This window comes from Limanda limanda, chromosome 2 (assembly GCF_963576545.1).
Source record: "Limanda limanda chromosome 2, fLimLim1.1, whole genome shotgun sequence".
Classification (NCBI taxonomy): Eukaryota; Metazoa; Chordata; class Actinopteri; order Pleuronectiformes; family Pleuronectidae; genus Limanda; species Limanda limanda.
Window position 1 is genome coordinate 11,039,671 of NC_083637.1, and position 51,635 is coordinate 11,091,305.

At 41.5% G+C, this 51,635-nt stretch overlaps 1 protein-coding gene across 1 annotated transcript; it reads left to right on the forward strand.

The window, feature by feature from the left end:
• The first annotated feature begins 981 nt into the window (after positions 1 to 981).
• Positions 982 to 51,047, forward strand: gab1 (GRB2-associated binding protein 1). The gene is made up of 13 exons (XM_061087082.1): positions 982 to 1,364; positions 1,521 to 1,666; positions 34,178 to 34,306; positions 34,569 to 34,734; positions 37,298 to 37,508; positions 38,674 to 39,359; positions 41,269 to 41,363; positions 41,891 to 42,191; positions 44,714 to 44,806; positions 46,233 to 46,326; positions 47,016 to 47,139; positions 49,035 to 49,163; positions 49,263 to 51,047. The coding sequence occupies exons 2-13, from the start codon at positions 1,595 to 1,597 to the stop codon at positions 49,419 to 49,421; spliced, it is 2,259 nt and encodes a 752-aa protein (XP_060943065.1). The 5' UTR covers positions 982 to 1,364; positions 1,521 to 1,594; the 3' UTR covers positions 49,422 to 51,047.
• The last annotated feature ends 588 nt before the right edge of the window (positions 51,048 to 51,635 follow it).

Below are 51,635 nucleotides of genomic sequence, written 5' to 3' on the forward strand. Positions count from 1 at the left end.
GCACCTTCACTCAGGAGCGGATTCTTTTCTTTGTCTGAGGGAACTTTAATAAAAGCTGTATTTCACTGTGTTTCACCATCGCTCTTCCACTGAACCCTCCCTCCACTGGTGTTCAGGGACGGGACACAGCGGGAGTTGAACTACATGTCCCACGGAGCAGAGAACTACACTTTTCCCTGCTCGCCTCCTCCTCCACACCAGTGGTTATTCCAACAGAGCTAGACAGATACAACTTCCGACTGCGACCTTCAGAACAAATGTCCCCTTGACGATGAAAGGGGTTGTGCCTCGTGCATGAAAAGACAATTACACAAGTGTCTGTAAATAAATGAGCGTGCGATTCAATATTTTACGTATTTATTATACATTTTTCTGTCAACACATTGATTTGTTTATTTACTTAATTATTTTCTACATTGATTCTTCAATACATTATATTTGTATTCATGAACAAATAGACATACAAATAAATGTAGCAAGACATATGAGGAGGCTATTTTATTTTTCTAAATAAATAAATAGATTATTATGTGATCAAAAGTTTATTATATCAAAATAGTTATTGATATTTATAATATGTTGTATTGATTTTTACTTTTTTTTTTTTTACATCTTTTTTACCGAGCCATTAATCTGAAATGTTGAGCTAACTAACAAAAGCTGGATATTAAGGGCTTTTATTATGAAATCAACATTGATTCAGACTCAGCGTTCAAATAAAATACAAAACAAAATTTACTGAAATTAAAAAATGTGAAAGAGAAAAATCCTATATATTTAGCCTACTAACGCAAATTTAAACGTGATTTAAAACAGTTCCAGTTGTTCCATTGACCTTGTGCTAACTTACATTTCACAATAAAAACTTGAAACTCAAGAACTAGCGAGTCGTCTTTTCCCTTTATTCTGAAAGCGGAGCCCCCCTCGCTTCCGGTGCTGCTCCCCTCGCCAGCCGCGCCAGCTTGACGCCGCCATGTTCCCGAGGAGGGTGAGTTCAGGGAGAGACGGAGGAGCCACCCTGTCAATCACCATGAAGGAGCCATGGCGGTGAGGACGCGGTGAATCCGGTAGTTTCTCTACTTTCCTCTCGCTAACCCTAACCCGGGGACCAGGTGGACTATGCTGCGGGTCACTGCGGGACACCCCCCCCCACTCCTCTTACCAACGCCAACTGGGAATCGCTCCACTTTGACGGGAACCAGCACGAGGCGGCGCGTTTAACAACAACAACAAAAAGAAGAAGAAGAAGAAGAAGAAGAAGAAGAAAACTTCAGCTGGCTTTTTCGTCTTTTTCTCTTTTCGTGTTACTTGACTCCAACTGGTGGGAAATCTGGTCCGTGCATTTCAGAGCCTCGGCCGGGTCGGTGAGTTGGACTCTTCTCGAAGGATCGACACTCAGGAAGGAAAAGCAACTGTTTGAAACGTCCCAGCGTTCCCACTCTGAGCTTTTCCTCTTCTTCTTCTTTCTTCTTTCTCGTCTTCTTCTCTCCTTCTCCTTCTTCTTCTTCTTGTCCCTGCAGGTCGGAGCAGACACTCCCCAGGACGCTCCAAGCCGCCGCCGCGAGTCCCGGGAGACATTCCCAGATCCGCAGCCATGAGCGGGGGGGACGTGGTGTGTTCGGGCTGGCTGAGAAAGTCTCCTCCTGAAAAGAAGTTGAGACGTTACGTAAGTGCACTTTATATATATAAATCCTATTTGTTGCGTTGTGTGTGAAAAGTGTGTGTCTGGGGGGGGACAGGGGACAGACATGTGCAGGCCTCAGCTCCTGCAGGACAACCTTCTGCTGGGTGTGTGTGTGTGTCTCTCTCTCTTTCTCTCTTTCTGAACCTGCGTCTCCTCTGACCTAACCACGAGTTAGCACGTTGGACACATGGCTGTTTGTTTTTAGGCTTTCTGCCTGTTTGGGAGTGGGCTGTTTGTACTGTGTGTACTTCACAGTCATTCCTTGTCTTTTAGTGAGTCCTCCTCACACAGTTGTACAATACAATCTCACTTTGTGTTGTTTGTGTGCTTAATGTTGTGTGCAGACTGTTTTTTATACACAGACCAATGGTTGCAGAGTGATGTTTGATAAACTCTGCGTCCATCCTACCTGGTTTATCTGCAGTGAAGGTGTTATAGTCGATATATTTCATGGTCTGTTTCCTTGTCATAAGTGAGACCTTCTCCAACAGTTCTGTAATGTAGTGTTATCTTTTGTCGTTTGTGTGCTGGAAGTTGTGTGTAGAACTTTTTACAAACAGTCTTTGGTGCAGAGCGAAGGGGAAACACTTTACGTCCATCCTACCTGGTTTATCTGCAGTGAAGGTGTAATAGTCAATGTATTTCATGGGCTGTTTCCTCCTCAGACAGTTCTGTAATGTAGTGTTACCTTTTGTCGTTTGTGTGCTGGAAGTTGTGTGTAGAACGTTTTACAAACAGTCGTTGGTGCAGAGCGAAGGGGAAACACTTTACGTCCATCCTACCTGGTTTATCTGCAGTCAAGGTTTTTCATAGAAATGAAACTGAATTGGTTTTACTGGTGCAGTGCACATTCTTAACATGCCTTCGTGGAATAGGCTGTTTCCTGGTCATGATTCTTCCTCCAACAGTTCTGCAACATACTGTCACTTCTTGTAGTTTGCGTGTTGATTTTTGCATGCTATACAGTCTATGGTAGGCTACAGGAGTGAAATGAGAAAACTTCATCCTACCTGGTTAATCTACAATAAAGATAATTTTCATGAAGAATAAGAATGAACTTTCTCTGGCAGTTTACAGTAGATATGCGAGGTGTGAAGCTGATTAGATAGTTGGCGAGATATGCATTCCACAGACAGACAGAAAGAGAAAGACAGACGTTTGTTGAATTAGTAGATGAGAGAGCCTTCCTAAGTTCTTAGTTATTGACCCATTCCTATATCTTACCCTGTGTGAGGATTTGATTTTCTCAGACCATCAACCCAATGAGCTGAGGGTGGAGCAATGCACCAGTGGAGGACCACTTTCCACTGGATTACAAACATTGGTTACAGAGAGTTGTTCGATTAACTTAGTGTAGTGTTGTTTGTCACAGCTACTGTAACAATTAGTGTTTACAGCTGTAAAGGAAATATAACAGTTGACCATAATAATCATGTATTTCCCGTCTGTTTGATCATAATATAATCTGTAGACAGTAACCTGGTTTTCTCTATGTTAATGTAACCTTTATCATGCTGTCTCCTTTACTATTGAATGTGTATTGACTTGATTACCATAGCCACTGTAACCATAATTTCCTCTAGACAATGTATCTTTGATCATGCCGTCTTTCCTGTAGAAACTGAATGTTTATAGGCCTGATTAACATTTACACTGTCACCTGATTTCCTCTAGACACAGCCCCTTACTACTGAATGCATTGCTCTGATTGCTAGACTAGGCATTGTTGTTTTGATGTGATTAAAGGATCTCAACCTGTCCTGTAACAGTCCCCTCCAGAATGGGAGGGGTTAGCCAGTGTATAAAGAACTGAAATGTCTTCTATCTGTGTGCATATTACAGACTCAACCCTGTGGTATGTACCATGCTCTGAGCATTAAAGTGTGACAATACTGGAAGAGAGTTTTGAGTCTCGTTTCCTCGTTGGTAGTGGGACTATTGTGGAAATTGCCACAGCACAGCCCAACACAGACTGTTAAACTTTCACACTGGTGTTATTCACTCAGATCATCCCATGTTCCATGCAGCCAAGTGATATATAACCGTTGAGGACAAGAAGCCATTCCCTTGTTTTGTTGTGCAGTTGAGGGAAAATCCTTTCAGCCCGCAACATCAGCTCTGACGCAAACCAGTAAATAACTTGTTACATGTTTCCCTTGTGAACCAGTGGATATCTCTGTTATTGATATTGGAATTATGAGGCCCTCAACTTGAGAGGGGGGAGTTTGTTTTCACAGAAACAACATTGGTCCAATGTAATGTTTTTCATTAAAGCAGTAAAACTAAAATCTAGACACACAGACGGGAGGAGCCGTCTCGCACTCATGATAAAATATAATTGGATGACCAGGAAGACAAAATCCTACTTAACTACTTGATAGGGCCATTTGTCGTGTCACTGTCTTCACGGGTCTTAAGATCTTTATTTTTTTTCTCTTGCCTCATTCTGACCTGCCTGCTGCTGTAACAAGTGAATTTCCCCGATCCTCCAACCACAAGTAGAAAATTGGCTTCCTGTTTGTACCCACATGCCAACTGAAGGGTCATGTGATACGCGTTTACAGGTGTTTGAGCATGGATGGAATTTCCGTCTGAGCTAAAACGCTTGTATGGACAGAGATCATCCTTGTTTTAAAATGCTCTTTGAAACTGAAAGTATCGGTATGGCGGTAGCCTGAATGACTCAGAATTGTTCTTTCTCAATAGAATACTGGTGGCGGACTTAGTTGTTCTCATGGGAATTGTTGAGAATAGCTGGCGGGACATCTCCCAGTATGTTGTTATGATCCTGGGAAGTCTTCTGATTCTAATTTCTTCCCGAGGAAGACTTTAATGGTTTACAGCTGATCAGCAAACAACATTATTGTTTCCTTTTATATTTTATGCGACTACCAATTGTTGCTTGTTGTTGTTGTGGCTCTTTGTCGTTGAGAAATTTGTCATTTTAAATCACTGGTTGGCCATGAAGAACGAAGTTAAAAACAAAGGCAACACGTGAAAATGTTTATTAGGGGCTTTAGGGACCTCCACCACCAACCAGTCTTCCATTGGGATTATCAGAACAGATATCGACATCCATTCTTATACCGTGCTGGTTCCATATGAGCTCAAACCAAAAGAGTGCTTTACGACCAAGAAACCTCAAATTTCAAACCTCATTTCTACACCGAGTTCATGATGGATACTTCAGCCATCAGGTTTTCATATCACACAGTCAGCCCCAAACGTAACTTCCATGCATTAAATATTCCCATAAATTTTTAAGTTGGTCTCTCGGCATCAAAGTAGTTTCTTCACCGCAGCTCATCAGCTGGGTCGGCGAATCAAGCCCCTATGGTCCATAATGCAGTACGGCCTCAAGATTTTATGTGCTCTGCAAATGGCTTTTCCTCCATTGACATTATACTGATTAACAGAAAAGTGGCTCGCTTGTACATGGCCCCCCCTCCCCGTGAAAGGTCATAGTGCTTTGTCATATGAGGCTGTGTAATCTGCACAACCACTGACTGTGCTTTTTCTTTTGGCCGATGACAAACTAGTCAAAACTTACCTATCTGGCAACTCACCACCAGCTGTTTGAGTCGGTGCCCAAAACAGACAGACACTGTGGTTTTAAGCTGAGAAGGATTAGTGGGAAAGTTTAAGGGCTGAATGGAGGAGTTGTGTTGGTATTTCAATATTCTGGGGGTTACCGGGCTTTTTTAATTTCCTCACCGAAACAATTGTACAGTTAGAAACTTCCGTATCTGAGACCGTCTGCATTTGAGCAGTTCCGCTGTTGGTATTGGTCACTAGTAATGGATCGTGATGATTCATTGCCGGGAACATGATTCGTCAGGTAGATTTGAATCTGCAATGGTGGTGAAGACAACTCCCACGATCCGGTGCTGCCTAACAGCGTCATCAAACTGTCCTTTTGGTAAAGTTAAAATGGTTTCTGATTACTACTCTGAATATCCGCCAAAGCAAAATCTTGTGGTTCTACTGTCTTTATGTCACTGTGCCATATAATTAAGTGTCTTTCAATAACGTCCCTTCAGAGCAAGACCACTTTTAGGATAGAAAACTAAAGTAGTTTGTTTTTTATAAGTGAGGAGAAGGCTGAGATGTTGAGGCTCTGATGGAAAAAGTCAGTCTTCACTGTTTTTTAATTTCTTGTCACCATCTGGGTGGAAACTACCGTCACATACTCTATAGGTTTTCTATTGCTTCTTAAAAGACAAGCGGCAGAAGTCCCCTGCCACAATTTCACTACCCTTTTCTCCATGGCAGCTGTCAATCCAAACCTTAGGTACGAGTTTAATTATTGCCATTTCAGATGTTTTCTCTTCTTCATTTGTCTCCTTACCCACTGTGGGTCCGTATAAAACCAGTGATATTACAGTTTGATTCCCACAAATATCACACTGGTTTTCAATGATCAGGACAAACCTGATGTGTTTGCCAGCAGTCGGAGAGTGGGTAGATTTTATTTAAATGTATTCACAGTTTTCCCCTTTTACCAACACATGCACACAAAAATCCTCTTCATCTATTGTAAGTAATGCCGCACTAGCATTTGCAGAACAATACTGATTTATTGTGCAGCCTGAAAAACGTTCTTCTCGTGGACAGCCATCTTTTTAGAATATGTATTTTCCAGGAAAGATTTAAGTTCAGCTTGATTAAGTAGTGAAACTAAATTAGCAGTAAACATTTAAAGCACGTCTTCCACCAAGGAGGTTGTCAAAGAGTGACTGATAAAGGAATTAATAAAGTGGGTTGATAAGAGCTAATTGAATTTAACTGATACCAATCGTTTGGCTAGTACTCCATTCACTTATAATCAAGCTGCTAGCTCTAACTATTCCATCGTATTTACCCTCTGAAATTAATAAGATTACAAAGTTCAACTGTTCCTCACATGATTCAATTTTCACCCTGCTTGAACTCAGGCTTCCATGTAAATTGCCTTGCAGTTGTCTCTTATTAAATCTAATAATTCTATTAACCTACAAAAGGAAGATAATTCAGTCACCGTGTAGATACAAGGTTTCCCCCTTTTTAAACGTGAGCAGTTTCATATGAGCTCCTTTTTGAATATCAAAATATTCCTGGTTTTGATTTATCCTAAGTTGTGTTGCATTAACTTTGGGGAAAGGATTCTCGCTGATGTCTCGTCACCAGGGAAATGGATTTAGGCCGAGCAAAATGCCAAATAGACAGTTCTGCCTGCATTTGATAGTTTTCGAAAGTTGTTTACTGAGGTGAAGCGTTTTCACCCATTGTCATAACACACATGTCACATGGTGTTAGTGCAAAATATCATATCCCTTAAACATGCAGTTGACGTAGCTCCAAACACTACCTGTGTCACGGCATACCTGCACTACTTTACTTCACTAAACTGAAAGATGCAAAGCTTTTGTTCGTTTTAAAATAAAAGTTTCTTAAAGTAAATATTCTTTTATTCAGCTTGATCTGAAGAAAAATCTTGTAGTTACAAGAAAAACCCTCTTGAATATTTGATCTGGAAAGTGGAACACTCGGTGTTCTTATAGCCAACATTTGGTGACAGGTTTAATGACCCCAAACAAAACAAACTGAACAGAATAGAACACCGTACAATTATCTGGGAACATGCTGTCACCGTCAATTCTCTACTTTAATCCCCATCTCCAGACTGAGCAGCAGTAGATCAGAAGCCGGAGGCCCCCCGTTTGCCTGATTAACCACTCGGGGCAAAGTTTGCCGGCTAAGGCTCGGCCACTGATTGGTGGAGCTCAAAGGTGAAAGCTGTTCAGCCAACCTGGCTGCGTCTGAGCATTCCCAACCATCATTAGCTTCACACAGCATTGTTGTCCTCTCAATTCTCTACCAAAGAAGTTAGTGTGAAGAGGCCATTCTCGACTCACAGATTGAGAGAAGTGCAAGTAATTTGAATTCAATTGAATATAGAGTCATCTGTACTGCCTGAGTTGTGCATATTTTTTATTGCTGCAATCATAGTGAACACTTCCTGGCCATTACCATCTCATTTAGCGAAATTGTGAACATTTCTCACCATTATTGCTTTATTAGAACTGTTCCCAGCCAGGGTTTGTCATAACTGTATACTCCGCGTTTTTCTCATTTCATCGACAGTGCACTTTCCATCTGGTTCTCCTTTTTTCTCTTTCATTTCTCTTACCCTTCAATCTGTGAGTTTCAGTCAGGGTCTACTTGTAAAACCTTCTTCAAAGCAACATCTTTAAAACCTTGTGTCTCTGGAACATCTGCAGAGTATTATCTCAGGGACCAGAGGAGATGTAGAGATGCAGTTGCAAGGTCTGCACCCTCCTCTTTAGATATGGTTCGCAGATGAGAGTATAAAGTCTCATAATATCAGATAGATATAGATAATGTGTTACTTTAAAGATTCATTTAACAGATTGCTCATATTTCTACTGTGTACAACAACCATTTCAAGCCACCATCAACATTTCATGGCTTACTAAAGACCCATTGTCACTGGAGTTGCACTGAACTCTGGATAATTTCAGATTTTCTGCAACTCAAATGACCAAGTCAGAGGCTTAGGACAATCCTCAGAGTTATTCCTGCTAGCCCTGTATTAAAAACTCCTGATATTGTCAGAATGAGCCCATGTGAGAAGAGAACTGGAGATAATCAGGAGGAATAGCCGTGAATGAGGGGCCGCTTTGATAACGTTTCTAACATGCAACGGACACAAAACTGAAAATCAAACAAATATCTCAGGAAAAAGAGGTTAGGGACACGTAGAAGATGTTGACACAGGTATTAACTTGCAAATATTCAAGATTTGAGAGCTTTTGGTGATAATAACCGAAATCTAACCTTAATCATGTTATATACAGAACAACATTTATGTCCAGCCTCCTGCATGCTGCACTACTCCTCAACTGAACGCTCATATGTGAAGGGCAAACTCCAGATATAGTCTGGAGCCCATTGACCGGTCCTTTTCTGGAGTACATGTCTGAGAACTGCTTTATTGATACCAACATTAATCTCATCCCACATTTACTCTTCCTCTTAATTGATTACAAAGAAGCATGAAACCCAACAACTGCTAATGCTTCTGTTACAGCAGTTGTGTATATGTAAAATGTAAACATTCCATTGATCATGCAGTGCAAAGTTGTCAGCAAGCTATTGTTTATAAAAAATACAGACACCATTGCGACCCTCCAAGGACCAGTGGTATAGATGATGGATGGATATTTATTTAAAAAGTTTATAATCTCTTTGGTAAATATGTACGATTACATGGATGCTGATTTCTGATTATAATGCTCAGCCCTAATTTGGCTGAGCTTTTCAGTTCTTTCCTCCCACTGCACATAGCTTTATGGACCATTACAATCCCTGTAGTCCACTGGCATGTACCCACTGGAAACAGATTAGGATTTTGTTGTACACTTTGTCCAGCCCTTAATAGGGCCTCAGTGCTGGAGCACAGCACTCCAGGGTAAACCGGATGAAGGAAAATATTGAACCCTGAAGGTCCTCCTCTGATGGCTGTAAAGGGAGACTGAGGACGTACTCCATGCTGATCTTGAGTCCTCTCAGCTGTGACAAAATGCATTTACAGTACACACCACATTGACCTTCAACCATTTGCAGATTGCTGGCGAGAAATATGTACGCAACAAATGTGACGCCGCAGTCAGGCTATCACGAAGGCCTAGCTTTTTGATTAAGTAGAGGATTCATTAAATCTGCTTAGCAAGTGGAACAGAGAACAAACACTCCACTTTCTGCTAACCCGCCCCCCCCTCCACACACGCTTGAAGAAACAAACAAACAAGCAACCCGAACGGGATGCAACAGAGGGGTATTTGTGCAGCATTAGCCTCTTAGGCTAACAAAGGGGAAATTACTGGACCATGTCCTGACAACACAGCTCCACAGCACTGCATTTGGTCCGAGCACACTACGGGTGTGTGATCCGCCGCGGCTTGAAAATGGATTGCATGTGTCATTAATTATTTAATGTCCATTACAAACAAATAAGCATTAAAAATTAATATCTGTGCTACTACAATAGTTGTACTTACCAGCCCACTGTTGTTCCAGACACAGAATATCATCACTATACATAGGTGTATCCCTTTCATCGTTGCCACACAGGTGCCCACCATGGAACAAAAGTAAGACCATAAGAACATAATAAATGTATCCTTAACATCTGTATATTTAATGATATTTAGATCTGTTTTATCCTCAAAGTGATCTTTTTATCTGCAGAGTTGGTTGTATAACCCTGGACATGTTTTATGTCCCCAACTGTTGTGTTTGTCTTTGTTATAATACACCAGAGACGTGAACATGATTTTGGTCCGTCTCCAGTTTCTGCAGACTGTAGTAGTGAGACTAAAATCTTGTTATTGCATCATAAAGAAAAACACCACCACACAAAATCCCCCAAACAGATCTATTTTGGACATTGCATTGTGCCTCTTTGGTTCAACCAGCTGTGTTTTGGTATCAAACAAATCCGGCGCTGGTCTGTTTGTCCCCTCATTGGTATGCTGCTGTCTCTGTCCCCATGTGGTCACCAGTTCACCGTCTTTCTGCTCTTCCTGTCATGTGTCTGCCACGTCTTACATAAATCACGTCTCTCCCTTCAGTGATAAAGACTGCTTATGTAATATTTGGCATCCTTTTTGCAGACATCCTTGAGCATATCAACTGTTGCATTTCTCTCATGTCTTTATGCATTTGCACAAGTAGGATCTGTTAGGTTCTGGTTGTCTGCGTCGGATCAGTGGAGATTATAGTTCGGAAGCCACAGAAGTGTTTTAAACTAACCTCAAGTCAGCTGCTATGTTTGTCATAAATGTGACTCACTTAGGCTACATCCACAGTAATATGTAAACTTTTAAACTTCTGCTATTTTTACGACTGAATTCCACACATATTTTAACAGCCTTAAAACAGAGGGTTTTGTAAACATCGCTGAGCCTGGATTAGGTTGAAAACTCTGGTGTGGTGATGTAGTCTGGATGAGAAGAAACTCAGATTTATAGAAACAACGTAGACACCCATGTTTGCCTCCTGATTGGGTCTTATCAGCCAGAACTTGTCCTTCCCTGATTCGTCATGCCCTTATCAGGTGACCCTTTTCTGGTGGAAATCAAACAACAATGCAACATAAGGAATTAAACGATTTGCTGACCTTGTTGTCTTTGCTAGCAGCTATTGTGCATTTACGGCACATGCATGCCCAGTGTACGTGAATGGTTTAGCATGGATAGAGACTATGGCTGACACACAACTAAAATATTTGTCTGGATGGAGATAATTTTAGTTTTAAACAGAAACAAATATGTGTAGAAGTAGCCTTTCACTGTTTCTTTCACATGTCATGTTTTTGTATGCGAACTAAACTCTGTGATGCATAACCTCAAAGTTGTAGTGGAAAAATAATTGTTTAGATGTCTCGTTAGTTCTCCTGTCAAGATAGTTGCTGCAGCTCAAACTCTGGTCTTGTGTGTTTTAAAGAAAGTGAAATCAACTCAAGGGTCATAAAATGTAGAAGTGCTTGTGAATAGCTTTCCAGCTGAAACTGAAGTGGCTCATGTTAGGGGAAGAGTCATTTAGAAACTGTTTGCAAGGTATGTTTGTTCAGCAATCTGTGATTATATTATTTTTCCATTATAGCGAACCCACAAACATTTTCAGGATTTAAAAAAAGTGTGCTGAGCAATATGTCTGTGATTGAGACCGATGCATCAGTGTTGTGTTTACCTCATGGGTGCTGCTGATTATGCTCCATTTCCCTCTAAATGTTTACGTTTCATCATCGCTTAAACTCAATCTGTCGCCTTCATGGCACAATGATATTGTTGAATTATATAGTTCGGTCAAAGCTTTTCGTGAAGCTGCTGTAAACAGATGTGTCTCTTTTTGCCCGGTGCAGCTGTTTACTGACCCGCGTGCCAAGTCCACAGAGCAGTTCGGGGAGTGACTGTAGAGAACTGGTTCTCATGCAGACTTGGTTTTCCTGTTTGAAACTCAGGAGCAGATTCTGAGTTATGCTTTTTGTTGGAATATAATCCAGTTGAGTCGTAAAATGATCCTTTTGTGCTATTTGTCCCTGTGCCAGGTTGAACAGTTTCAAGTGCAGCTATTATTAAACGCAGATGACAGAAAGTATTTGGCAAGGCTAACTGTACACATCATCATGTGTGTTTTTTCTCTTTTGTTTCTTATGATTGAGCCATGTGATTCTCTCGTGTGCATTAATACATTTTCCGATATTTTAATAAATCAAGACTCTCACAGACTTGTTTTACACAGAAAGCAAAAGTAGAATCTGTCATAAGTCTGCTCTTGATTTCCAGAGTGTAGTTGTGGTCTGTTGTGGAGATAGAACGACGACAGTAGGAGAACACATATGGCCGAAGATGGTCGACACTAACCAGACAAATAGGCTGCAGGGGTCTCTGTTCCCATCAGAGTCATGTGTGTGTGTCGTTTGAGGGAAAAAAGGATAAATAGAAGTTGGGCCAAATTTATGATAATGTGCATTCCCCGAATTCTTGCAAAATAGATGGAACCTCTTCAAGGCTAATGGTGTAGGGCTATAAATATGCATGCAGTGATGTGCAAGTTGGGATATACCACAATGGCAATCAATAACTTTGTCGCAATTGTTGTGGACAGTGAAGAGAAAGCAAATGGGATGAGGAAGACTGGAGTGCTCCTCAGAGCAGCACCATTAGACAGCGGCCAGTGAGAACAGCTCTCTGTTCGCTCCCTCTCTCTTTCCGCTCACAGCGCCTCTTGGCAGGAACAGGCAGCAGGAATGTGAGGCTGCTCTGTGCTCCTCTTTGCTGGTCTGCAGGGGTGTGAGCGCCTGGTCCTGGGCTGGGGCTGCCGCTGGTGCTGCTGGCCGCTCGGCTCAGGCTAGGATGGGCTGGACTGCACAGCAATGCAATGTACTGGCTGATTGTTGTTTCTAAAGCACTGGGAGGGAAGAGGAGCCGCTCCCTGGCGCCCCAGCAAGGCATGGCCGCCCCTTCCTGTGTGAGGCGCTGATGGCTACCAGATGGTGGGTGAAGAGAGAGGAGGAGGGGTCCCACACTTTGTCCCTCTTATTCTCTCTTCATCCATTGTGCCGTTTCATAGTCCTATTTTTCTCCTTTTTCTGTGCAAAATCTTCTCTTTTCTTAGCCTCATCTTTATCTCCTTTTGGCATCTGTTGCTTCCACTTCTAATTGTTCCCTTCATAAAGTAGGGTGAAAAGGAAAAGGTGACTGATGATGAACCTGAACTTGCAGGCGTCCCAGGCTGTGTACCATCAGAAACAAAAGATGTCATTGTGACTCACGTGTGATCAATGACTCGCTGAAGAATTGTATGCTTTGAAGACCTATTCATGTGGTGTGTTGTCTTTAAAAGTCTGCGTGTAACATTACGCTTTATTGTCACCGTAGCTGCCACTGCCAAAGAAGTCGGCACACACACCTGTTCAGCAGCAGCGAAGTACCACATGTGGTGCCTGGTGGTGGGTTTGAGAAAGGACTTGTGAGAACTGAGCTGTGTGACCAGTTCACTGTTTAATAACCTGCTGCTCACCAACAGGAGGCCCTCTTAACTCACAGCATACACAGACCTTTATTACCCCTTCAGATGAGTTTCCAGGGTACGCACACATTCATAAATGACTTCACTCACTCGCTTGGTTAAATGACCCCTTTTAACCCTGTTTGCTGATTGACCTGTTTGTGCTTTTAAGCAGCTTCTCCCCCAAGTAGCTTTCGAGGAAGCACAAGCATTGTCTGTCTATACTAGATTGTATATTGTGGCCAGGAAATCAGCGTGATGATTTTATTGAAAACACTTAGAGATTAAAAATACACAGCTCTCTGTAATTGATCAAGGTAAAAGGAAAAATGCAGGCTGTCTCACAAAGAAGGGTTTAACTAACTAATTATATGGAAGGTGGTATTTTTCCATGTATATATTCCAGGTTTAAGGGATTCCTAAGTTTTGATCAGTGAAGTGGGAGAAGGTAAGGGGTGACCCGGGATCAGCAAAAGATTGATTGATTGATTTGCTGATTACATCATTAATTAATTAATTTAGCTCTATATAATGGTTAAGAACATGGTTAAAACATGCCTGCAGTAGTTACCCAGAGTTTAAGGTGACATGTTGAAATGTTTAATTTAGTTAAGCCTGCAAAAATAGGACATTTTCAGTTTAAAATCACAGATAAGCGAACCAGGAAATATTAACATTTGTAACTAAAACAGAAGATATAACCAATGAAGCTCTGGCATTTTTTGCATTACATTGACTCTACAATCTATCAATTATCTAAATAGTTGGCAACTAACTTCCTGTTGATAGAATAACTGATTAATCAATTTGTTTTTTCAACTTTAAAAATTAGATCCCGATGTTTTATAGTGTTATCAGTCACTATCAATCATCTATCAACCAATGGAAGGCAACAGCTAGCTCTGTGTTCTGACTTTTGTTAGTGTTTCCTTTCTTATTCACGTGTGGACCACAGCTTGCGTCTGTGAGGCCTTTATTGTATTGTGAGGGATTTTAAATCAGCAGTTGAATTTGACATCACAAGTTACATTTCGTCTTGATGTTATCAGTGTAACCGTGCCTCGGGGCCAGAACTCATGGACTGGAACATTTCCGACTAATGTGGTGTTTACGATCAAGTTAGTCTGACAAAGAGAAGCTATTGCTGCCAAACGTCTTGTGACTGTGACCTTTTGAAAACTATCTCTTTGTTCGGTTGGCTTCTTTTTATATGGTGAATTTCAACACAACCAATTTTCCATTGTGTCAAAACTTCAAGTTTTGTGCCTTGGAATCATATGAACACTGCCAAATAAACTCAAAAGATTGGATGAGTGCTACGTTTGGATTAGTCTTTTTCCAGATTCTCCAGGGTCATTGAAAGAGACTTTCCCAGGGAGCATTTGTCATATGCTCCAGTTCATACTGAGCCATAGGAGTTTGGTGCTTGAAGGTATAGATGTTCTGAGACAGATTCCAGCTTCAGAAATGCCCCAGATGCAGTTGTAAATGCAGGGTTGGTCATCCGTGAGTACTTAAACCTATGTACTAAGGTTTTTTTGCACTATTGTTGCCAATTACAACACGAATGTTGTCACAATGCATTTGAAGAATCGTGTATGTATTTGATTTTATAAGGGGGCAATCTGAGCCAGGCCATACAACAATGATAACAATCATCACATCCAAACAGGATTAGTAGCATGCAGCTGTAAAAATATGGTATAAAAGTATTTTTTTTAAATGCCCTGGTATTGGATCGGCACTTGGTATTGGCCAATTATTGGAATCTGTTTCAAGAAAGGACAAATGGTATCATCTCATCTTGAAAGTGGGATGATTAGCACGATCAGGGTTTAAGGAAGAAAAGTCTGCAACTGTGTCTGTTCACATTTAACTCCAAAGGTTCACCTGTCGTTTCCCACACACCCACACAGATGCAGCTGGCACTCTAGTTATGCGGTGCTGTGTGATCTGACCCTAGCCGCTGTGTCTGCAGCCCCTTAATATAGCCCACTGCTGTCATGGTAGTTTTTGCCTCTCTTCCCTGGCTCAGTGCTGCGTGAGCACCAATATGTTTGCATGTTTGTCACATCTCGAGGACAGGCTGTGTTGGGGGGGGGGGGGGGGGGGTCAACCTGGAGGCTAGAGACTACGTGTGAAATATTGCTACTGACCTGTGTTATTTCCCAACTTGCTGTGAGACAGACAGTGCCGCAAAAAAATGGATTGCGTCTGTATCGAATTTTCATTAATTTGTCTTTTTAATTTGTTTTCGAATCAGTTTCTTTTGTTGTGTGTCCAAGAAGAAGAGTCCGCAGAGCAAACTAGAGTGGACAAAGAAAGATGGATGGCTCCTTGCTTTCACCAGTGGTCCTGTTGTGGCCACTGTCCTTGATTGCATTAGTGTTACTATGGTGCTGCCTGATATCTTTGGCCTGGCCTCAAGCCAGAGGACGTGGTTAAACTTGCACACATGTACACACACAATCATACTCACAAACACACGCACACACACTGAGAGAGACTCAGGGATGCACCAGAGACCCCTGCTCTCACAGAGTATTCGTTTGCAGCCTGACTGGAAGCTGAGTGCGTGGAGGACCTACTCCTCTCGTCCACCTACTTTCTTGGCTTTTCTCTGAACTTTCCCTGGCACTCCTGTTTTTTCATGCTTGTTTTTGGTGTTGGTTAGAAACCTGTGGAATACCTTTACCCTCTTCGTCTCCGCTCTTAACCCATTGCTTTTGGATAAACAACTAGAGTTTAAAAGGGTTAGGGGACTGCCAGAGCAGAGCACAAGGTTGGTAATATTATTACTTCTCATTAAATAACTATTTATTGATATCACAAGATGTCAATTTATGTGCTGGTAAAATGAAATAGTTAAATTCATAATGTGAGAAAATGCTGTGGTATGTAAACAGTAATTTTCTGTGTTGTGATGAACCACCCAACACTGTGGGAAGCTGCAAAGGGAAATTCCAACACAAGCTTTTTATGTTCCGCAGCTTTGGTTACAGGTGTTTTATGTAATACACCCACTTGCAATTTAGGTTACATTTCAAGAGAAGTTTTGTCTCGTACTAGTATTTGTGTGCAATGCATATAATAACAACGAGTAGCTGCACAAGCTGTATCTTAGTAGAAAAATATGCATATGTGTCAAGTCTTGAATGAGTTCTACAAAGCCATGTTTTTGCACCTGATTTAGTATTACTTCAATTTCAGATATGCCAGTTTTGTTCTCACCTGGCTATTTTTCTTTTTACTTAACTGTTCTGTACCCATTTGCCCTGATTGCACTTTGCACAAGCCAATAGAAGCTGAAAGGAGAATTGTTTAAGCCCCTCTCTCGTCAGCGGTCAAGGAACAGCGTGATCATGTGAACCAAATCTGCCATGCCAAAGGAATGTGTTGAATTCTAACGATGCAGCTTTGACAAGTGCATGTGACTTTGTGCGAGAGCTCAGATTGGCGATGGCAGCAGACGCAGAGGCAGATAGGATCAAAAACGGGAGACGATAGGCAGCACGTAATCGAAAGCAAGAATGTCATGCCACTGTCAAGGTTGTGGCGGAGCAGAGTGTGCAACGTTTTTTAACCTCCTGCTTATCAGGAGAAGGCATTAGAACCGTTGGACCAAACAACGGGGAGATACTGTGGGAATGTGACCAACTTGAGTTTTGGGGAGTTGCGTATCTTGAAGTCAGATGAGCCGGTCTTTATCTCCAGCACAGCTTTGGTTCTCATGCCTGAGAGTCGGCTGCCATCTGCATTCACAAACCGTCCTCAGAGTATGCAGATTGAATAGGGCACTGTACGAACCAGGGCAATTAAGTACATTGAGTCTGGGAATCATTTTCAGCAAAGATTCCCATTGGCTATATACTGTATAAAAGAGCCATACTAATTGTGGTGTTAGTGCATAAGTCAGGGATTAACAGTGTCTTTCTGTCAGTATGTTTCTTTTAGATGAGCAGTTAAACATCAGACAGTCAAACAATTGTTCCGTCAATAAGCGGCTGATGTCATTTTTTACCAATAAATGAATTAGGTCATTGGCAGTTATTTAGTGCCTGGAGTAAAATGGTTCTAAAGATCCCGAAATGAAACATAAACGATCTCTTTTACTGCAATTTATAAATGTACGAATTTGACCAAAGCTGGACCAGAAAGTTTAAGCGAGCGAACATTTACCCCTTTTTCCACCAAATAAACTTTGGTTCTTGAAACTCTGGAAACTATTGTTATGCTGAACTCCAGTAGCGAGAAGTTATAATTACAGATACTGTATCAAGTATTTCTCACTTGTTTCTTCCTCTTTGTCTTCTTCATCCTCTGGCTAAAGATTAGAATATGTTAGTTCACTCTGCCTGTTCACACTAGAAAAGTCTTGGTTCCTTTTGGTAACTGAATTAGGGAGTACTGTTGTATTTTATTTTGTAGTGGGTTTGAGAGCCGGAACAGAACCTGTTCCGTGTTGGTAACAGTAGATGCACAACCTCTGTTTCTCTGTGTCCTATACGCTTAATGTTGTTTCCTACTCTGCAGGGTAAAAGGTATTGATTGGTGACCTGGATTTTGCTCCTGCCACCACAAGCCAACATGGGCTCTACACCAAGCTTGAGGAGCGATAACAATGAATTACAAGAAAGTGGCAAAGACACTTAAGTAACAGAGCCAATTTTGGCTGCCCATGATTTTGGCTTTGCCTATCTCCTCTCACACACAACTACTATATTTAAATTATTCTTATTCAGACTTGTTATTTCTAGGGTAGCTTTATGTGTTCAACACTAATCATTCGCAACTCCACGTTGTTCTCCTCGTCATCATGAAGAAAGGCTGCTTTTAGTTTTGTTTTGAGTTTCCTAAGGTCAAATCAGAGGGATGAGTTTATTTGAATATACATGCATCTTGAAAAGCAGTTAATGGATAAATATGGTGTTGACAGTGGGGTCAGAACCTGCCATTTGGCCTCTTTGCAGGTGAATGCATTAGAGAAACTATGTGAGTGCACGAGAGCTGAGTACGAATGACTTCAGGCTTTTAGAACAAATCTACAGGCATGAACACACACACCCACAGAGGCCAAAAACAGCAAAAGAGAAGGGTAATTAGAAAAAAAAACTGACTTGGTTTTGTCATTTGCATAATAGTTTAGTTGGAAAAATATATTGCATCGTTGCCATTGCTGGCTGCATCCGTGGGAAGGATTCCACACATTCTACGCTAAACATGAATCACTGTATGGAAATCACATGAACGCACACGCAGCACACAACCTCTCAGGTATGTGTTCGCACCACGCACATTCCCTTTCAACTGAAAGTGAAGCAGTATCATCTGAATGTGACAATAGAGAGTGGAGGTGTGTACCAGTTTCAGGGGACTGGTGGAAAAAGGAGGTGTGTCATATTAACTCGGCAGTGGAACAAGCCAAGGCATGCTCGACAGCTCAGCTCATAGAACAGGACACTACCACAGTTAATACACCCAACAACAATCAACATGTTGTGTTTCTTATATGCAAATTCACTGTTCACTTATTCACATATTAATGAAATGGCTTGAAATAATCATTTACTAGAATAACTGGTATTGTATCTCTACTTGAACCTTGTTTTATCTCCTGTTCTGCTGAGTAACCAGGCACCACGTCTTTGAAAGCAACACCACTGCCGACACACAAGTGTGTATCAGAGTCCATTTCCTTATCTCTGCGTGCGGCATCTCAAGCCATTTCCTCCTGGACGGACTCGAGCAGGAGAGGGGCTAATTAGATCATGTCCAAGGCAACCTCTCACTGGCTGCTAAATGTGATTTGGAATCATTTTCATTGGTTTCATTGGATTAGACTGCTGCTGCTCACTGCAAGGATAAGGATTAGGTTAGATGCACACACAGAGTGGACTAAACGAGTTAACATGGTACCTAGTATCCATCTCTTTTTTAGGGGGGGGGGGTTGATCCTGAATTGTATTAAATCAAAAAGCCTTAAATACAAAAACTGTGAGCTTCACTTTCTTTTAAAGAAAATTAAAATGCAGTAAATAATCCAAACACTCTCATAAATAAAAACGCGTACGTCCACTCACTCAACCACAGATGCTTTTGGGGTCAGGATTTCAAAAAGTCATCCATCTCACCATGTAGTGGTCCCCCTGCAGGAAGAAGTGGGACTGTTACCAGTCTGCCGCTCAACCCACAACCTGCTGTGGTGTGAAATCCTGTGCTTCACTGAGACATGCAAGGCTGCCCCACTGCAAGCTCTTATCAGGACTTCACATGGAGAAGATACCTCTATATGGAGTCTGGATTATTGGAGACTGACCTGTTTGTACTGACTCACGCATGTGCAGGAGTGAGTCAAACACCCCTCTGGTAAAATTCATGGTGCACCCTTTGGCATGTGGGCACAGAATGTTGAGCACTGCTATGTGGATATTTTTGGGTTCTACCCACCTATCTGTAGCCAGCATGGTGTAGGTGTGCTGCTCTGAAGAAGCGGCGTGAAATGGGTGTTGGGGTGGGCAGTTGTTGCCAGGGGAGGTGGTATGTTATTTTCAGTCCATTGTGTCTACTTCCTGTGGGTCAGGGGTTATTGGAGCAGGGTGTTGCAGACTTCACGGAGTAAGAGGAGGGGAGGGAAGTCAGCCGTGTAGGCAGGAAAAGTGGCCATACTCGCTCGGCAACAGTGGCTGGTCAGCAGCGTGCTCACCTCGCTTCGCTCAAAACATTTCGCTCCGGGTAAAAGCTTGGACTCTTCAGAACCAGGTACAGAGATATGGCTTGTGTTTTAATAACCACTGACCTTGTTATTCTCAGCTTTTCGTTTTTTATTTTGATGATGTGAATACCGTTTCAACCAATTTAATTAGTTTTTTGACTCTAAGCAGAAGGTCAGAGCTGGAGTAAACTATCAAACAATTATTCTTCCAACATTAGCACGGAAAATATTTTATGCAAAAGTGGGGATGAAAGATTCATGACTCTTACGTAACCAGAAAGCCACCTTGATCGTGGGGTTGTTTTGGGAATAGGTTCGTCAAGAGCGTCAATAATTACACAGCAATTAAAGCACAATAAATCCTTTAGTGAATTGTATAGAAATTGCTGACAATTTAAACTACCAAAATTGATTGCATACTTACAAAGGAGTGTATGTTTATTAAGGAGCATGTGATTACGTGCACTTAATGAAGATCTGGCTGTGTGTTTAAAGGAATCATATCGTTGTTGATCCCAGTTTGTTTTTTTCTGAATTAAGTCCCATAAAAATAAGACAGCGTTGCCCTGGCAAGTAAATAGGGATGATGAGTGTGCGACCACATCCAGCGAGAGCACCGACAGCTCTTGTGTGTTTGTGTTGTATTTCTACCAGAAATCGTGACACAGCAAACTGATGGTAAACAAACTTCATTCTCTTCGGACTTCCAGAGAAGATGTAAATATTCTTTCTCTGCAATAAGGTGCCACTTTGTTCTTATGGTTAATTAGTTATTTTAGTGGTAATTCTATGGATCTGGCACCTGACAGCGTGGAGATGCATGTTATGTTTAAACACAACTGAAGCAGTTCACCAGCTTGTCTGCAGCACTTCTGTGCATAATAAGTAGCTCAGTACAAACAGTTAAAAACAGTCATCATTGTAAACTTTTACTTTTATCTCTGGTTGGTCACTCATTCGGAAAAAAATTATTTCCATGCTATTACAGTTTACAGTTTACTGGCTGCAAACAAGGACGTGTGTGATTGTTGTTTTAGTGGAACCAGAATAAAGCAGCTTTAAGCAAACTGTATATATGCATCATTATTATTTTAGAACAGACAGAGAGGTTCAAAATAGGGATTTGTTCCTGCAATGCCGGTCAAACATTTTGCAGAAAAAACACCTGCAGTATAATGTGAGCAAATCATCAACTTGGGTTATTGAGTTTTCATGGTGCAGCTGTGATTCCTTCTCTGCTTTCTCCTCTCAAAGCAAAGATGTTGAGTGTTTCAGTCCAGCATAGGAAAGACGAGACCATCACTATCCAGGTGCATTGTTTTCTGGACAAACTGTGAGACATTAGCCAAAGTAAGACGTTAATATAGAAGAGATTCTAAAGTTAGAATCTGACAAACCCCCAAATGCGACCACAGTGACAAAAGGAGGCAAAACAGGAAATCTTTTTGCGCAGAGTGTGTTTGGGGAACAGATGACCAGGAAGATAAAAAGCGCTAACAAAGTGGAAACTTCCACTAAGGGATGTTTTTTTGCCTTGTGTGTGTTTTTGCTCTCTTTTTCTCTGTTTCACAAAGCCCCATGTTTCCTGGAAAACACAGTCAGAGGTAGTGAGTTTAGTTTTGATGAAAAGGCGAATACTGCGAGTGCTCAACGGTTTCCTTTTATTAAACGCAGCTACTGACACTTCTGTGCTCCCTCAGTCATACATGATGTGAAGCTGCGTTAATGTTTAAACCTGCTCCCTCTGAGTTAATGCTTCACCCTGTGAGCACAGTGTAAGCCTGAACACTGGGAAGAGAGGCTGGGGAGGTGTTGACAGAAATTTAATTGAACCGTTCTTGTTGTATAACAGGACAATCGAACTACTTCATCCCTCCTTCACTTCCTCAGGCTCTCTTCTCTTACATCTTCCCCACCTTCTCTCTCTCTCTCTGTCTCCTCCCTCTATCTGTGGATACTCTAATGAATGATATGGAATCATTACTTCAGTGAGAGTTCCTGTCCCCGCCCAACAAGAAAGAGTCAGTGCAGCTACAACAGCAGTTGCACAGTTGCGCGGTTGTTTAAGCCAATGGACTAACAGCAGGACCATGGTTCTGGACTGTCAGGAATAGGTCTGAGGAACCACACATTCGGTTGAGAATACGTCTCCAACAAGACCTGAGAGAATGTAATACCTGCCGTTGAACACATTGGTAAGAAACATTATTTCCTCTGCAGATTTCATCAAAGTTTTTTGGAAAAAGCTGAAGTCTGCTCATATTTCTAGTTTATACATCATTAAATAATTCCAGCTCCTGCTTCTGCAACTTAGACCTACTGTCAGGGAGGTAGTGGTTTTCTGTTTTCAGCCTGATTATTTTGTTTGAGACGTAAAATAGTTTGAAGAACCTTGACATTGTCTTGTTGTTGTAGGTCACCTGCTGCAGACCGAGAATTAAGAACACCTGTTCGGCCTCCCGACGTGCTTTCATTTGAATGTTGGTCTTTGTGTGCACTGTTTGCAAAGATAGCAGAATGACTACCAGGGTCTGTGTTCTTTGGACAGTTACCGTAGATTGTTAGGGCCAGGGTCAGATGGCGCCTGGCTGGGTGAGAATTTCACAGCTGCACATGAAAGCGCAGCGACTGTGGGATTTTATATTGAAGGAGGGAGCGATGGTTTGTGTGGTGGAGGAAAGGAAGGAACTTGCTTGTTTTGATCGTAGAGTAGCTGCTCCTTATGGATCGATACACAGATGATGAGCGCACACATATATATATAGGATGATGTCTAAGTGATGCACTCACAGGAGGAGCTCCTTATGTAGACGCAGCTGCTGGAACTTGGTGTTGACCTGATGATTCAACATAAACTGAGCTATAACTTGTACACACACATACACACTGTCTTTACATTACACAACAGATGTCAGTTCACCAGTTTATTTCTGGCAAAGTAGGAATGCACAAATGTTACCTCCACCGTAAACCCAGCTGCGTAAAACAACTGTTCTGTGTTGTTGGTAGGGAGCCAACTTATTAGTTGCCTCTACAGAGGCTGGTGCAGGCTCTCATTGCTGCGCCAGTTTCTTTACAGAACCTTATTATTATAGCATTATATTCTTATTATTTTATAATCTGGTTCTGTAATAATACATGATTATTATTTATGATCATTTTAAATAATTATATCTTGAGAAAATTCTGAAATTGAGGTTCACAACTCTGAAGTCTAAATGAAAGAGAAAAAATCAAATGTGTCCATAATCAGCTACAGCATTTTCAAACTGCCATTTTGCATCATTTGATATGGTAAAGAAAGGATATAGATATGTATACAGTATATGTTCTCAAAATAAAAGTCTGACCTTTCGGGGTGTGAATACTCCCCTTGTGATAATCTGTCATGTGGTATTTAATACAAAACATAAACTAGAATATGGGTTATTAGGAGTATATGTCGTATGGGAGGCCTTGTTGTGTTAATGCAGGGTTAGCTGCAGTCCAAGTGTTTGCAGATGATACAAAATCGATGTCTTGTTTCTGAGGATTTCTGGATTTGAGCTTTGGTTCTTGTGGAAAAATCAAGACTTGAGATCCTCACTTTTGTGTCTCTGACCTGTGTGGGAAGATGGGTCGGACGTGCACAAAGCAAGGATGTGATGTTTCTGTGCAACAAAGCTTTTGTTCTTGTTCTTCTCTCAGAGAGGGAATGAAATGAGGAGGTTGACTCTCACATGGGAGCAGCGCTATGCTGTGGATGTGAATGATAATTGATAAGTTCAGCGACACCCGGGAGTTAATTTTTTGGGTTGTTGTGTGTTCTTGGGATCGACGTGCAAGTGTTCAATAGGACACACGCACATGCACAGATACGCTAATGTTGCTCTTACCTCAGTCGGTTAGTCTGGGTGGTCCTATCTTTAACACTGCTCTCACTCTATTTCTCCTTGTTAATTTCCTGTGCTTTCTTTGGCCTCTCTCCTATTATAGGTGCTAGGAAAGAATACTTTCATGATATAGTTTCCTACTAAATGGTTTATTTTGGCGGATAATCTTTGTCGTTTGTTTGTATGAAGACAGTATTACATGACTGTGCGATACAAAGATATATATACATACATCGTTACCTTTTTGTCTTTTGGACATTCTCCCCCATGGCAATGGTGCAAGCAGGTAATTTTCAATATATGCAAATATATGTGACAATAAAAATAATTCTGATTCTGAAAGAAACTAGATAACTCCAAACCGGAGGACTCGGAACAGCCAAGACAAAACAAGGAGCTTGTAACTAAAAGAGGGGCTTCTTCAGTGGAATGATAGTGTAGGGAAAGTCCGTAAAAATGTACTTGTACAAAAAACTGTGTCCCCACAACAAACTACTAACACCACTAACCTATTTTACTACTTATGCAAGAATTATGTCAAACAGCACACAGACACACACACAGAGCGTCTGTGGATGAGAGCCAAAGCACAGTCGAGTTCTCAAAACAAACCACGGTCTGATGTTGCAACAGGCTTCTGTCCTTGATGCACCTTATCACAACAAAGCTCAGAGATGGGAGATAAAAGCTGCTGTTGTAACTTAAACCTGTACATATATTATCTCACATGTTACAATTTACAGAAAATGTGCTATATCATGGTATATGCAGTTATTTTGATACATGAGATTTTGTATGACACTTGTCATTATTATCCTTCAGTGTTTCTTAGGTGTGTTAAATAATTGTCTGAGGAATTGAGTGTTGGACAAAATCTTCAAATCATCTCTGATTTTCCTGGTTGTTTTTCTATAATTATTTCCTATCTGCAGCTCTGTTGAGGTAGAAGTAGTTCTTGATGAAACTTGATGAAATGCACATTATTTCCTCCAATATTCATTTGTTAAGTTAGTTAAAAAGTTTGAGTACTTGCAACCAGGTATCTTAAGCAGAATACAAAATTGCAGGACCTCAATTTCTGGTTCAAATCTGGGTTTATGCACTCTGCACACTTTTTATATATCCTGACTTAAAACCCTCTAGATGGGGTATCTTTGCAGAATTAGTGTTTGGGGTCACTGCTCTGCCAAGGGAGACCTTTTGTGAAGCGGTCATGTAGAGGAAGCTGTCCATGCTGTGGCATCTCTGACCTCGTTTCTATTGAGAGTGCAGATGGGAAACAGAATTGTAAAGTCTCCACAGGAAGCAGAGGGAGGCTCACATCCAGGGAAGTGAGATGCAAATACAATGATTTGTCAATAATTATGAGCTTGAGTTGAATGTAAATGAAGACACGGATATTTCATTGCTGTAATCTGGGGACAGGACTTTGGGCTTCATTCAATTCGGAAAAGGAACATGAAAGGTGAGAAAAGGCAGGTTTTAAAGCCATCTTGACTCGCTAAATGTCTTCAATGTTAGTTAGGATAGAATACAGTGAAATATCAGTCTAAATCAATAGAACTAAAGAGACAGGTTGTTTATCTTCAATTTTTCTTTCAATCAAGTGTTTAATTGTGTTTCACTGCACTTATTAGAAACGTCTCTTCGTCTGCTCGCCGTCCTTTAGTCAGAGTCACAGTGTTTGTGTGCATTTGCAATAATATTAGAATAGGATATTGATTTGAATAATAGCTGATAGTCATGATTATATTAAAAGAGCCAGACTGCAACAAAGATGGAATAATTGGTTGTAGTAATAATTGTTGAATATGTCGGGGTGCAATCCCACTACATTTCTGTAAACTAAACACAAACCTTCTGGTCTCTGGTTGTCCCTCCCCCTCTGATTTAGCCGTGGCAGTTAAGAGGGTCTGTGACAACCTGATTACATAGAACAGGAAGTCAGGGGAGGGAGCGATCTCAAACTGCCGACCCTCACACACACAAACACACACACACACAGCATCATGATAAAGTCACAACTTAGGCGCAAACAAGACCAAAACAACAACAACAACAACATGCTTGTTCTCTCATAACAGCACTTAACTACAACAACCTTGGAAGGTAGGCTCACCGTTATTTACTGATTTACAAAGCATTTATCATCATCCGTAAGATTTAAAGGTAATATATTTGTCATTTTCAATTATATCGGTTCCTTAGGGTTCACTCTAAGTTTGTGTGATGACGGTTAGTGTTTATGCAATGCACGAGAGGTACAAAAAACATTTACCTGCAAATGTCCAATGCTTGTTTGTATGAAGGAGTTTGTGACACTGGTTGTGACACTGGATGTTTGTATACTTTCAGGATTTTGTTTATTTCAACTCTAAATGAGATGTAATGTTACAATTGTCTTGCTTTAAGCTAAATATAGTCCACTGTGCATTATGTCTAAAACAGACTGAATTGGTAATAATTCATATTAATAGATTATATTAATAGATATTAATATTCATTCGTTTTTTACTGTCACTGTACACGTACAGCGTTCGTCCTCCAACCAGAAGGTCGGCGGCTCGATTCCAGTCTTCCCTAACTGCCCGCCAAAGAAAAAGTGCTGCCCGTAGAATATGAATGTGTGTGTGAATGGGTGATATTTTTTAATATCTCACAGGTAAACACGGATACACCTGGAATCTTTCTAAGGGGAAAGCTGGTGTAGTTCATTGAGGAACTGGTATTCAGACACTTATTTACTCTGTCCTTTGTGCTTTCCAGCTGTTGTGTCAGCCATAGTTCATGTCAGGTCGAGCGTGCAGTGAATTTATCAAACAACATGACGGTGATCCCACCAGTACAAATCAAGAGTGTTTACCTCAGAGTCAGAGGGTGGTGGTAGAATTTGGCTGACTATTAACCACAGTGTACAATGCTGGACCCAGGCATGCACATCTTTCACGGAAGTCCCTTGTCCTTCCAGCAGGCGGAGGGCTGATGACGCTCGCCGAACACTCGCTTAGCCAAAGGACACGCACTCTTACTTGTATGTTAACTGCCCTCGCTGGTGCTCAAGGAAGTAAAAATAGCTGTTTAGCAAGAATCCCAGTCATGTCTCGCTAACAAAGATTGTTTTATACAATTTGCGGCACTCAGCATAGAGGAGCTTTTGTCCCTCCTCTCCTTCTCTTTCTGCAGACCTCGTCACCAAGGCCAAGAGCGCCAAAACCTCTGACGCGCTCGACACTACTCTCTTAGAACAGCCTTTGTTCAGCGCAGTCGTAGGGCCCTGATAGTGAGGCTTAGGGAAGCACTGTGGTCGGCAAGATTGCATATTTGTTTAATGCATTTGTGTCAGACTGCAGTGTCATGGAATTGTTTTGTAGGTTCGTTGCGTTTCTGCGTCAGCAGATGCAGCCATTTGATATTCCAAATATTTGCCCAAATAGCTGAAAATGTCAAATGCACAAATTCACTCCTTATTTTTGTTTCTCCAAACACCCACAGTATGTCCCTCCATGCCACATGATTGCTAGAATCTGACAGTGCAAAGGAAGAGATAAAGTGATGCAGTCGTGTTATTCATGATTTAAAACATTACATTACTTTTTATGTGTTGCTTTGGTCTAACCTTTCATTGACTCTTCCTAAATCATAAGATGTTTCCAGATTCTCCCTATATATTGTCATTTGGAAAACTAATATTTATTAATGAGCTGCTACAGGAAATCAAATTATAGGGAAATATTTTGTAATATAGCAGTAAGTAATGAAATTCATGTATGCTCTTCCACACGGACGCTGAGTAAGATAACACCTGATTCATTTACATTTTTCTCACCTCCGTCAATGTGACCTCATTCCCTCTAATGAGACTGCCCTGCAAAGTAAACAGATCAATACTGGAACTCTGGAATCTATGGTGTGTTTAATATCCTGCTTGTGTGAGATACACTGTGCGAGTATCTTTTTTCTTCTTGTCATATCCACTGTCCACATAAGGTGGTCTGGTTTCTGCGTGGCCCTGAGATGGTGTCTGGTATGGATTTCTGGCAGATGCAATCATATCACATACTAATTTGTTCTGTTATCACCAAAAATCTTGACCTTCTCTCCCCCGTCTTCACCCTGTGCTCATCCTGCACCCCGCCGCTCCCTCGCTCCATCCCCATCGCTGTATTTTTCTGAGGAACAAACAGGGAAGCTGTCCTAGTCAGGATGAGTCAGTGCAGCTGGGTTGCAGGTCATTTACCCACATCCCACTCAGATGAGACAGATGGCCCGGCCACTCGCATGCTGCTTAGTGCTAACTCTGCATCCAGAGTGTGTGAGCTAAGCTAACGCTAGCACGTAACTGAGCTGCAGAGAGCCCAGCTGATGATATAAACAGAAATCTAATGAAGTTTATTGACACAGGTAAAATCCATAAAACTAAATATCTGAGATTTATCACTCATCCCCCTCAGCATTTGAAATGTTTTATTCTTGTGGCTAATATGTGTATTTTCTGACTTAGTCAAGCCATGAGACAAAAGAAAATACTCTAACATTAAAAAGCAGCCTCTACTGATGTCCTGTATCTGCTCTAGAAAGTGAGAGACACGATGGGTTTCAACAGGAAACGGCTGCAATTCAACTCCCACTAGAAACCTACTGACTGATGAACACTGAAAGAATCATCTGTCTTAATTGAAAGGACAACACAAGTATGAAATGGGGAGAGAAGGGAAAACAGGCAAAAAAGGGTCAGGGCTGGACCAAACTCACCCCACTAAATCTTTACATAGGACATATTGGTTTGCTGCTGCATTAGTGTTTATAAATCTCTAATGCCACTATTCACATTTTGTCCGACACCATGTCCTGATGACAGAGTCTTGTGTGATTTCCCAACGGCTGCTGCTGCAGGAATACATAACCCCCATGTGTCTGTACCATTTACCATTAGAGATATAGAGGAGGAGTTTAATTATGCAGTTTAACAGCCTGTGATGAGAGCAAATTCACATTAGCAATTAGAGCACTTAAAGGCTTTTTAAGCTGCATTAAGCTATCTAAACCATGGAGCACAATTAGCCTTCTAAGCGCAATAAAACTGGAGTAGGTGGAGCTTAAGCGGTGGCGTTGGCTGGATGCTTCACTTGGAACTAGTTTCATGTATTTAACTAATGAATTAGACTAATTCCTGTTGTAGGAGGCTGATGTGGTCTCTTTTATCAGCTGCATACCAAAACGTGGAGTGTATTCCATTGTCGTTTGCTCATATCTTACGTGTGATCAAGTGTGATTCCACATTCTCTCTTTCATTTCTTTACTCCCGCCAGTACACTGTATATTTTGGTGATGATGTAGTGCCAAGCAGGACTTTTCTAATGTCTGATATTTGAATGCAGAGGCATATTAACACATATTTATGGGGCTGCTTGATACAACCAAAATCTCATGTTCTGATAGAGGTTATTCCATGTCCAGATTACAATACATTTAATTTCTTGTTATTCCTTGACCTTGGTGCCATGTCTTTTCTCATCTCTTTCCATCCTCATGATTCTTTGTCATATGTTAATATTGCGAACAAGTTTCCTGCATTGTCTGAGTTTGGGCTTTGTTTTGAACTCGTGACTGTACTTTCGTGGCTTTTGTCCATAGACAAAGCAAAGCCGTTGATAAATGATTACCAAAAAGAATGATTAGTGGCACAACAGAAATAAGACTAAAGGGTGCACAGACTTTGGCTTTTGCAATATAGTTCCTGTTGTTTCCAGTCAGCGTCTAAAAGAAAAAGGTTGGCCCCTAATGTTACTAACTTTTTTACTACATGTATTTTCTTTCATGCTCGGTGTTGGTTGGGACCTTTTGCCTTTGGCTGAGTAGGATGGGACCTTTTGTTCCTGGTTGAGTTGGATGAGACCTTTAGCCTTTGTCATGATCCAGTGATGTTGGATCTCGAGGCCTCTGACGGCAGTGTGACTCCACTCAGTTGGCATCTTGTCCCAAACCTCCCACCCTCCCCTTCCCCTATCATAATCCCAGTCAGACCCTCAATACCATCTCTGTCCGTCCCCCCACGGGCAAATATTGGGTCCCTTCCTGTGTCTGACCCTATCAGAAGACACCGGGACACCAGGAAGTGGGGGGAGGGGGAGAGAAAGGGGTTGGCGGGGACAGCTGCCATGCCAGAGGAGCCCTCCCCAACCCAGACCAGTATCGTCCCATGCCGTCCCATTCCTAACTGTGGGGCAGTGAACACTAGACTCCCACAAGCTGAAGTGGGCTTTGATTGTTGGATAAGATAAGCGGCTCCAAATCTGCTGGTGTATTAAGGAAAGCTGAAATGGATGTATCTTTATCTGCCAGTTGTTGACACTGGTATCTGGCGTTGACTTTTTAAGGGTTAACCTTCTGTTCCACGCTGGCTACAATGGAGTATTTAATAGTAAAACCAGGACCAGAGGTGACATCGTCTTCTCTGTAAGCCTTGGGAGGAGGTATGTACTGGTGTGTGGCAAAGATCATGTTGTCATACTGGCCAAATGTGTGTATGTGGCATTGGTTTGAAAGTACTCTGGTGTGTTTGATATCTGTTGTGTTGCTATCAAATGTTTTTACATGCACTTAAAACAACAATGGGTGGAAGGCTTTTGAGTAAGGCTGTTTTGATGGACATTGGTTGATGTATTTTCTGTCAGCCTGTTCATTGTCAGTGATGCCAGGTCTTGTAAGGACATGTAAACTAGTAACCTGTTTCAGTAAAAGTTATTTTAACATCTCACATAAAGTTTTGACTTACAAACAAACAGCTAGTATGTATTCCGGTCCATATCTTCCAGCAACTCTGTCAGCAGGAATGTATTTTGAAATTTAGACACATTTGCACATTAGGGAAAAGTTGTTGTCTCACTGAACGTGCCTGTTCCCTCACTGTGCTGCCAGTCCAAGTCTTCTTATTAAAATACCAACACTTCACGAGTATCCTAAAAAATACGTAGGAGGTAGTAAAGTAATCTGTTCACTTACTACAGCTGGGTGTCACTGTAACAGGGCAAATGTAGTGCATGTAAATGTGTTCTCCAGTTGTGTTCTGATTCCAATTGTCTCCCTCTTACCTTGCGTCTTGTTTCTGTATAAATGTAGTTGAGACTAAATTCGTAGATATGATGGCGCCTAGATATTAGGATGTCATCTCTTATTTGAAGTGTTTTCATTTGCTTATTACCAAATAGATTGTTATTTTAATGCACGTGTCTGGTGCTGAGTGTTGGGAACAAATCAGTGGCAGAAAACAGAGCAAATGTGCACAAGGAAATCTGTGTGAATGTGAATTCCCACAGATGGTGGAGAGATGTTCCAGCTACTACACAGCTTGTCATCCTCGAGCTAGTAGTGTAACCATGCTAATGTAGCAGCAGGTGCAGATTCTCTTGTGGAATTGCAAACCCACTGCTTAAAAATGAGATTAAAGTTTGTTTAAAAAAAAAAATATATATATATATATAAAAACTGTATACCTTGTCTGTTCACATTATGTGCCCTCCTTTAAGGTGAATTTTCTGATGTGTATAGAATAATTCAATAATAATCTAAGAGTCACTTTACTTTGCTGCTGGATATTGCATTCAGAAAGCTGAGAACCAACAGAACCGACCATCTTATCTGATCTAAGGTCATTGCTTGTGTGTGTGTTTGTGGACTGCTATTAGTTCAGTGACCAAGATGTTTGGCCATGCATGTTAAGTCAAGTCATGTCAATAATATTAGCATACAGCATAAACAAACACTTTTACTCTTGACATTTTAATCAAATTCAATAAATGAATAATTTACTACTTATAATGGCATAGTCTGGATCCTTTCATTGACTTGTTTGGATCCTGTACAGGCAAACAAAGACTTTTGTGTTGGGTAAATGAAGTGAGAGATATGTTTACTTCTCGAACCCTGTGTGATAGTCTTTTACATATTTTTGGTTTCAATGTAAATTTGCATATTTTATACATTACATCCATAGTTATTTTGTCTTTTTGTCTATTTGCTATATTTATTGTTTCTTGGAGGCATAATACATGATGCTTGCTTCCCTTTTGCATAATTAACGTGATTATTATACAGTGTTGTTCAAACAGTGTTCATATTCAGTGTCAGGGCATCAGTTTTGAGAAGTGCTGTTCAATTTTTGATTGTGCAGACACTGCTCACAGCCACATGTGTTTGTGATTACTGCATATATTGCCTTGGTCTGCTCGGTCATGATGACTTGATGAAACTCGACAAAAACACAACATTACATTCATTGGCCACGGTCAGCATTTTGTGGTTCTCTTTTTGGACATGCAGACGTTGCGTTACTCCTTTTCTTTTAACTTTAAGTGACCTGTTGTCGTCTGAATTTCCAAAGGAGCTCAACTCCAAGACTATTGAGCCGTTCTGTTAAACAGGTCTCACTTTCCTCTGTCTTGAGTGTACACAACACACAGTTGTCAACACTCACCCTGGGCGGGCCTGGCCTTGCTGTAACCCAAGCTCTTGGTCCTTCTGTTCCCCACAGGGTAACTTGACCCAGGATTGCTTTGTCATGTGCCAGAGAGAGAGGGAGCGAGAGAGAGAGAGAGGTCCCCTCTCCTCTCCACACCCACTGTCTTTATCCAGCCTGCACAGATACATCAGTGTTGTCTCTGCTCATTCACTTCAGCCTTTACGGTTAAATTTGGTATTTAAGCGGCTCATTTGGCCTCTTGTGGGAGTGATTATATAATGCAGGCCTTTTGAGCCACACCGTGTGAAACATGTTCTGCATGTGTGTGTGCATAGTTCGAGGTGTGACTGATGTTTTGATCCTTTTTGTAGGAAACTCTGTGTGTTATCAAATACTTTGGTGCTTTTGTCCTTGTAGTTATTTTTTTATGTATGTATATCTGTGTGTGTGTGTGCAGTCTAAAATCCAGGGCCTTGCAGGGCTGCTTGTTTCTTCATCCTGTTTTTGGAGGAAAAGGTCTGATGCTCTTCACGCTGTCTCGGTCCGGGACCTGGCCCACTAACAAAGGACACCCTGTGGATTGAAAAACAGCTAAGGGATAAAAAAAAAAGAAGCTCTAGGCCCACAGCATTGTTAATACGTTCAAACCCTATTCCCAAAACAACAACAGCAAAGCTTTAGTTTGCATTCCTCTCACTCTGTTGGTATGCTGCCCGATCTATCTGATCTCTGAAGCGGTTGTTTGTTCACTGGGTCTCATCTATCATTTCAAACAGCGCTCGGAAAGTTTCTGCTCTTCGGCCGATCTTCTTATTTTGGTGTTCGTGTTTTTTAGTGCGACACTCTTTGGTTGTTGAAACTTGTACAAAGTGTCCTGACACAGTTGCCCTTGCTTGGGCAACATGAGGAAGTGAAACACTTTTGGATAAATATCCTTATCTCACCACAGCATCTTGTGATCACTCAGACAAGTCGTGCTCTTATTTTGTGGAGAGCTTATATTGAGGAAAATCAACACTCTGTGACCTCCTTAAGCCGTGTTTGAATAAGTCAGTGTTAGATAAGTTCTCTAAAATAAAGCTACACACATACTACGAGCAGGGGTACAGTGTCAGTGTTGTGCTTAAATTATTTGGCTTCTGGTTTTGTATTTATTTTGAAGGCCTCTCCCCTCTCACTGACCTTTTTATCGTTGAAACAGCAACTCCATATGACAACCATGCATGATATGTAAACAGGTTTTGAAGCAGTATTTTTTAAGTAAACAGTGACACAGGGCGACGTTACTGACGTTTCGTTAGTGTGCTCTCAGTAATCCATTACTGATTTATTAAATTATCCCAGATAAGAAGAGCATTGAGTGGTCTCGTCTTTCTCTTTAATACTTTTAATGTACTGTCACTTAAGGATTTTATTACTAAACTGTCCTTTATTTATGTACACTGAGTGGAAGTCATAGATTTTATATGCTTATGTCGCTTTTATCTGTCTGCTATGCCTGACTTTAAAGAGCCATGTCTTATTCTCACAGGCAACACATCCCATTTAACAGAAATGTCCTAATGGCCTGTTTCTCCTTATAGATTTTGTTATTCACTCCAGTCTGGGTGCTAAACCAAACTATGTGGCTTTTGTTCTGGTTATCCCAGGCACATATTTCTGGTTGCAGGCCTTTTCCCCTCTGGCCCCCATTATTCTTCAGCGCGGGCAGTGCAGCTGGTGGGGAATGCACATACACAGAAACCAGCTACGCTAGGACACATCGGCTAAACTAGAAAAATAAAGCATTTGGCCAGCCTGTGGTCAGTTGGGAACGGAGCAGTCATTGTGAGAACACCCATGTGACCTTTGCCCCCATTTCTGTGCTCACCCTGCAGGCATGGAAGAAGCGGTGGTTTGTACTTCGCAGTGGCCGTCTGACCGGCGACCCAGACGTGTTGGAGTACTACAAGAATGACCATGCCAAGAAGCCCATCCGCGTGATTGATCTCAACTTGTGCGAGCAGGTATGGTTCGCCGTAACAACCAGTCTCCAAAGTGAAGGGCGAAGCTCCACTTATACCATTAAGAATTCTTAGGAAAGTCCAGTAGAAGCAGGTTTTTTTTTGTTTATAAACACATAAAAGACACATTTCAAAAAACCTGTCAGGTCGTTTCATGCTGTATTTTTAACTTGCTCCTAGGTTTATGAGATGCAACTTTTACACTCAGGGAGCTTTCATTGTTTTGCTGTAAAAGAAGCTAACCCCCGTCGGTTGATCCCCTCAGGTGGATGCTGGGCTGTCGTTCAAAAAGAAGGACTTGGAGCACAGCTTCATATTCGACATCAAGACCATCGACCGTGTCTTCTACCTGGTGGCTGACACCGAAGACGAGATGAATAAGTGGGTTTGCTGCATCTGCGACATCTGTGGTTTTAACCCAACCGATGACGGTAAGAATGGGCTTGAGAAAGTCAGACACCGACAGCATTGAATGTTTTTTTTGTTGCATCTAGCCACTGTGACAGCTTTGTGTAGTGTTTCAAATGCCAAACTTAATTCACAGACAAGCAGAAATAATTTCAAATCGGGCTGATTCTCATCACCAGCAATGATCACATATAGTTAGAATTAAACTCAAACAATATTAGCTCGCTGGCTCACCACTGTACATTTGACTGGTCTCCCTTTTGACTGTTGTGCCTCTCAAATATCTTCTTTCCTTCTCTTTGAAAGAGTTAGATGAAGCAGCATAATGTGCCAGAAGGCCACTATTCAGCATATTTCTCAGCCAAGGTCTAATGGTCCATGTGTTGATCCATGTGTTGTGTTGAAGCTCATGTTACTCCAGTTCCTAGTGCTGGATAATCAAAGAACTGTGTGCCTGCAGGCCTCACTGCCTCTCTCCTCCGTTCTTTCCCTCTTGTCTCTTGTCTCCCTCTCCGTCTTTGAGCCTAAATGTCAGCTGCACCATTAACATCTCAGTTCTGCTCCTCTTTCTCCCTCTTGTCATCTAAATGTGTAAGCATTTTAGTGTGACAACAATTGGCTTAGAAGTTGCACTAATTCACCGTCTGGCATATCACGACACCGAGATTAATTTAGTTGAAGAATATACTTTTTAAACCTGGCAAACGAGACACCAATTATACTGCTTGAAGGTCGTTCTCTCACGGTATTGTGACAATCGCTCCGCCTCACCAACGCAGCTCGTGTTGCAGGGCAACTCTGATAGTAACACTCGTGGCACTTCTGCTACAGAATATTTGGAAAACTGATAAAGCCCTGATGTAAAACAAATAGCGTTATAATTCAAGGAGAAACTATGTCTAAAGACAAACATCTCTGCAGATAGGCTTCCTCGCAGTTCCTCTAACAAAAGAATGTCCTTGGCTTTCCCTCTCGTGGCCACTTAAACTTCTCTGCATGTGATACCCAGCTCCCACTCTTCTGTTGTGTGCGGCCACGCTACACTGCAGATAGTAGAGGAAAGAACATTAGGTGGGCTTGGATTCGAAAGGCTCAGAGAGAGTGTAGGAGGTATATATAAATGTGCGTATCAGCAGAGGGGATTTCCCCTTTTTCCTGTATGAATCGGCTTTTAACCTTTTTAACCAAGAAATGGAGGGAAAAGGGAAGACGATAACAGAAGAGAGAGGAGCAAATGATGCATGTAGAGACAGAGCTATTGACTGAAAAGAAGAGAAATACGGGACCTTGTGCTGGATAAAAGCAGAACAGTTAAAGAGTGGGAGGAGAACTGTGAAAAGGGAGAAAGATATTTCCCTCGGCTTACGCACCGGCCATCTTTGCTCTGACTGCAGTGCAACAGTTGGCCCGAGCAGCAGCAGCAGAAGGGTTTGGAAAGGACTCTGATATCTGGTGTGACAAAGCAGAGACCTTGAGGAAACGCTGTCTGAGAAAGAGTGTGTGGGTTTCGAAGGCAAACGCAGTATTCAGACTGTTAACTAATAAGAGAAGTTTTGAGTGCAAAGAATAATGAAAATACTTCATCATGATGTTGTGTTTGTGTAAACTCAGAGTTTGCCAGGTGCAAGTGTTGTTAAGGGAATATTGCCACCCATAAATCAGAACCTTCACCTCAAGCCAGACTGTTAACAGGTTTTTTATTTCTCTCAGGAAATCTGCCTCATTGAGGTTAGAGGTTGTTGTGGCTTCATGGATCAGCTGAAATGGGAAACCCTGTGTTAGGGCTGCAGACTCACTGCTTTGATTCAGGGGTTGAATTAAATAAACAGAATACGGGGAGCTGTTCCAGAGAGAAATTTGAGATCTGTCAAGGAGCTGCTTCATCTACACACACCAGCGACCCAATTTTGGACATTACAGAGTTGTAAAGTTGATGTAGTGTCAATCAGAAAGGCTGCCACTGACTGCAGACATCAGGTTGCTAGGAAACAGCTTGGGTCTGGGTTTACTCTCACAGTGTTTTCACCATTTTCTTTGCTTGTTTGTTTTTTTGGTTTACTTTCCTTCTTTAATATCAACTGCACTGTCTCTGTGGCCTTGGGTAAATAGATGTGTTAGAACCTTACTTGTTTGGACTCAGGGTTCAGGAATCATATGTAACCACACATTGGAAAAGTAGAATTTAAAAAAAAAAGTGTGATGTGCTCATAACCTTACACCACAATTAGATTAAGATCAACAGAAAGGTAGTAAATCTAAGAAGTCTAAAGAAAAAGTCTAAAAGAAGACGGTTCCAGTAAAATGAGTCCTCTGGCTTTGTGTTGCCCTGATTAATTACAACAACACAGTGTGTGGAGTGTGTCTAATCCTGATCAGTCATTCACTGATGTGTGCTGAGCGCAGGCTGACAGATTCTAATATTGTCTCATTATTTATGATCAATTCAGTTAATGCACTATAATTTATGACCTCAATCATTTTCCCAATCGCACTTTGAACTCCCATTCCTCATATTCAAAAGAAGAAAATGCTAAACAGTCGATTTAGTGTGAGCTAATCCTGTGTCTTCCTGTTTCTGTTCTCAAGAAGCTGCCAAAGCTGCTCACCAGTCAGCCATCGGAGGCCTGGTAGTGGACACGCCCCCACATCCAGCAATTGGTTCCGGTTTACTGACCAGCGTGCCGCCTCCTTACCAGCCGGTCAGTGTGCGGCACCTGGACTCTCAGTCAAGTTCAGAGGAGCCTCAGGATTATCTGTGGCTCGTCAACTGTGAGAGTAAAAAGCCCGAACCCAACAGGTGAGTGTGTGTTTCTGAATATAACTCTACATAATGCATACTATATGGATAACTCTCCACATTCATTTTGCTGCAATGCTCTTCTGTGATATAAGCTTCTCCCTGTACATTTTTTCAGCCCATTTGTTCTCGTTGTGCGTTTCATCTGTACTGCCACTCTTGTCCTTGTCTCTGCTGTGTGGTGTGTGTAGCTCAGTGCTGCTTCACTCTCCATTGGAGGGAGACCAGGAGTATTTGCTCCTGGAGGAGTGTGAGAGCAAGACTCTTCCTCCCCAGGCTAGTCTGTGAGTGGCCAGCCGTCCAGCTGGAACTGCCTGCTTGTGTGCTGTGCTACATGTGTTTATATAAAAAGAACACTTCATACGCTCAACTATGACTTACATGGATTTAGCAGATGATTATTAGTGATCGTTTGATGAGAGGGGTTTCAATCTTTAGCTACTACTTTCCATATCCAAACTGACTAGCTTTTACATAACTTACAGTATCCTTGTATTGCCTGCATGTCCAGAAATGACCTAACTGCCAATGACTTGTCCACTTTACCCAAAAAGAGTTACTTGTTTGTGAAAAAAGGCCAAAGATCAGTGATAAGAAATGTCTGAATGTCCCTTTTAGACGATTAACGATGGCTTGCAAACAGAGCCGTGAAGTTTGAACATGACTTTGTGAATATCTGAAATTCTCTACGTCGTCATTGTCAAGTATATTAACTCTGCTTCGGATGCGCCGGGCGTCCACACTACTCCTGTCGCTCTGTATTAGTCTGAAACAGAGATGTATGACGTAGACACCCACAGCTTCTCTGGAAGAAAACAAACTTGGATAATTAATCACAAGTGTTGCTGACCCTGTCGTCTTTGCTAACAGTTGTTGTGCTGTTAAATTCTGCATTTTACTCCTTGCATGCGTAGGAGACAAGCTAATAGTTTGAACAATCTGACAATACCCGCGTACACTGGCAAACACATGTGCATGCCCAGTTTATGTGACTGGTCACATGATAAGCGTTTACGGGCGTTTTAGTATGAACAGGGATTCAAACTGATACAGAGCTAAAACAGACGGAGATGGTTTGAGTTTGAGACGCAGTTGTATGGATTTAACCTAAATCATCATGTTTCTTGTGGATATTTGATTCTCTGGTCTTTATGTTTTCTTTCAGAGCCCATGCTGAGTGTTCCAAGTCCACCTCTTCAGAGACAGACCTGAATGACAACCTCCCCTCCCACCGCACCCCCACGTCCTCCAGCTCCTCATCTAAACACACGTCGCACAACGGCTTCTTTCCCCAGCACCCGGGCCCTGCCTCCACCTCTCCCATCTACGACTCCCCCCCATCACGCGGTGCCTCGCTCACCACCGACGCCGGCCTTTACCACCTCCCCCGCAGCTACTCGCAAGACACCGTTCTGCTCCCTAAGTCCGCCTCCTCGCCTCCAGCCCCCCCAGACGGCGGGGATGCCTCTGAGCTCTACGTCTTCAACACGCCTTCCCGGAAGCCCTCGATGGAGTCACAGTTGCGCAACCTTTCCATTAGTTACGATATTCCACCCACACCTGGTGCAAACTGTACCTACCAGGTGCCCCGCACGTTGTCGTCGTCGACAAGTGTTGGAGGCTCAGAGGGCGGGGGAGATGTAGTCCCCCCTCCAAGACCACCCAAGCCTTCGCTCAGTTCCATCTCAGGACCCCCACCACCCCCTGCTGAGCGCTCACCCACGGACACCTACTGTGTGCCGCGCTCAGCCTCAGAGACTGATGGGAACTACTGTGTGCCTACTAGCGCCGGGAATAAGACCTTACGCAGCAACACTATTGGCACCGTGGACAGTTCACGCCTCCGCAAAGGTTTGTGTCGGAACATTTTTTTTTTTGGGAGTATACATTTCATTTGCTTTGGAAAACTATGAAAAAAGAAAATATGCTTGATTATCCTCCAATACAACAATCGTACAATCACACAGCCGATTTCCTCTCTAAAGTCTTGACCTTACTTGTGCAGGGATATTTTTCTTCAACACTATAAACTGACGTGTTAGGCGTTTGCTGAGCTGACGAGTCGGCGTTCACCCTTTTCACTTTCTTTTGATGGATGATAAGAGATCACCGGAGCTCTTGGCAGGTTTTCTTACAGCCGCAATCCTGGTTTTCACCTTTGCTCTTCTGTTTTGTTCACAATCTATTCAAATTGTCAAAAGCTTATCAGATCTTAACACAGACCTGACAGTTTTTAGCACGTGCCTTCAGGGTCTCGATGATAAAGGAACTTGGCGATGGTTTGTGCAGCAGTTCTGGTCATAAGTACACAATACTCAGATTTAACATATAAAAGCAAGCAAGATGGGTTATCTTCAAAAGTCTTCACTTGCCACTGATAGCTTTAGTAGCAGGAGGTGGTTTGTCAGGAGGACTTTTATTGTTGTGAGACATGTTCACAAGTCGATATTGAGTAACAGCAATGTCTCTCCAGCATCATCACCTCCTCTATGTTTTTCTTTTCTTTTTATTCTTCTTAAGAAGGATGCTTGCAATGCCACATTTGCTTTTTTTACACTGAACCAGTGTTTTTTTTTTAAGATCACATGCTCAACAAGCCATGTTCTGGAATCAGGGGCATAATGTGTAACACAACAGCATCGGCTTTGTCCCTCTAAGCCGGCTTGTTTATGCAGATGTTCTGGTTCTGTGACCTCCTCCACTGTCAGCTTAAAGGTGGAACAATGTACCTCCATTCTGTTTTTCTGTATACTGAATACTTTTTATACAGAATTACGAGACGTACAACATTCCCACCCTGACCAGGCTGTGTTACAGGGGCGCAGGCCAGGAGTTTAAATATCGGTCATATCCAAACTTGAGAAGATCTAGATTGAAGATAGATTACTTTTATCACAGCAGTTGTTTCAAATTATAAAGTAATAAAGTTAATCCTAAATAGCAGAAATCTTTATATCAATGCATAATACATACATTAAATAGTATGTTCCCCCATTAGCCGTCCCTCTTGTGGTGACAAATGTCATTACAGAAAAATTTGTGGCAAGATGATTGCAACAAGTCTCTGGTGAAACTCAGTTCTCAGTCTGACCTGTGCCCAACACTTATAAAAGCTCTTAAACTAGAAACCATTGCACGCACACATAGTGAATATCTAAGGTTCGCCTGATTCTGAGTCGTATGATTTCACGCTGAATGGGGTTAAGGCTGCGGTGAATATTCCTCTGAACATGAGAATTGATCTCCACTCTGCATGTTGATGACCAGGGTGTCCAGAGGTGTTAGAGAAACCAAGATGAAAATTCACTGTGAGGCGTAGGTTCACTTCATTTCATCTGATCCATTTGAGACATATTTGTGTGGATTTGTTGTTGTTTGGAAGAGGACATGTCTCCGTAATTATTCCCCGTCATGGTCTCACCCACTCAGTCTTCCTCAGCCGACACTTTCATTTGCCGTACACATGCTCTTTCTAGCGCTGTTGTGGTTCTTGAGGCTGTAAGTGAAATGCATTAGTGACTGCATCAGTGTATAATGAGAGTTCCAAAAACCCAGTAATGTACCTGACATTAGAGCCCTTCCCTCTGTGCCACTAAAAAAAAAAGACTCTCAGTCATGATACAACATATTTGATCTCAAAATGAAGGCATCATGCTAAGTAATGAAATAATGAAAACTATCATTACTACTGTTTTTCCCATTATCTCCAAGTATATTGCAGCAATGTGCATATGTGGTGATACGATGTGTTTCTCTGCAGATTTTGGATCCCAGGACTGCTACGACATTCCTCGATCATTCCCTTCCGAAAAAACCTGCTCGTTTGATTTCAATGAAAGCTTCAACAGCTACTTCGTAAGTGATACGCTCCTAATACTGTTGATCTGTGCTCTGCTTGTAACAAGGTGGCTGACACCTTAAAGGGGAACCTCTCCTGTGTTGTGCACGGCAATACCTTTTTTTTTTGTCAATACCCTATTTTCATTTCTACGGCTGCATTTTTTTCTCCTTGCTCCATCAATTCATTGTTAATTGTAGAAACATCCAGGATGATAGACCAGATTCAGTTTTATACTGAAATTGACTGAATACAGAAGTTTTTATACTTTTTGTCCTGCTGCTTGATATCAACAAGACTAAAGAAAACTTAAAACAAGAGCTCAGTCAGCTACTCTGATGATTGTTTCAGTTTACTTGTTGGAATCTGTTGATCCTGTATGATCAGCAGAATGTGAAATTCCGCTAAGTCTTTTTTGAGCTAGTAGAGCTTGTTTTTAAACTGCCTCTGTTTTGGCCCATCCACACTACAATACAGCCTTTGAAATTTGAAAGCTGTCCCTTATTTTGTTCACGATCGCGTGTTTTTGCTTTGTCCTCCTCAGAAAAACAAAGGAATGATGCCAGTGGGCAGCCAGTCCACAGAAGAGGTCGACCAGAACTACGTACCCATGAGTGCCAACTCGCCGTCACATCATCGCTCGGGCAGTTTGTCAGAGCCAACGCACGAACCCAACTATGTGCCCATGACTCCAAGCACCATGGAGTTCTCCTCTCTGGGAAAGCAGGTGCCCCCGCCCGCACACATGGGATTCCGCTTGAGTCCCAAGACCCCCCCTCGCAGGCCGATACTCAGCGAGTGCCAGCCCCCACCTGTGGACCGAAATCTCAAACCTGATCGCAAAGGTGAGAGGATAGTAGGTCTGTGTGTGTGTGTGCGTGTGCATGTGTAGCTGCGACTTGGTCTGTTAATATTCTGTGGTTCGTTGCTGTGGGTTTAAAGTGCGCTGACGTCTGTTCCTGCTCTTAACAGGTTTCACTCCGTTCAGTGTTCACTAATGCAACTACATGCTCTGTCTACACTCATCTGCTTTTGTCATACTGCTGGCTCATGGTCATAAAGCCATCATTTCCCACCATTCTCAAAGCAATCTCTTTCTTTATCATCATTCATCGGGAAAGGATTCTCTCTCATTTTGTCTTCGTCGGTTCGTCTGGCGTTTTAAATACCACCATCCACCTCTGGGTCATTCCTCCACCGCCGCCTTTCACCACCTCGATGAATAAGTTTGCTGCCCGCTACATCTTTTTATATCTAACACAGTTCACCCCTTGTCAAAAGCACTTTTGTCACAAGCTCAAGAGGCCCTGTCGACCATTTTGGAGGGGGCCGGCCCCTGTGCCATGGAGTGACTGAAGCCCGGAGTGGTCACCTCCATCCCCTTTGTTCCCGCCATCTGAATGGAGCTCTTTGATGAGAGACCTAATAGCAAAGGGGAATTACAATCTGGGCAGATTGAAAGGCTGAGTAATGGGCAGTAAGAGAAAGAGTTGAAGAATGACAAGGAGACACAGAGTCGTCCCATAGGCAAAACCTTATGCCCTTATTTGGGGCTGTTTTTGTCTCTGAGGAAAATGGGACATTTTATGGAGTTTTAAATTTCTCACTGGGGAATCCTCCCATGCACAACATACCGTTTTCCTCAGTGGCTTTTTTTCAGCAAACTCCAAATTTGGCACGCATCATAGCGGGACTATCGTGTCTTAAAGATTTATATAAAGATTTTTATTAGTCCAAATCGTCAACCAGTCCAAGGGAATTGCTCATGTTTCATTTAAAGAGATATTACTAGGAATCTTCAGTACTTATAAAACCTTCATGTACCCTCACAGTCTAGAAACCGTGCGATTACACCACAATAGAATATTTATAAATTGAATTCTGCAGGTTGAATAATTTGTGGTATGTGCACTGTTACTACATAAACTCAGGTTGAGCATCGTCATGTCTGACTGATCAGCATCTAAAAACTAGAACTATTGGAATCATAAATGAGAGAGAAGTCCCTGTATTTCAGATTTTCAAGTACAGGTCTTGATCCACTAGATGTTGAATAGACATTTGTTTTCCATCATATCCAGAAAGGTATGACAGATAAAAACATATTGCCAGTATTTATAGTTTTGGTTTCAGTTTTTGGCTTTACTCTCCCTATTTCACACTTCGTCTTTTCCCTCATATTTTTGTTGGGTTTGACTTTTCTAAGTTAACTTTAAATTCACATTTAACACTATTCACCGCAGCATCTTGTTTGACAGACATGTTTTAGGAGAACTCTCAGAATCTGTGGTCAACTGTTGTACAGGTGTGAATACACGCAAATGCCTCCGTATATCCATTTACTAAAACTACATTCAGAGGTGGTCTGGGACACATGACCACACACTTACTGCTGTGTGAAAACAAATGTGTCCTGGGCCGCAGATGAAGGACCACCTACTCAGCTGACGTCCCCTGACCTGTTATTTATTTTATCATATTATATATATATATAAAAGTGATATATTTTTATAGGTGTAGATTCAGCTCTCAGTACAGTTGCTCCGGGTACAAAATGGTGTTCGCAATGGGAGCTTGGATTTATGATAATCAGACTAAAACTGATATCAATGAGAAACGCCACTTTTCAGAAGAATTTACAGGTGGAATGTTATGCTTAAAGCAGAAAGTATGGATGAGTATGTTTTAGAAATAAGTCAACGATCACACGCTCTTCACATTTATTCCTCGATCATTTCTTTATTCACCATGAGCCATGCAAAACTCATCCGTACTCTGTTTTAATTACACCCACTAAACTGTATTCATCCTTTGTGCACTTCTTTCTCTGCTCATCTCGGCCGTGTGTTGTGAAGGCTTTGACATCTGTGGTCAAGGCCAGTCAGCGGCTCGTCGACAGCTTTCGTTTTATTTCATTAACACCATTTGTGTTAAATTAACTCTCTCAGTGTGAGATTGTGGCACATCTCGTTCTGATCCTTGTGTTAATGTGAAGCCACGTGCCTCCTCAGTGAGTTTCTCTGTTCTGCAGATTTGTTTTTGCTCTTCTCAACATGACATGATTTCTACGTGTACTCTCCCAGTGCTTATACACTGCTCCTTGTGCATGCACAGCTGTGATGTCAGTCTTTGTGTGGGAAGCCGTGGTGCATGGATTGAGGTGCATGTTGGGTACTATGGGTCTGCTGTTGTCATGACAATCATCCTCTTGATAACTGTGCTGCACAAACAGGTGATTGGGTGAACGCTAGGGTGTCGGTGAAGTCTCGTCTTTTGCTTTGCTTTGCATGGCAGAGCAGTTCTTAGGCAGGCTTAAACTGTTGTGATCACCAAAAGAAAGTATAATAAGTCTTCTTTCACCAATCAGGTCAGAGTCCTAAAATAATAAGAGCAAAAGGTGTTGGTTTAGAGCGAACCGACTCTCAAACCGTAGGTGAATTCCCAAGGGGACGACGCAAGGGTAGGTAACCCACACTGATCTGCCGTTGTGTATCTGAAAACTTTCCAATGTTGATGTGATCTGTCCAAACTCTACCTCATCTCGACTCTTTGCATGTTGTAAAATCGTGTTCTGTGGGGTTTCTCTTGTCTCTCAGGCCTGTTGATTCTGTAAGAGATTAACTGGGTGCACACCAGAATCCGCTAAAACACAGGTTAATATTTACTCTCTGTGAAGAGCACATTCTATAAATATTAAATCGACTGTCGGGAAGTTTTCACACCATAGTTGGATTGCTCTGGTCACATAAATTTGAGCTTCGATTTGATTTCTTTTCATGTGAATCAAATATGCACAAACATTTGCTCCAACTTTCGACTATATGTGTCTGAGGCGGTAGCAAGTAGGTCAAAAGTAAATAATGTGTTAGCTTATTCCTTGCTGCTTGTCAAAAGCTGCTTTTCCACACAAAACTGTTTGTTACTATACAACAGTATAACTAATCAGTTACTTAGCAGCTAACTGGTTCTTTCTCCAGTTAGCTGCTACCACCACTATACAGGCAGCATCATCACAGTCCAGAATGTAAAGCACACCTAGCTACTTAAGCTCACACTTCCACAGTCCACCTGACACCTGGGTCGGATCGAGGTTCATTCACATTCCCCCAGAGGGAGAATTCAAACCAGACTGTGAAAACTCTCTAATAAAAGCAGGGGTACCATGGTGTGCACTTCATGCATGTTGGATTGCACTTGTCACAGTAATGGAGCTCAAGAACAGCTGCAACTTACCTTGAAAACATAACTTTTAGAAATACTTTATTTATATATATCCCCTCATCCAAGTACCATAAGTTACTAACAGTTCTCTTTCCAAACAGTTCTTGTTTTGTCTTTTTTTTGTTTGCCGTTTAACATGTTGTGCTTTCAAAATACATATTGAGATGAAACAGCCACAAAAACACTCACATTGACTCTGGGAAGTAGCAGATAGCTTCTCAGGAAGAAAGGAAACAGTGACATCATCTAATTATAGAGACACAAATATCCACTCTCCTGCTGGTTTGCATACAGCAGGTACTTTGGGCAACAGAAGAGTGTTCTCTTTAATCTTATTTATGGGTTTATTCATTTATTTGAAGATATAAATAATGAAATTAGAAAGAGTTGCACTACAACAACAGGTTATTGTATTATTTGTTGTTTTGTTGATCACATTTTCAGATTTAAGATAAACGTGGAAAACTAAGAGCCACATTTGTGCTTTTTACATGTAAATTCATCATGTGATCATTTGTTTTTAATCTGCATTAGAAATAACTATGATATACAACACTAATGCACACACAGGTTTAATAACTCCGCTGTCGAACCTTTCCACCCTTATATTCTGCACATGTACATGAAGTATGTGTCTTTAGCAGTGTATGTTTACCCTGATTCAGGAAAACCCGCTCCACTGGAGATCATACCGCTGCCAGAGTGGGAGGAGCCCTGTACGCCCATCCGCTCGCCTGTCACACGCTCATTCGCTCGAGAGTAAGTATCGAGACATTCTTGTGCAGAACTTTTCGTAAATTTTCCATTTTCTAACTACTAAGGGCATGTTCACACTGTTCTCTGCTTCCCCATGAGCCTTGTCTGTGTTTTTAGTTTGACATCCAGTGGGGATGCTGTGGAACAACTTGTGGAAGAGTGTTGAGCTTCTCAAAAGTTGAGAACTTTTTAGAGAAACATTAAATGTGGGACAATGAAAATAAATTGCTGCTGTTCATCTCCTGGTGATTAAAGCCGGTGATGTTTTTATGGGAACTGTGTGTGTCTTGTCCTACCTGCTCCTTATGTTACCAGCATAAAATGCAGTTGTAGATTTCTTCCACTTTCTTTAGGATCATGTCTTTTGGTGTGAACATGCCTTTTTTTTAATAGTGGATACAATTAACAGAAGAAGTAGGCACTAACCCATCATGCATTACAGTAGCCACTTTGTGACCTAAGAAGCACTGTTCCTACAAACAGGCCTGGGATCTGCCTCAGGGCTACATTACACTGACTTCAGTTTGTTGTCTTATCGGGGATGAGGTCTATTTCTGTGCTTAGTGCTGCAGGAACTCTCTGGGCTGCAGTGGTTTATAGCTGTGGCTGTTATGTCTTGTATTATGTTTTATACTCACAAGAGACTGCATATGCCTGGAAGTCGGTGTGTAAACATTGTGAATGCTGCTCAGTCTCTCTAGGTTTCCAATGCCAGCGAGACCCCCGTCAGTGCATAGCACGGCCTCCAGCACTGACTCGGAGGAGTGTGAAGAGAATTATGTAGCCATGGTCCCTAATATGTCCACAGACGAACCAGTATGTAACACATAACTATCCTCTGATATAAGAAGTTGCATGATTACTTTTTTCTGTACTTCTCAAATCACAGAAAAGGCTACAGAAATAATTGTGATATTGTGAATGTCTCATTTGTTTTTATTGTGATATCAGGTAATCATATAAAATATACAGATGCGCCACAAATATATTTTAAGATTTGGTAGGAGGTAGATAAATGTTCTCAGGGTTGGACATAGACATGTTAATCTCCAGTCCTTGCTCCTCTCCCTGGAGTAAGTTCTGGTTGCTGCAGACGGACTCCTCGACTATTTAACTCTTTCTTTGCAGCTTCTTCTTCTTCTCCTGCTGCTCAGTTTTCCTTATCCTCTTATTTTATATTCCTTTGCTTTTCAGGTTTTTTTTCAGATTGTTTATTTTGGTTGAATCAGTACCCTTACTGTAAGTCAAAAGACCCTGTTTTGTTATTTGGGGGGATGGATAAAATGGAATCAAGTTGAAGTGTTTTGTCGTCATCCAGTAGTTGACGACAACAGCATTTTAAATTCTAAAGAATAACACTGTCGACATTAGTTTACACTGATGTGATGACGTTGCTGTCAACAGAGGATTATTTCTCTTACAGTTTGGGTATTAGATGTAGAGTTTTCCTATTTTTCTTGCTCTAACAATTTTACATTTTTTCCCTACATTTGCTTGAATATGTTCTGCTAATTTCCTTTTCTTTCTTCACTCACGCTCATTTCTTTCTCCCTTGTTCCTCATTTCTCTGACCTCATCAGGCTCTGGCTTCATCCATCTTCTTTTTTTCCTGCATTTTGTTCTTGACCATCCTCTGTTCTCTTTTGTTTCTTCCCCCTTTGCGGCTACTTCCTTCTTACTGTGTGTAGAGAGGAGTCCTTCTACTGCACTGTCCCCATCACCCCTGTAAAGAGGGAGGTGGAGGAACTTGACACCATAGAGGAGGTGAGCAGGGTTGCCAGGTTAGACATGCATGGCCTGCCCTGTCAGAACACGTGAGGTCAACAGTTTTTAGGTGTTAGCAGATGAGGAAGTAGAAGGAACAGACTTTGCTTTATTTATTTCAGGCCCCAACAGCAGCTACAGACTGTGGCTTGAATAGTTTGCAGTGGTTTTAGCCGTCATATACCATCACTTACCTTACATTTAGTATATTCTAGTTCTGTCATTATCCTAGCTCTAATAACTCCACACCACTTGTAGTTTAAAATTAACACTGCCTATAGGTCCAACACTGTCATTGTTGTCAAGTGTGTTGTCACAATACTAGAGTTTTGACTTTTTCTACGAAATGTTTTTATCCTTAGATATAAAACAGGAAATATAAAGTGTCACCGTAACACAACTTTATTCTAATTTAAAAATATGGAAAGTTCCATAAAATATCCAAATAAGGTAATTTTTCAGCTCTAAAATATAACCAGTCACTCTAAATAATATAAAAGTAAATCTAAAAAAAACTGATGGAAAAAAGTAATCGTTTTAGTTGGCTTTGAGAGATGTTGAATCCATCATTGACATGTGCTTGTTTGACATGGAACCATCTTTGTAAAAATAAGTTAACAAATGTGTTCCTATTATGAATAAATGATCAACTTCATCTAAATACTTCCACAGTGTACAACTTGATTTAACAACCAGTTATATACATGGACAGTGACTTTGTTGAGGACTGTGTAGTCAACTTAAACGTTCAGTCCTCTTTGGCATCTTGGAAACGTCTGAAACTGATTGTAAACCCTGTGAATATGGAGCTAAACACCAACTTTACTCTAATTCAAATATCAGCTTTCAAAGATATTTTGGTTATTGTGACAACACAGGACTTTATTTGAATATGCACTCTCTTTTACCCTTCTCTCAATAAAAACATCCTTTTCTGGCTTCTGTAGAACGTGAAGCTTGTTGCGCCCATGACCGCGGATGGTGGTAGCAGCCCCATGGTGAAGCCAAAAGGAGACAAACAGGTGGAGTACCTGGATTTGGATCTTGACCCCGGCAAGTCCACCCCACCTAGAAAGGTAAGAATGCACCTCGAGCCACACTTTCACGATCAGAGTAAAAAGTTGGAAGGATTCTCAAGTCTGACATTTACGAACTTATTGGTTTTCCGTGTTCAGATGAAAAGCAATGGAACTGGTATGGCAGCATCAGATGAGCGTGTTGACTATGTGGTTGTGGACCAGCAACGAACACAAGCCCTTAAGAGCACCCGGGAGGCCTGGAACGATGTCCGCCATTTAACAGAGACAGACACCCTTTCCAAAGGAGCCAAGTGACCCTGTCGCCTTAACCACCAAGCCACCCTCCAAACCCACAAACCACTGGGCCATTCCCCCCTCGTGCTGGCCCTGGTTTGTGCTTTGGGCCGGTCCAGCCGTCACGTTCCACCTCAACAGGATCCTTTGTGTGTTTGGGGCCATTGGAGCTTCATAGCCACTCAACTGTCTTTAGTTTACATTGCTGTCAGGCCAAAAACAGCACTGTGTGTACAGTTGTAGGAAGACGTGCGCGCCAGAAATAAGCTGTGTGCAGTGTGAGAGCAGGTGGAACGACTGGACTTGTCCTCCAGGTTTGACTTAAGTAGACTCATGAACTTTGAACATTCACTGCCTCCTAGATTGGATTCTTTTTTCTTTCGTTTTGTTCACCTTTCAACAGCCGGATGCGCTGAACCAGAGTTAACATTTCCTTAAATTATAATGCTGTTTGTTGTTGTTTTGAAGTGTAAGAGAAATCACTTGATAACATGATCATAACACAATGCAACACTGGTTAGCAAAGTAAGCGGCGTTTAACTTTCAGTTGATCCGGTTGGAGTGGGGTGAAGTTTCCCTGGGCGCCATCCACAGCTCAGTTTTACTCCCTTTTTAGCAGAAACTGTATGAGGCAACTTCAAAGCAGATCCCTAAGGTTTTTTTTTTAATGCAAAGGCAGTTGAACTTGTTCCTTTTACATGTAACCAAGTGCTCAAGTGAAGCTTTGGATTCACTCAAGGTTTAATCCACTGAACATGATTTGATGTCCATTTACTTTGTGAGTGGAGACGCTTCAATCTGTTAAAATGGAAGTGCAAAGACTGTACAAAAGTGTTATGTATATAAACAGGAAAAGTGTCCTTTATTTGTATGGAATATCCAGTGTGTTTGGCTCGAACGTATGTGGATTCTGCAGGGTAGAATCCTGTGCCTTTCTACGGTGGTATCAGGACTTGTGATTAATGAATGAATTACTGTGAGTTTTTAGAACGTGACAGGTTTTCTATAAGTTATGCAAAGGTATCAAACTTAGGCTACAGAGAAAAAATATCAGGTACTCCTCATAAATGCAAACTAATACAACTATCCACTTCTAATTTATTTCTCAATTTATTTCATCAGGTGGAAGTCATGTCCACTTTTAGCTCAGTATTGTTGATTCATATGGAGGAACATTGGCTATAGTCTGTTAAAATGCTTAGTTTGACGAACGCCGGTCAATTAGTTTCACAAGTTCATTGATATTCCTCATTTCTCTCTCCTCTTAGGATTAATTTAATTCTAAAATTGAACAAGCTTACAGTGTTGGGAAAATCCGACTGCCTCATCAACTTGATACATCTTTCATAGACGGTGAAAAAGTCTTTGTCTGCGTAGATCTGTGCTTTACTAACCTGTGAACTCTCAGTCCCGAGCATGTGCTGCCACAAGATAAAATCATTGCTGTACATATTTTGCCATCGGTTAGATTAACATATATCATTTGAAAAATGTGCCTACTAAGTCGTCTTCATTCTACTTCACTCTTTCCTTACTGCAGTCTCTTTGTGACGCAGACTGCAAAGCTGATGACGCTTTATCTTTTTTAATGAATCTCAACAGAGAATGTAAATTTTAAAAGTTGACTAAATAAAATCAAACCTCTTACGCTTGTGTTGTGTTTTCAATATGATTCCCTTGTGATTGGGAAATTAAGAATAATGATAGGAGGTAAATTCTCCAATAAGCTTGTTTAAATGTTTCTGTCTTCATTCGAATCGGATTTGGAAAAGTGGTGATAACATTGCACCCACACGTAGACACACATATAGACACGCTTGCACACGTATTTTATTTTCCAATTTAATGGACAATTGACTCAAAACTAGTTTGTAAAGAAACTTATGTGGACATTTTGATCAACTATAACCTGGAAATATGGTCTAATCATCTCAGCACAAGACAATGAAACATGACCCTTTTCTACACACAGACCTTTAGAAATAGATGCAGGTGTAAGTCATAAGGTGAATGGCAGCTAAAGTAAATTTTGCTGTTTCAGTTTCAGGGCCATGGCAGTTTTTCATATGACACCTGAACTGAAAGGAGCCATTGTCCAACAACAACATTTCTATGTGCATTTCCCCTCTTCTCTTTGGATTATATACAACATAATGATGACAAAGCTAACATTTTAAGAATCATAATTGTTTATCTGACATATTGACCTCTTAAATGGATAGTGACAGCCTGAAA

Bases quoted from the DNA above. Each gene is read 5' to 3' on its own strand.
- gab1 (XM_061087082.1), top strand. From the start codon at position 1,595: ATGAGCGGGGGGGACGTGGTGTGTTCGGGCTGGCTGAGAAAGTCTCCT. The intron at 34,307-34,568 runs GTATGGTTCGCC...TGATCCCCTCAG, and splicing joins ATCTCAACTTGTGCGAGCAG to GTGGATGCTGGGCTGTCGTT. The intron at 47,140-49,034 runs GTATGTAACACA...TGGCTTCTGTAG, and splicing joins ATATGTCCACAGACGAACCA to AACGTGAAGCTTGTTGCGCC.